This window comes from Euprymna scolopes, chromosome 2, assembly GCF_053919585.1.
Source record: "Euprymna scolopes isolate OS-2025 chromosome 2, ASM5391958v1, whole genome shotgun sequence".
Taxonomy (NCBI): domain Eukaryota; kingdom Metazoa; phylum Mollusca; class Cephalopoda; order Sepiida; family Sepiolidae; genus Euprymna; species Euprymna scolopes.
The window spans coordinates 106,563,699-106,635,787 of NC_136483.1; the positions used below are offsets into that span (position 1 = coordinate 106,563,699).

Here is a 72,089-nt window from a genome sequence, read left to right on the forward strand (position 1 = left end):
CTCAGGAAGGATCAAATCTAGTGAACGAAGTGACCACTCAAATGATCCATGCTTATCAATCTACTGATCAAGAAGGTTGGCATTCATCCAGTCTCTCACAAGTGCAACATAAGTGTAGGCTGGTACCATGTGCCACAGAAAGCACAGATCCTCTGCACTATCATGCAGTTGTAATAAACAAAAACTGCAGTTTAGTATAGCCTGATAACTTTATGCAGTCACTATTCTGGTGAAAATCACTGTGCCAACGATGTCTTCTGATGAAATGGTGCACCAAACTTATACGTCTGAAACGTGCATGTGAGCATTAAGTCTAACTTTCAGGTTCTCAGATGTACATTAGACACAGTTATGATGATTAGCCAAGCTTTAGTTTCAAAATCACCCCATCAGATCGTAGGATGCATTCGATGTCCAGCTTTCTTCAGTCAAACATCTAAAGGAACTCTACACAAAATTTTAAATCTCTTGTTCTGGTCACCATTATTAAGAGCATGAACAAGGCATGGACTGTATGGCCAATAATTCTCTTGTTTTATCATATGCTTTACACTTGTTCGTGATACATCAAGTTCTGTGGATTCTTTTGGTTATTCCATGCAAATAAAGCATTCAATTCAGTCCAGTGCCCAGCTGCCCATGTAGTAATTAACTGACCAGAGCATGACAAATCTTTCACTGACCGAGCCATGGCAAACTTTTCTCTCTGACTAATAATTGCTGGAAACATGTGGATTTGACTTTTTGAAATTGCTTTCTAAAATGTTGGTGAAAGAATATCATTTTCTCGAGTTTAGAGAATCTCTTCAAAACTGATTTCCTCCGCCCTGCTTTTGAAATGGAAATGAAATAAAACTTTGTATCATTTGGATTCATCGGACGACTGTGCTCATCTTGAGTGTCATCATTAATCTGATGAATCCAGATGATATGAATAACGAATCCTGTGAAATGTTTTTGACTCCTGATGGGGGGGTATGAGACCAATGATTTCGATGATCGTTTTTATAACCACCGGCTGTGCTAACCAACCAATGAAAATCTTCCAGAGTTACTATAAAAATTGTTGAATTTTGGATTCAATCAGTTCGCCGTTAACTACATATGGCTCGGTAAAATGTATTCGCTCAGACAATGGGACTGAATTTACTAGTAAAGACTTTGAACTTTATTAACCACCGTATTAAACATGAGAAATCTGCGCAGTTATTCCCCCTTCCAAAATGGCACCGCTGAAAGGGCATGGCGAACCCTTTTTTGAGATGAGAAAATGTCTACTTATCGAATCAAAATTAGAACATAGTTTATGGACGTACGCTTTAATGGCAGCAGTATATACCAGAAATAGATCGTTCAATAGAAGATTAGGTAAAACATTGTAAGAAGTGTTTTGCGGTGTAGAACCCAAAATGAACCGAATGCATATATTTGGTTCAGATTGTTTTGCATTTATAGAAAATACCAGTAAACTAAATACTAAAAGCGAAAAAGGTATTTTCGTAGGTTACGATAAAAACAGTCCAGCATATTTAATCTACTTTCAAGCTCAAAATGCCATAAAAAGGGTTAGATGTGTAAAATTCAATGATACATTAAATTTAAAAAATGGCGATTCAGTGGATGAAAAACATGAAGAAATCTTACCTAGCATCTTAATCAATCACAATGAAAATATTAATAACAACAACAATTACAGTAGAACTACTGACGAAAATATTAACCAGACACGTTAATACCCAATAAAGGAACGAAAAAGGCCAATCTTCTTAAAAATTGAAAAGATACATGACTACGCAGTGGATTACTGTTACTTGTTGAAAAACGCAACGGAAAGTTATGAGGCGATTAATTCAGAAAATCAGAAAGAATGGAAACAAGCTATGATATCCAAATTGAAAGCTTTATCTGAAAATAACACATACGAAATAGTGGCAAAACCAACAGATAAAAATATCATTTCTTCACGCTGGGTTTTTTCCAAAAAATCACAGCTTCTGGCAGTGAAATTTTTAAAGCAAGATTTGTTGCAAAAGGTTTTTCACAAATTTCTGGAGTGGAATATTTTGCAACACTTTCACCAATGACAAATTTAACGACAATTAGAACTTTATTACAACTTGCTGCTCAATACAATTTAAAAATACATCAAATGGATGTAAAAAATGGTTATTCAAATGCTCCAATAGACTGTGAAATTTATATTTACCCTCTAAAGGAATTTAAAATGAAAAATAAAAATTGTGTGTGGAAACTGAATAAATCGTTATATGGACTAAGACAAAGTGCTCTCAATTGGAATTTAACACTCCATAATTATTTAATAGAACAGGAATTCAAGCAATATCTTGTAGATGCGTGCATGTATACCAAAAATGTAGGTAATAAATTGTTGATTTTGTTTTTTTGGGTTGACGATATATTACTCGCCTCAAATTGTCGAATTTTGGATTCAATCAGTTCGCCGTTAACTACGTCACGGACTGCATTTGATTCTTGCCCGCCATCTTTGTTACTAGCAATTATTTTTTTTTGGGACTTCACTGCTTCTCCACCGCCATTTTTGTTTAACAGGATTTCTCAACACTTAACAAATCCTCATTTCAAAAATTTAGAAATGAAATAAAACTTCTATCTATTTTTTGCTTTCAGATGACATGTGAAATAAAAAAAATTTTCAGTTAGAAACGAAAAAAATATATTGTTGCTTCTGGCGGATTCTGTATTGTAAGCGATTTATTGATTGGTTTGGCTTGTCTGTTTCGAAATATGTTTAGTGATGTCCATAGCATGCCAGTGTGAAACTGCATTTGCTAGTCAGTGCCACTCAGCAGACGAGATGTATATTCAACATTTTACCTTGATTTAACCTATATGCATTTTCAACATTGCCAGGATAAACAATTGATCAACTAATACACATGATTTGGTTTCATTCTGTTTTCATTTCTATTATGTGCTTATGGTTGAAGAAAATCACTTTGTACTTTGTAGCCGTACGTTTTGGACCCCCCCTTCCCCCTGCAGAAGTCGACTAAAATTATTTTCCCCAATTTAAAGTAGGCCAACCAGACGTAGGCAGGCATTTACCTTATTGTAAATAATTTGCCTGCTAAGAGGGGAATTATTTACTGCTTGCAAATTGATTTTTGCCTTTCATTTCAGAATAATGCCTCAAAGATTACCTACTTATAGGAAAATTTTTCAAGGTTGGAAAACATTTTTGTTTATTTTTCGTTTGGCTTTGTACATCTATAAGTATTTTATTACAACCAGAATGCGACAAAACGTACCAAGGCTTTTCAAAAAAGTATGAAACATGAAAAGTTATAATTAGGGCAACCTAAAAATTGAATTTATTTACCAGGTTTTAGTCATTTGACAAAGTAATTATCTAAAAAATTTCATAAATCAATAAAAAAAATTACATTTCACGTTATAAGAATATTTAATGAGCATTAATTGCAATTTTTAGGTTGCCCTAATTATAATGAAAACAAACGGAATGAAAAAAACATATTTTGTAAAAATAATTTTTGCTACAAAAGTTTGGACCCCACCCCTTGTCCTTCCTGGCTACACCCTTGCTTTGTAGACTTGGTCGTGTGACTAAAAATTGAGTATTGGATCAGAAAAGGTTGACCATTTTCCACGAAAAACATAAAGCATTTCCAGTAAAATATGAATCAATTTCTGAACAATCTACCTCCTTGAATTAAATACCCATTGCTGTTAGAAATTTGGTACCAATCCCAAGATTTGACAAAGTTCCACAAGTTCTATCTAGAATGTTTTTCAACGTGTGTTCCTCAGAAACCTGAGGTCTCTAAAGAACAACTGAAATAAGTTAATACACTTTTGGCTTTAATTTCCTATACATTTCAATATATTTTTGGATATTGTAATATTATGCTTAAACTGTTGTTTTTATTAAAAACATAATCATCATTGGAATAATAATAAATTTTGGGCTGTTTCGTGCAATGCGAAACTAAACCTGTATGCAACATTTTTACCTTATGTCCTTTCAACGTTGTCAGTAAAAGATAAATAAAAGGATGCAGCAATTATCTGTTTTTGTTCTGTTTACAATAGTGCTAACAGATCAGACTGTCTCAAGATATCAGCTTCTGACTTAAATGCACCAAACATTGATGTTATTGTTTTTTTTTTTTTACTTTTCCCTTTGCAAAACTCAATCATGTTCTGCAAAACTAAAAACAAAAAATTTCCTCTTCTCGCTCCCCTTTTCTTTTTTTTTTCTCCCCTTTTTTTTTTTAGTAAGGCATCAGAATATGCTGATCGTCCCCCTCCCCCCGAGTAAAGGTCCCTCAATGGGGCCACCTGTTGGTTATGCGTGATAACCTGTGATGTGTTAGGATGGGATCCTGGCGGTTGAGCAGACCATGGTCTGGGTACAAAAAGGACATGGCCCTGTAACACACTACTTTGGCTCTTACATGGATTAAACGATCTTTTTTTTTTTTTTTTTTTTTTTTTTTTTACACATTAATCACCACTTATCAAGGCCCGGAAGCCACTCAGGGATAAGGGTTATTGCAAGTACATTACGTTAGTGTGGAGATTTGATGAAGTGTTTAATTAAGGGGGCGGTTCATTAGGAATTTGTTAACATTGGACTTGAAGACATCCAAGTTGTAGTCTGGAGGGAAGTAGGCAGATGGAACAGAGTTCCACAGGTGTGCAGTTCTAAGAAAAAAGCTTTGTTCATGGAATCCGCGTTTTGATTTAGGCACAGATATAGAGTGGGAGAAATTTTTCACAGTGGATTCAGCTAGACGGGTGTTTTTCGTGAAAGATTGGCGAGGGGGACCAGAGATTGGAGTTCAGACGAGCACCTGCCATGGAAATAACGATAAAACAAGGATAGGCTCGCAACGTCTCTTCTGTGGGAGAGAGGTTGCAGGGTAGAGAAAAGGGCATCCCCCACTAAGCCACGAAGTCTATTTTGTACTCTGTCAAAGCATGATAGGCTGTTTTTGGCCGCTCCTGCTCAGATATGGCAACAGTATTCCATTCTTGGACGTACTTGGCTTTTATATGATCTGATCAATTGGCTGGTCATGGAAAGTCCTAATTCAGGAGAGAACTTGAATGCCTACTAGACATCATCCTCTTGTGTCTTTGGTTCCCTGACATGATACATTTTATTAGAAATAAATCCTGACCAAATATAAAAAATGGTATGCTGTCTCCTGAAGCCACCAGCGCGTTCACCAAGTTGTAGATGGGGCCACCCTCTTTATTAATAGAAGACAGCTTTGAATCTATACTATTAATAAAATTCTAAATGTTTATTTATTTATTTATTTATTTATGTGTGTGTACATATATATATACCAATAAAACTTTCGAATGGATGCACCGAATTGAAAAAATTCTTTTTTTTCCCTGAAAGGTGTGAGTCCCTACATTGTTCTTATCTATACATAGTTCGTAACGAACAATGCTGAGTCACATAAAAAGCCCGAAATAAGGGTTTTTGGGCCGTTTCGTGGAATTGTAATAAATATAAAGTCATTGACAATGAGTAATCATTAAGACCAGGACAACAACATATTCTTTTCATTGTTTTGACTCTCTAGTGTGTATCCGTTGATATCTTATATGCTTTTAGATGAGTGATGTGGTTCTCAGTTGATTAACTGTGTATAACTATGTTGGATATATACTCGAGAGTCCAAACAATGAAAAGAATATTCTGTTATCATAGCCCTAGTAATCATATTTTTATATATGATGAAAAGTAAAAACATTAGCAGATCAGAGGAGGAAAAGGGTCCCTCAACTCATTTATACACCAGACGGGAAGAGGTAAACAATTGTATAAACCTTCTAGTCTCTGGAAGTGGCACTCTAGCCGCAACAGAGACCAACCAGGGTCAACCAGCAGGCCTGGATACCTGAAGTCTTGGCCCTCTATCTCCATCATGTTTGACAACAAAAAAAGAAAATAAGAGACTTAAAAGAAGGTGCCGCTGTTTTGCTTCCACTGCTCAAAGTTTGAAAAGTGGAGCAAAACAGCCAATCAAATCCTGACCGAGAAAATAAAAGTAACTGACTTCCCGGAAGAGAAAAAAAATGCGGTTGCTGCCCGACTTAAATCACTGATTTTCCAAATGGGAATATACAAGACAGAAGAGGAAATTAATCTTATTAAAAACGCAACCCTAAAATAGCAGAAAATGACTACCTTCCTGTCAAGAAAGAAGAGAATATACAGAGGCACAAGTTTAAATGAGAAAAGGAAGAAAAGTGGACACTATTATATCGATACCTCTGTTCAGTCTTGAAAGACAAAGGATACTACCTGTAGAGACAGCTGCACGTGTAATTTTGAGGCAAAAGTTGCGCAATCTCCAACCACACCTTTCCTGAATCGGCACTGCTTTGGTCCAGTGGCAAGGAGAAGTCCAGGACGACTGGAAACCATGCCGAGATAAGCAGAGAGCACATACAGCACCTGCAGGTCCCACAGTGTCACCAATTTAGTACTGACCAGGTTCAACATTGCTTAACTTTGATGATCCAACGGGAACTGGTGTGTCAACGTGATTATGCCGTACTATAGTGGATACTATTATGGACTATGAAATATGCCAAATAAAAACAAGGGACAGAGACCTGAAAGGAAATATGGAAATATTTTTCTAGTTCTGTCCAGGCAAAAGAAATGTTCCATGCCTTTCCCCAAAAAAACATGTTAGCCACACAATAGTAATGAGGCTGAGATGGAGTATACGAAAGAAAATGTATTAGCTTTTATTAAAAAAAACAAAAACAGAGTCCGCCGGAAAACCTGATCACAATTCTAATAATTGACCAAATGCACTACCTCAAAAACATAGGCAGAACCACACCACCACTCATTTGTTGATCCATTCAGACTGTCTGTACCCGTGACAACTCAACAGGGATCCGCTTTTACACCAGGATCATCTTTGTTGAATGACTCTCCTGCAGGTCTCCCACTACAAGCAAGTAACAATGAAAAAACTCCAAGCAGTCTCTGCGAGTATCAGTGAGTAGAATTCTACCAACACCACTACTTTAGGAACTGCTGGAATTAGATGATGAGCAGTTGGCCCAGAAGGAAGGACTATGTAAGACCATTGAGGAGGTTCAGAGGATAGGGGTGGAGGAAAGACCTATGAGACCTATCAGGGTAGCAATAAAAAGGGTTAATGTTACTCTCCACAGACTTGTACAAAGCTGAACCAGAACTCTTATGCTACGGGACTCTACATTGTTAATAAAATGGTTCCTAATTTCCAAAAGCAAAAACAATGGGAATCTGGAGCAAAAGCCAAAACACCATTTTGGAAACAAAGGTCCAAAATCAGCTGCACCTTTGCAGAACAGAATTATCTAAAATAAAATCTATTAGATAAAAGCGAAAATATGTGTGTGTGTGTGTGTGCACTTTTTTCTGTATGTCTGGCAAAAGGCTTTTTTCGGGGTGGGGTTACCACTTCTTAGAACTTTTTATATACTTCCTAGATTATAATATCTACAATTTACAAACAGAAGGCCATCTCTATCTTTTATCTAAGTGACTTTTATTTTATAAAATTCACGCTATCCCATGGCCCCGCGTGTTTGTTTAACTTTTTAGTATAAATAAAGTGAAACTAATTGAAATGAAGTTGGTTCCAGAAAGTAATTAGCTTTGATCAATACAGGGAAAACTCCTCATATCAGACGATTGCTATTCATTTGAACATAACCCTTTTTTTGTAGGGAGCTCATTTTCCCCAACATTTTGGGGAAACAAACAAATATGCAGAAACTGGCTTGCAGCCAAAGTTAAGTGCTGGATTTCATTCCCCTATGGCATGATGTTTGACCTCATTAAATTCACGCACCTGTGTGAACTCATTCACTTAACTTTTTAATCGTTTAATTTCAACCATTCTCACTTCCGCTGCCCTCGTAGCGTCACGGTAAGTTATCAGGCTATCACTTTTTTTTCTGCTTTCGTCTCAAGACTTCGGTTTCAAGCCTACCTACCCAACAAAACTTTTTTTTCCCTACACACATCGACAAACACCCGGGCACCCCCGCTAGTCAATATATATAAAAGGCAAAATGTGTGTTTGTGTGTGTGTGTGCATTTTTTCTGTATGTCCGGCAAAGGCCTTTTTCGGCTGGTTCTCGGGTTGGTCGCTCATTCTTATAATTTTTTATATTCTACAGAGATGATAATATCTAAGATTTACGAAACGACTCAGCGTGTATCTTTAATTTGGGCAATTTTTTTTTACACACGATTTTCACTGTATTTATTGGCCCACGCATGTGTCTTTGGCTTTTCAGTATAAAAAAGCGAAACTGTGAAAATGAATTTGTGTTCTTGACCCTATGTGCCAATATGTCCAAATAAGGTTTGATCAATGCTGGGGGGAAAAACCCCATCATATCAGACAATTGCTATTCATTTGGCTGGGGAAGCAAACAAATATGCAGAAACTGGCTTGCAACGCCAAACTTAAATCGCATGATATTTGACCTTATTAAATTCTTGCACCTGTCAATTTCACTTTATAATCGTTAAATTAAGACAGTTTTCACTTCATCTCCCCTCGTGGCTGAGCAGGTTGGATGTCAGTTTTTTTTCCATTTCTTTTCCGCCTTGAGGCTTCGGGTTCGAGCCGACCTTCCTACCAAAACTATTTTTTGTTCTTTTACTCCTCCAAACACCCAGGCAACATTTTTTTTTTTTAAATTTTAAACAGGGTTATTACTTTGCCCGTTTTGTTTTGATCTAACCCCCCCCCCTCCCAACACACACACACACCTCCAAACACCCGGGCAATGCCGAGCACCCCTGCTAGTAAAAATATAAAAGGCAAAATGGGCACGTGCATTTGTGTATGTCCAAGAAAGGCTTTTTTTTTAACATGTTTCTTGACAACGTTACTATTTCGGAGAACTTTCCTTGTACTCTCTAGATTGTAATATCTCCGATTCAAAAATGGACGTTGTCTCTATCTTTATTTTGATCGAGTTTTAAAAAATCCTTGGTTCCCGGTGTTTGTTTGTCTTTTTCGTATAAAAGCGAAACTAATCGAACTGAAGTCAACTGCTTCCTGACCTTCCGGCCGGGACGTCCAGAAGGCAATTAGCTTTGATCACTGTGGAGGAAACCCTTCATATTAGACAATTGCTATTCATTTGGACACTGCCAGAGCTCCCCCTTTTCGGGGGGAGCTGGTTTTCCCCAGCATTGTGGAGAAACAAGTACGGGGAAGAAAGCTGAAAGCTTAACTGGCCTACAGCCCGACGTTCATTTCTGCGCCCCTGTGATACTCATTCACTTTCTTTTGACATCGCTAAATTTCAACACTTTACACTTCTGCTCGCGTCATGGTGCAGCGGTAAACTCTCAGCTTTTCTTTCATTTTCTTTTCCGCCTTTGCATCATCGGTTCGAGTCGGCCTGCCTATTAACACTTTTTTTTTTATACACCTCCAAACACCCAGGCAACACCGGGTATCCCCGCTAGTCTAAAATAAAACAATTCCTTGTCACACCTGCCATGCAGCGACGAATGGAGAGCATCATCTGCAGGCTTAGTGAAAAATATGGCACAAAACTAGGGGAGCTGAAAAATACAGCTAGGGACCTCGAGGGCAGCATCCCAGCACTTGCTAAAAGAATAAGAAAAAAGGAAAACAAGAATAAGGTGAAAAACTGAAACTAAACAGTTTAAGCAAAATGGATGGCTATTCTACCGTAGCTTAATAAGGGACACAATAATGGGAGAAAAGCCACCTGAAAAGCAAGTGTGGAAGGATTATTGGAAGCCTTTGTTCAAAAATGAGTGTACCTACAATGAAGGGGCCCAAATGGATCCTAGATGTTGCAAAAAGCAACAAAAACAAATCAGAAATGCCAGAGCCAAAGATAACAGGTGGAATAATAAAACCAAAGCTAAGTGGGTTCAAGAATCACAAAAAAACTTTCATAGACAATTTACTCAGTTTCTGGCTTAAGCAACTAACAGCATTTCATAGTCATTATAGTGGTTGCTTCACCGAATTATTTGAGGTGTGAAGAGCTCACATCAGCAATGTGATACAACCCTCATACCCAAAACAAATGAAACACAATGCACGATTGATTACCAAAAAGCGTATGATAGTGTCCTCTACATGTGGCTATTGCAGTGCCTTGATTTATATAAGATCCACCCAGTAATCAAGGAGACCATGACTGTACATATGAAAATGTGGCAAATAACAATGGCATTAAACCACACTAACAGAACTTTAAAAATCCGTAACGTCAAGATCAAAAGAAAAATCTTCCAAGAGGTGAGCCTGTCTCCTTTACTCTTCTGCTTGGCGATAGATCCATTAAGCAAGGCACTCAATAAAACCCAGAGAGCCTACAATCTGAGCCAGGGCTGCCAACAAGACTCGAACAAAAGAGTCAACCACCTGCTCTTCATGAGTGACTCCAAGTTTTTGTTTTATTTTACTTCAGTCAAAGTCCTCAGAAATCAAGGGGCCCACTACCTGGGGCTAACACTTGAACTTTATATGAGATACATAGATATTCAAATATTCCATTAAAGTTTATTTATCTCTCAAACACTGAGTTAATAAAGAAATTGAGAACATAATTTTTCTATCCCCAACTAGCCATTTTCAAATGTTGTAGTATATATCATTCATTTTGGTCTCATAGTCTTACTGGATTCCTGGACAAGAATTTATCTAGTCTGGTGGAGTATCCAGCTTCCTGCTGTTACTTGAGGTAACATAATTTGGAGAAGGTGCACCATTCCTCATAAAAGCTAATGTAAGTTAGCCATGATGAGGAGATCTTATTTGAGCAGCGAATACTATGGGATTTTGTAATATTTCGTCAGGGTTTACTTCTAGAGGAAAGTATCCTCATGCCAGGTTGTTCTGACAAACCCCTGTACAGAGAGACCTTAGACACTCGAGGATAGTGTCTAGTAGGCATTCAAGCTGTAGTATGTTACCTCGGATGCTGACATAAGTTGACTCTTGCAGGTTGTATGTAACTCCTCCAGAGATATTGGAAGGAAGTTTGGTTTGGACAAATGTGCCTAGTGTTCCATCAGAACTGGGAAGAAATGGAAAACGTACAGCTTGATAAAAATACAAGGATGTAGAAGAGCAGAAAAAATATGAGGAGCAGGAAGTATGCGTCTCTCAGAGATTGACTGTACGCATCGTACCATTATCTGATGAGCTCCCAAAATTCAAACTTCAAAACGGTACATCAACATCAAGAAAACAAGAGCCAGCAGAACAGTCTCCACCACAAAACTGGCCAAACATTTTGGACAAGACCTGTCTTACCAATGAGATAAAATCAGAAAAAAATGTTCAAAAATACAACCAGGAACTTTCAGATGAAAGGTTAGTTTGAAGGCATCTTTTAAGAATTTAAAACTTGAAAAGAAAAAAACCCCAAACAAGCAAACAAACAAACAAACAAACAAAAAACAGCAATTAGAGTTTAGTTGATAGTAAAAGACGATTATATATTTATATACTAGCATGGGTGCCCGGCGTTGCCCGGGTGTTTGGAGGTGTGTGTTGAGAAAAAAAGTGGTAGTAGGAAGGCAGACTCGAACCCGTACTTCGAAGGAGGAAAAGAATGGGGGGAAAAACGTGACGCCTTTGCTGTTATGACCACCACCAAACCGGAAGTGATGTAGGTTTAAATTAAGGCTAGACAATCGAAAAGAGGGTATGACTTTTGAAAATATCTGCGAAAAAGGCGACCCATCCCTGTAGAAAAGTGCCCAGATGAGGGTGAAGAAATTAATGTTTATAGCCAACTTTTTTGGTATTTGTCGACTGAAAGTTCGAGCTTCAAAGCGATACTGATCTTGTGAAAATCCGTCACCTCTGTCGAAAGTTTTAGGCAGACATGCAAACATACATTTATATATTGGTAACTCAAATTTTCGATCCAAACCGATTAAAAAACTTGCCCTATCACTGAATACCCTTTATGTAAAATTTCAAATGTTTAGACCAGAAATTATCTGAGTAATTTAGTAGAGACTGCAGAGGTCAAATTTTTTTAACTTTGACCCCTATTATGACCCCTTTACATTTATTGTTTTGGGCTCAAATCAAGTTATTAAGTTAGATCCATGTCCAAGGAACCTATATCTACAATTTATAGTGTTTAGACCCAAAATTGGCGGAGGAGTTTGGTAGAGTTCCCAAAGGTCAAATCGTTGAACTTTGACCCCTTAACAACCAAATTTCTGGCCGAAAACGGATTACAAAGATTTTCCCAAATCTCAGTACCCTTTATATCAAATTTCAAGTGTGTAAACTTAAAATTGACAGAGTTACTGTGTAGGAAAATGTACACAGACACACACACGCAGACACGTTCACTTTTATATAAATAATATATATGTGTATATATATATATATATTGGGACATTGTCAGGTGCGTGTAATTTTCTAGCATGTCAGTGAGAGCCCACCTTCTTTACAGCAACTTTGGCAATGTCTCCAATATATTTGTTCCAATTCATGTTGCCTGGGAATGTTAAGCCGAGAAGTTTGATCAAAGAGCTCTCAGTTATTAGCTCTGACAATTGGTGCTTGAGAAGGTTTCTTGTAATTGTTAAAGGAAAGAAGTTTAGTCTTGGAAGCATTGAATGTTACCATCCATTTCACTACAGACTGAAAATTATTCTCCAAGGTTTCGACCATTGTCTTGGGTGTGTGTACATTCGTTTTTCTCCTCGTGTCTGTTATAGAGCGTGGTATCATCAGAAAATATGGCCATTCTTAAACATGTCAAGGAAAAAAAATCCAGTTCTCTATGTTAGTTGATAAGATCATTGTTTTAGGGTTATAAAATAGAAATGTTATGGCATCTATAATATAAAAGCAAAAATGTGTGTGTGTGTGTGTGTGTGCATTTTTGGTGTATGTCTGGTAAAGGCTTTTTTGGTGGGGTGCTCTAGTGGGGGTGGGGTCACTACTTTTTAGAACTTTTTATATGCTACCTAGATTATAATATCTCCGATTTACGAAAGGGGGTCGCGTGTATCTTTAATTTGGGCTATTTTTGCAATATTTTTTACTCTCTGCATGTTTCTTTGGCTTTTCCGTATAAAAAAGCAAAACTGTTAAAGCGACATTGAGTTCTCGGCCTTTCGTGCCGAGACGTCGGGAAAAGCAATGAGGTTTGATCAATGCAGGGGAAACCCCTTGTATCAGACCATTGCTATTCATACGGACACTCCCCTTTTTATGGGGAGCTGGTTTTCCCCAACATCTTGGGGAAATGAAACCAAAAGTTAAGTGCAGGATTTTTATCTGCTATGGCGTGATGTTTGACCTTATTTAATTTACGCACGTGTCAATTAATTCTCATTTCGCTGCCTTGCTAGCATCGAGGTAATTTATGATTTTTTTTATGCCTTCACCTCAAGGATTCGGGTTCGAGCCTACTAAAACTTTTTTTTTTTAATTTCTTTTACACCTACAAACAACCAGGCAACGATTGGCACCCCCACTAGTCTATAATATAAATCTCACCTGTCTGTTTAAATATATGTATGTATGTATGTATGTATGTATGTATATCTGCCCAAAACTTTTGACAGAGGCGACAGATTTTCACGATATCAGTATTGTTTTGAAGCTCAACCCTTTGGATGACAATATCAAAAAATTGGCTAAAAATATTAATTCCTTCACCCTTAACTGGGCACTTTTCTACAGGGAGGAGCCACTTTTTTCACTGATATTTTTGAAAATCATCCCCTCTTTTTGATTAATTAGCCTTAATTTAAACCTATGTCACCTCTGGTTTGGCGATGGTGCAACAGCAAAGACGTCACATTTTTTTTAACGTTCTTTTCCTCCTTTGCGGTACGGGTTCGAGCCTGCCTGCCTACTACCACTTTTTTTTTTGTCGAACAAACACCTCCAAACACCCAGGCAATGCCGGGCACCCAGGCTAATTTGATATAAAGAATTACGTAATGTAAGTTTTTGTTCCTATTTCTAAAAATGTAAATCACACACCTGCCATTTAAACATATTTGTAGTATATTTTACATATTTATTTTTCACCCATATGTAACCACTTTGCCCGTAAAAAGCTATAGTTATTATCATAAAGCCATGTGTCAATTAATAAAACAAAAATAAGGTGTGTGTGCAAAATAAGTGTGACACATATATACTTCTACAAAAAAATAAGCTACATTTACTTGTATACTAGGAAGGTGTGTGTGCAAAATAAGTGTGACACATATATACTTCTACAAAAAAATAAGCTACATTTACTTGTATACTAGCAAGGTGTGTGTGCAAAATAAGTGTGACACATATATATTTCTACAAAAAAATTAGCTATATTTACTTGTATACTAGCAAGACCTGTGGAAATTCTACGGCGGACTCTATCATACGTAATATATTGATGTTCGCATTCTGTGGATGTTCAGCGTAAATGGAGACACCCTGATATTATTGTAGTTCTTTTGTTAAAACTGCAAAAGTATCAGGGATGCCCGATGTAGCCCAGTCATAAAGGTCACCTTCGAATTTCCCTGGGCCCAACTATTATTTCAGAATCGTGGGTCTTGATTTTTTCTATATTAGAAGCTGGGTACGATACACATATATATATTTCTGAGTTTGTAAAAACACATACAAAGTATAAAAATACTGTTCTTATACTATAATACTATTTTTCTGAGACGCCAAATCTATCGAGGAGTGGATGAAGTGTTGAGACGATTAATCGGAATCAAAACTTTTTGGGGTATTGCAATAATGTGTGCCTATTTTCTAATGCCAAAATGATTCCTTTAATTATCTTTTCTTTGTTTGATTTAAGAAAAATCTTCCACTACTGGTAATAGTAATAAAATATTTATTGATTTTAAACTTCCAGCAATCACCCCCTCACCATTGTTTTTACATTTAAGAAAATATATACATGTAACCCCTTCAGGCTGGAGCCAATACACATGCTTAATGAAACGTGCATCTGGCTCTAATCCCCGTGGCATTATCTTTACCTCTGTCTGTTGATTTGCTCCTGTCGCCATGGTTCGTTTACTTGTTTCAAATCTTGGTCCGGCTTCCAAACTGCGTCAACAGGGCCGATCTGAAATACATTTCACAAACAAGACAAAAGAAGTCAAAGATGAACTTTTTTCATAACACGTTAGTAACTTTGTACAATGTATAGGGGCTGGCAGTCATTCGCTAATGAAGTTCCTTGTTTGTTTATCTTAGGAAGAAAATCGACCTAGAAAAAACCTGTGGCAAGTTTCGAACAGGAGTGCAACGGGGAGTGGTCGCCAAAGAAGGCGCATAGCAGTGTGTGTCATTCAGACGTCTTCGTTTTTCATAATATTGGAATCGGTTATCTGTCACTTCGCCTTTTCAATACGGGTTCCCAAATGGCCACCAGCCAATCGGAAGCTGCACCCTTTGTCTTTTGTCCTTCGCTAGGTCCAGTCATGTTCCATTTTCCAAAAAGGGGGAGAGATCCAAGTATTTCCATTACACCCAGACCTTAGGCAACACCCCTCCCCCAACCGCCGAACAACTAGCTCACCAGTCGATCACCCAATTCTGAATGACCTGGCTTAAAAGAAAAAAGAAATAAAATGACACTTGAAATTATTGAAGAGAAAAGGGGTTTTCGGTTTTAACGAGTCTCTCTTTTCTTTTTCCTCATTTGAATTCGTCAGCAGGCTACGATTTATTCCCTGACTTCTGTCCCCTGATTCGAAACTGAATTACTATATCAGCAATAAATATCCGTGCACCCGTGGACAGGCGATTTTAATGCTTTACTCTCAGCTGTCACCCTCACTTAGCTCGTCTCGTCTCTCCTAATTGACACATTTTAGAGGGATACTCAACAACCAATTTGGGGACCAACCAAGAACTGGTTTTAAGGTTCGATTTTATGAGAACCAGTCTTTATCTTGAAATAAACATTTTCTCTTTCGTTTTTCTTTTATCATCAGTCGTGGAATGCTCTTCCCAAAGGTCACCTGTATAATGCACCATAACAAAATCGGCTATCTAAATCTTCGCAAAGAGTTTCACAGTAAATTACAAATTAACTAGCCACTTGACAGCTACCCACTTGACTTGATTGTCTGGTGGTCCCTCAAACAAAGCTTGAATCTCAATTTTTTCAACAGTCCCGCTTGTGTGTGTAGGGGGGGGATCATTTTGGTTATCTGTTAGGAACACAGATTCCTTTTTCCATCATCACCATCATCTTCACTGTTACATCCAGCAATGTGAAATCTCCTGGATTTGTGTCAAAAGGACCACCCAACAGCAAGACTATCCGGTGTTGCCCGGTGCACCATCTGGTCACATACACATTTAAGATGTGTTTTTACAGTAATTGGGACAAAATACACATTTTATAGTTAAATATTTATAGATTTATAAAGAATCAGAATCAGTAATGGTATTGGAATCGTCCCATCACTAATATATATTAAAAAAAAAAAAAAAAAAAAAAAAAAAAGAGTATAATTTACTAAATTCTTCCACTAATTGCTGATGGCTTGTAAACAAGTGATATCATTTTACGTCAATCCTTTTGTCTTCAATTCCAATATTTTTAATTGACAGATTTATTTGAGGAGTTGGTATTTATAAATGTCCATTGTTTGATTGACAATGTTTAGAATGAGGAAAAAAAAAATACTTTGCAGCCAAATGGGAGCACCATGAATAACTAAAGCTAAGTTACGTTTCTAGAGTCAAAATATTTGTAAGCATACCGACAGATTACTTAACATAAAAATGTCAAGTTTCACATATGATAGATACTCATCCCTCTTTCCCACAAATACAGTGTTAACACACCTCAATTATTTATATATAAATAGGATAGCATGTGTGTTATTTATTTTTTGTGTCACGATTACATCTGAGTGACCGTCGTTTATTTGTTATGGACTTCCATTTCTTATGATAAATAATTTTACCAAGAATTTGCCATAAGTTTTGGTTTCGATTTAAGCTGATGCACCCAAGTCATATGGATATATTTTGTTTATTTTTGAAATCGCACTTTATAATATATAAAAATCGCAACTTTATAATATATAAAAATCGCAACTTTATAATATATAAAAATCGCACTTTATAATATATAAAAATCGCAACTTTATAATATATAAAAATCGCACTTTATAATATATAAAAATCGCACTTTATAATATATAAAAATCGCAACTTTATAATATATAAGAATCAATAGAACATTCTCCCTTGCTTACTTACATCTTGTCTTAGACAATCGGGCAGTTCCATTTAAAAAAAAAAACGGCATGGCAGGTGAATGTATATATGTGTATGGGCATGGCTCAAAGGCTAAGGAATGAGAGTGGAGAGTTGTATATTCTGGTTTCAATTCTAGCTGATGGCACCCAAAATTGATAGAGAATTGTCTATAATAATACATAATCTGCATGAATTAAACTATCATATTTAAGCGTATCTTACCACTGGGCAACGCCAGGTATTTTTATTTTTCCTTGTGATATATTGGTCTCCTCTATATAATATTCTGCTTGTTCTTGCCTTAGCTCCATATGTTAAGCTCAATAATAAAGTACACTTGCTTTAAAAAGGCCAACCTGATAACCCTGGACAAGAATAAGAGTGACCTCCCTTTGACTTTTGATGTCATTTATTTTCAAATATCATAATATATGACCACTGTTGTAAAACTCAATTTCAACATGCAACTCTTCAAAGAAAGTCAAAATGTTACATAAACCGGTAAAAAAAAAAAAAAAAAATGCATAGAAGTGCTAGATTGAATCAGTAAATTAAAGATTGTTTCTTACAATGTGATTTTATTTATATTGAACTATGTAGCACAATATTACTTTCTGAGCGAGTATTAGTACTTATTAATTTATCTCATTTGTGTCAGTTCTATATTCAAGATACAATAGACACTATTTTCATAGAAATGAAAATATAAACTCATCCTCGTGTTAGTTTTTCTGTCCAAAAAAACTTTTTTTTTTGTGCTTAAAAAAAAAAAAAAAAAAAAAAAAAAAGGATCAGCTTTAACAAAACATTTGTTTGCTAAAAATAGATTTCTCATTCCATGGAATTTTCACGGGTCCTACTAGTTGAAATAATTCTAGGACAGGCATGAAGAATACATCAGTGGTTCTCAACTCACAGAGTAGACACAAACTGGATCCCAGGGACCGCAAAAATACAATGTGCATCATTGATTGAAAATCATGTTGGACTTTCTTTCAGCGTTTGTATAATATGCTATTATGTTAGGTATTGTTATTATGAAGGCACATTTCGAATCGGCCTTTATTTATTTATTTTTTTACAAAGAAATCACCACTTATCAAGGCCCAGAGGCCACTCGAGGATAAGGGTTAACGGGTGTACATAAGTAGTGGAAATTTTGTAAATTGGATTATTTATGGGGGGGGGGCGGTTCATCAAGAACTTGTTTACGTTGGACTTGAAGACAATCAAATTGTAGTCAGCTGGAAAGCAGGCAAACAGAAGAGAGTTCCACAGGCGTGCAGTTCTAAGAAAGAAACTTTGTTCATGGAATCTACGTTTAAGCTTAGAAACAGATAAAGAGTGTGGGAAATTATTGATAGTGGTTTTGGCTTGACAAGTGTTTTTTGTGGAAGTTTGATGAGGAGAGGACCATAGATTGAAACTCAGACAAGCACTTGCCATGAAAATAACGATAAAGCAGAGACAGGCTCGCCACATCTTTTCTGTGGGAAAGAGGTTGCAAGGAAGAGAAAAGTGCACCTCCCCCACTAAGCTACAAAGTGTATATTGAACTATGTCAAGGTAGGATAAGCTGCTTCTAGCAGCTCCTGCTCAGATGTGGCGACAGTACTCCATCACCTGGCTTTTATATAAGTGTGTAATAGATTAATCTTTTATGATCTAGTTGAACTAATTTGTTCAGTCATAAATAAGCGAACGTGTGCTTGTAGGTAGGCCCAGAAGGGGTTGACAGTTGTCTCTGAATACGACAAACTCCACTGAATATGTTTTGCATGTCTTAAGGTTTTTAGTCGCATACAAGCGACTCTGTAAGTCACTCCGATTGGTCAGTCTGTCCGTAACACTTTTGTGCTTGGCCTTTTTGGTTAAGATCAAAGGTCTTAATAATAGATGCTGTTCTTAGCTTTTTAGGCTTTTCTTGGTCTTTTGGCCAAGGTCAAAATGGAGTATCTGTTCTTACTACATGCTGTACTTATTGTGATATAAAATGATTAACCACTTTACAACCAGTCAGTTTCAAAGCCATTCAAGTTGTTTTTGAAGGATTCCAGTTATTTTTTAAGCATTCAATTCATCCTTAAGTTCATTAAAGTCATTTCAGTCCATTTCTCGGTCATTTTAGTTTATCTTTAAGAATTTCATGTCAATCCTACATTCATTCATTACACGAGAGCACGTGACTAATGGCCTTGTTAACATTTGTGACATATTCCTAATGGTTTCATAAGGATCTTGTTCCACATCGTCAGAAACCCATTGTATGGTTTTTTGCAGGGAGTGTGTTGATAGTTGCTCCTGTGTCAATCTAGAAGACAAGTTCCTGGTTGTTGAGGAGCATGAGACACTTGACATCTCTGACTTTGTAACGAAGCTGGGCGACACCGGATAACCTTGCTTCCTAGGTTGAGGGTGAGTGGGATGGAGCTGGGCGAGAGGTCTCAGTCCCATCTCGTGAGAAACCAACGAATTGTCATCGGGTGACAAGTAAATTATTGGGAGTTCAAAAGGGCCAGATTAAAGATAAGCCAGATGTCGGGTTGGCGAGGAAAACGCAAGGAGGTCTGGGAAGGGTCGACGAGTAAAGTCGACGATCCGAGTGTAAATGATAACATGATTCACTTAAACCAACAAGTTGGAGGTGATGAGAGAGAAAGAACAAACCCCGAAAACAATTGAATTAGTCATTCTAATTTTAAGGGAACAAATTGGTTAAATGCCTAGACAGATAACTAATTCTCGAAATTGAATCGAGAGGGGGTCGGTTGGGAAGGAGAGAGAGAGAGAAAGAATTATGATTACCCGTCGAATAGAGAGATTGGGTCGACTACAGAAGGGAGGATGACGTTTAATAAAACTACTGCGGAAATAGACGACAAGAGAGAATCGGACAGTCTGTCGAACAGAGAAGTTGGGAAGCCACGCGTGCCGCTAGCCTCTTCTAATTGAGACGAAGAGAACTAACAAGACGGCCACTTAGAGTTTTTTGTTTAAATACACTGTGGGGGTTGCATTCCAAGCCTGACGAAAGTATAAGGGACGAGCCGAGCCTTAATGTATACCGAATCCCTAAATGAACAGCCTAAAACTATCCTCATCATTGTTGATTGTTTCCATTTATACTTGTGAAGACTGCCCTTCGATTTCAGCATAACCAAACTTGACTTTCCAGCCGTCGCAGACAGAGAGAGACGGCCACCGACGAGAAGACGATCACGACAGAAATTACCAAGAATTCCCGATTGGGCGTTACAACACTAGACGGCCAGATACCAATGTCCAATTCGGAGAGACTCAGTAGCAGAGGGAGAGAGACGGATGCTTGTGCGGGATCTGAGGCTCGAAGGAGCGAAAATATAGCCAACCATCCTTAGGGTTAGTGCGCGTCGTTTTTCACCGGGCGCGCGTGACCCCTGTGAGGGAGAAATGGTTATAACTTCACTACATTCACTCGGTGGGTGTATTCACCCTCATCATCCTCTGATGAAGTGTGTTCATGATGTACTGTACCCCCCTTTTTTTTTTTTCTTTGATATGTAGCTTTTCTGAACTTGCTAGGGCACTTCAACTCAAAATGGCTCTTCGATACATGCTTTACTGCATGCAAGAGCATTCTTTTTTGAAACCAGTAAAGCTAGGGAACCAGTACCATAGACCTTCCTTATCCGGGTTATAACACCTGTTCCCATGTTTTCTTCAAATGTCTACACTTCTGCAGTGTAATGTTTTGGAGTTTTAGGTGCCTTCCACGAGTTGGTCCCTTAGCATAGACTCCTAGCATTTGGAGCAAAAATTACAGCTCCCTGATAAAGAGTCTTAAGTCATAATCTTGGACCAATCTTTTAGCTGTCAGAAGGTGCATACCAGTATCTAGTCAGTCTCTCTTTAGTAATCATCTTTTTTGACTGGCCAGAGGATTAGTTAGGCAAAGTGTGGTAAGATGACAACTAAGGAAGTCAGTAATACTAATGATACAGTTAGGAGACTCAGCATTCCTATCCCATCACGGCTAACCACCTGATGAAAGCCAGAGGAGTAGTTGGCCAAAATGTGAGACCATGAAGATGAGGATAATAGTCTGCAAATGAATATTCCTTTATACGAAAAACTAACTTTTTACTTTATTTGGATTATTTTTTTGTAAGAAAATGACAAATCAATTTTACATAATATTTTATGTGACTAATCTAAACAATTTTTAGACAAGCCCACAAATGTAGCTGCCTCAATTCAGTTCACTACTTTATACCAATTGCCTTTGCCAGTCACTAATCAGGAGCAAGCCCTGGGAATTTGTGCAGGACTTTAATGTTATAAAGAAGAGGATGGATCAGAGACTGATCACTTGATCGGAGCAGCATGGTGAAAGATCTAAAGCTCTAGTGACCCATAGTGGACACTGGAGGATGTCACTGATATCTCTATGGTGCATATGTTTGAACCTACACACATTCGGTTTTATCTTATAGCCTATTAACCCTTTTTGGGTTCATACACGCAATGGAATTCTATACAAACAATTCAAGTGCCCCCCCCCAAAAAAAAAACAAAAACAAAAACATTCTGCTTTTCAACACAAATCTTTAATACAATTGTAAATATGATTAGTTTCCGAACAATGCTTTGCTTTTATTCATAACGTATTTGTAACTCGTTTGTTATCATGGGTTGTTGCATATTCAAAGACATCTTACCCAAACCAAGATCCATTGAAACATACTAATGTAAACCTCATTTACCAGTTAAAGCAACTTGAAGGGACGTTATGTCTCAGATAACATATCAGCTTCCTGGTGGGTAAACTAGACTTTTAGATAGAAGGGTTAATATGTTTAAGTCTTCTTGATGGGTCTTCTGTAGAGTTCTTGTCACTAATTCCCTTCTGACAATTATCTGGACTGAAAAACAGATGGTATATAAATGATTAACATTTTCTTATAGAAAGATATTCTAATATTGAAGAAGCATTTTTAACTTGAAGCATGTGACCCATTGTTTTTAGGATCCCAATTTCAGGTTTTTGTGACCTAGTACACCACCCAACTTCTAATTGATCATCTGTAATGATGAGAAAAAAAAAAAAATCAAGAAAAGGACAGAAACAATATAGTCACGGTAGTGGGGCAGATTACCGAAAATCTTTCACTTGGTACTTGTATCACTAAGTGAAAGATTCTTAAGGAATCTTGAGATTACCTGCCCCACTATTGGCAGCTTTTTCAGTTCAATGGATTCACCGTCTTCGACCTTTCTACAGTACTCAGAAATCGCAATATTTTCCGTAACACTGTTTTATAATTTTACTTGTCTTTTCAATAGGAGAAGGAAGATTGGTTAGCTTCCCACATTTGGATGCCTAATACCCAATGTCCTTACTGTGCCATACGAGTTGAAGTTAGCAGTAGCTTAATAGTGACCCGCCATTATCACTAGACAAACCACCTTAAAAGTCATTTCTCCAAAAATGTCCAGACAAATTTTAGCTATATATATACACACACACACACACACACACACACAAATATGCCCAACACGTAAATTAGTTAAAATAGTGAGTTTTGACCACAATAATAATTGCAACTTAACACATAACTATTGGAGAGTTGCTAACATTTTTTGGCGCTTCTACAGAATTGGGACGAGATTTTGTAGGCGATAAATGGAGTTTTCAGACAAAAACAATTTCAACTGAGTTTGTCAATTCTAATAAGTTACAATAATAGCTTCCAAATTATGCAGTCAAAATTACCTGAATATTACTGAAATATTAAAATCTTTAGTCGTGTTAGGTGAAAAATTGCTGCCATATTGTTTAATTCAAAATGGAAAATTACCTCACTTTTGAACTGTTTTACGACAGTTTTCAAATTCTTTTTATTTCTTTAAAAAACAATTTTCTACCTTATCAATTTTTGTAATTTTTTTGGATATAATTATAAAAATACGAGGAATATGTTGATACTGAATTTCATATGAAAATAATTGTATTACAATTTCTGAAATTTCGTCTGCAGAGTCTTTCCCCCAAATAAGTCATCTGTAAGGATGAGTGGCAGAAAAGTCCTTGCTTTATTACTCAGGTAGAACCTAAGAGTCATGAGTAATTTCAGAAGTGACTTTTTTTTTAACGTTACTATTTATTAAATCAGCAATGCACACCCATTACACTTAATACTGTTATAACTGGACATCTATTTCGTACACCAGGCTTGATTGGAACAAATTTATCCAATTGAATTAAAACAGGATTTACTTAAAAAAAAAAAAAAAAAAAAAAAAAAAAAATTCTGCATAAGCAGGAAACTAATTTTACATAATGTAACAAGTTCTAACATTTTAAAAATGACGGTCAGAGAAAGGGAAACATGTGAAGCAAATTTTGGATGGCAAAATTCAAAAGTAGCTTCTTAAAAGTGAGATAAGGGATGAGAGTACTCAATGAAAAAAAAAACTGAAATTAAGAAACTTCCTAACTTTGGTAAGGGAGGGAGAGGGATGATGTCCTGTGTGAAGAGGAAGCAGCTCAAAAACAACTCAAGTTCAACTAAAAAAACAGGAAGTCATTGTTTGTTGAAACTAGAATTATGTATTTAACTCCCTCTCATGAATTGTTTAAAGTCTTAGCTTTCACAGCAGAATCAACATTTTCAGAGAGAACTTATTCTATTACACTATAAGTGTCAAGATTCCGAAGACAGTTTTCTCCATTGGTAATTTGTTTTCAAAAAGGTACACATACTATGGTTTCATTCTTGACTAACAAGTCAGCAAATTTATGTCTTTGCATTTTACATCATTAGTTACTTACACTTGACATGTTCAAGTGAAGCATGCATGCCCCCCCCCCCGTGAGTGCACAAGCCATAAGAAAAAAAAAAAAAAAAAAAAAAAAAAAAAAAAACCCACAAAATTGGATTTATCAGTAAAACAAATCATTTACATAACCGGATGTAACTAGCTTTGTAAAACTGAATGCTTATCTACAACCACTTGTTTGGTGAGAACTACTGTCCTTCCTCCAGATACAGGTTGGCCGTTATAAGAGGGAGGGTGGTGATCAAGCCATCGTTCTACATTCATGCAAGAGGGGAAAAAAAAAAAAAAAAAAAAAATCGAAATTAAACCAATTATTTGATAAGTCATAATTTATAGCCAATTTTATTATAAAAAAAATACTTCATGTACATAAAGTAGTTCTTATAAAAACAAAAAAACCGGAAAAATAAAAGTAGAATGATCGATTTATAGCAATGTTTGAAAGTTTATTCGATAGATTACTATCCATTTAATGTATTCATCTTAAATTACTGTTAAGATTTCAATTTATGCCTTTGCAGGAAATAGAGACTGCAGTTTCTGCTGCAGAACTATGATCTTCATAACTTCAAGTAATTATGAAGGCTATGACAACAGCATATTCTTTTCATTGTTTTGACTCGAGTGTATCTGTCGATATCTTATATGCTTTTATAGAGTGATATAGTTATCGGTTGATTGTCTGTGTCTGATATATACTCTAGAGTCAAAACGATGAAAAGAATATTCTGTTGTCATAGTTCTAGTGATTTCTATGTGTTTAAAGAAAAAAAAAAAAAGACAAAAGTTCTTAGAGATTTAGTTCACTTGAAAAATGTTTGGATAAATAAATCAGAATCTCCTAAATATTTTATGTGATAATAAATTAAAATTTAATACAGTGTTTTTAGAGAATCGATATTCGAATGATTTTTTTTGTTTTAAAATTTTTTTTGTGTGGAATTGTCATGTTTAATTCTTTTATTTTGTCTATCTTTTAATTATGTGACGTAAGTGTTTCTGTTTTTATTATTATCAGGATTCAGACATCTTGTGTGATAATAAAACAAACAAGAGCTATAAAAAAAAAATTCACATCTTAAAGAGATCAAATAGGCACTTTGTTTTTGAGTATTGTCAGTGTTTGGATAGAACCAACGTTCCTTTTTGTTAGATTCTGAATCGAGAGAGAAAAAAAAAAAACAAAAAACCGATCCTTTATTTACATCGTGAAAAGTAAAATTGTGGGAAAGTGGAAGCTACAACTGCCAAAGAATTTTTAAATTAGACCCGTATTTATTCAGATTCCTTTTTTTTTAGTATTGTTTTCATAGAATATGAATTCTTCAGAAAAAAAAAAAAAAAAAAAAAAAAAAAAAAAAAAGTTTGCCACAAATTATTTTTTTTTCACATGTAATCCTTCAGCCATTAGTTCAAGATCATTACATTTTCTCATTTTCATATCTCCATGAGTTTTATTCTTTTAATTTTTATCTATTTGTCACTGGAGATTTTTTTTTTCATTATTTTAATGATCATAGACCCGTATAGTTATTCATCTCAATATTTTTTTGAATCCTTAAAGGATGAAACTATCGTTATCTTAATTTCTCAATTCTGGCTTTATCACTAGTATCACCAGTAAAATAGTCCCCTGTTAACCTCATCACACATACCACTGTATTATTGATATTTTATGTTACAAGATGTCTACACACATTCATTCACTTGAAGGCTTCCCATGTTTGTCTTCATCTACTGTTTCTTAGTATATTAACTGCCCCCCACCCCCTCGTCCACTACTACCCCAGATTATTCAGATGTGTAGCATCGCTATTGAGACTCATCACCCAAATGGGCTTTCTTCATCTTCAATCATCTACTTCCATGCTCTCCTCTTCTCTTTCTTCCGACTCTTGTGTTGCAACCGCATCATCGTCATTTTTCTTTGGAACATTACTGTTGCATTCATCATCAAATTCCATAGCCGTGACATTTTCCAAGACTCCAGTTTTCAGCTTCTCACTAGGATCAAGGGAGTCTTTTCCTGCGCCAGGGTCTTCGATAGCTTCGTCTTGTTTTAATAACGTTTCAGTTTTACCGATTTTGTTTTCATTGCCTTCCAGAGATGTGTCAGATTCAGCAGTTTCCATTTCTGATGGTTTGTCAGATTCAGTGTCCACAGTTTCAGTATCGCTCTTCAAAGCCTTGTCGCATCTAACAGATACAGCTTCCGTAGGCTTGTCAGAGTCGGAAGTTTCAACCCCCAAGGGTTTGCCAGAGTCTGCTTCAGTAATTTTTTCTTCAGTTAGTTTGTCGGATTCGCCGGTTTCAGCCTCCGTGGGTTTGTCGGATTCGCAGGTTTCAGCCTCCGTGGGTTTGTCGGATTCGCCGGTTTCAGCCTCCGTGGGTTTGTCGGATTCGCCGGTTTCAGCCTCCGTAGGTTTGTCGGATTCGCCGGTTTCAGCCTCCGTAGGTTTGTCGGATTCGCCGGTTTCAGCCTCCGTAGGTTTGTCGGATTCGCCGGTTTCAACAGTTTCTGCCTCCGTGGGTTTGTCGGATTCGGCCTCTTCCTCCATTGGTTTGTCAGAAGCCCTTTCTACCTGCATGTGTTCGTCAAATTCAGCATTGGCAGCTTCTGCCTCTGTAGGTTTGTCGGATTCATCTTCAGGGTCAGCTTTTTCTGCCTCTGCGGGTTTGACTGATACAGCTTCAACTGTTTCTGCCTCCATTGGTTTGTCGGATTCAGAATCAGCTACTTTTGTATGCAGGTGTTCGTCAGATTCAGCTTGAGCAGTTTCTACCTCTGTTAGTTTGTCAGATATAGCACCAGCAGTTTCTGCCTCCATTGGTTTGTCGGATTCAGAATCAGCTACTTTTGTCTGCAGGTGTTCGTCAGATTCTACCCCCGTTAGTTTGTCAGATACAGCACCAGCAGTTTCTGCCTCCATTGGTTTGTCGGATTCAGAATCAGCTACTTTTGTTTGCAGGTGTTCGTCAGATTCAGCTTGAGCAGTTTCTACCTCCGTTAATTTGTCAGATATAGCACCAGCTGTTTCAGTCCCAGCGGGTTTGTCAGATTCAGTGACAGCAGTTTCTGCCTCCGTGGGTTTGTCGGACCCGGCATCAGCAGTTTCTGCCTCCGTGGGTTTGTCGGACCCGGCATCAGCAGTTTCTGCCTCCGTGGGTTTGTCGGACCCGGCATCAGCAGTTTCTGCCTCCGTGGGTTTGTCGGACCCGGCATCAGCAGTTTCTGCCTCCGTGGGTTTGTCGGACCCGGCATCAGCAGTTTCTGCCTCCGTGGGTTTGTCGGACCCGGCATCAGCAGTTTCTGCCTCCGTGGGTTTGTCGGACCCGGCATCAGCAGTTTCTGCCTCCGTGGGTTTGTCGGACCCGGCATCAGCAGTTTCTGCCTCCGTGGGTTTGTCGGACCCGGCATCAGCAGTTTCTGCCTCCGTGGGTTTGTCGGACCCCGCAACAGCAGTTTCTGCCTCCATGGCAGCGTCAGCCGTTTCTGCCTCCATGGCAGCGTCAGCCGTTTCTGCCTCCATGGCAGCGTCAGCCGTTTCTGCCTCCATGCCAGCGTCAGCCGTTTCTGCCTCCATGCCAGCGTCAGCCGTTTCTGCCTCCATGCCAGCGTCAGCCGTTTCTGCCTCCATGCCAGCGTCAGCCGTTTCTGCCTCCATGCCAGCGTCAGCAGTTTCTGCCTCCATGCCAGCGTCAGCAGTTTCTGCCTCCATGCCAGCGTCAGCAGTTTCCGCCTCCGTGGGCTTGCCGGAATCAGCGTCAGCAGTTTCCGCCTCCGTGGGCTTGCCGGAATCAGCGTCAGCAGTTTCCGCCTCCGTGGGCTTGCCGGAATCAGCGTCAGCAGTTTCCGCCTCCGTGGGCTTGCCGGAATCAGCGTCAGCAGTTTCCGCCTCCGTGGGCTTGCCGGAATCAGCGTCAGCAGTTTCCGCCTCCGTGGGCTTGCCGGAATCAGCGTCAGCAGTTTCCGCCTCCGTGGGCTTGCCGGAATCAGCGTCAGCAGTTTCCGCCTCCGTGGGCTTGCCGGAATCAGCGTCAGCAGTTTCCGCCTCCGTGGGCTTGCCGGAATCAGCGTCAGCAGTTTCCGCCTCCGTGGGCTTGCCGGAATCAGCGTCAGCAGTTTCCGCCTCCGTGGGCTTGCCGGAATCAGCGCCAGCAGTTTCCGCCCCCGTGGGCATGCCGGACACCGTGTCAGCAGTTTCTGCCTCCGTGGCAGTGTCAGCAATTTCTGTCTCCGTAGGTTTTTCGGAATCAGCGTCAGCAGTTTCTGCCTCCATGTGTTTGTTGGACTCATCATCTGCAATTTCTGCCTCCCGCGGTTTGCCGGACTCCGCGTCAGCAGTTCCTGCCTCTGTAGCTGCGTCGGCAATTTCTGTTCCAGTGGTTTTGTCGGAATCAGCATCAACAGTTTCTGCAGCCGCGGGTTGGTCGGATTCAGCGCCTGCAGTTTCTGCAGCCGCGGGTTGGTCGGATTCAGCGTCTGCAGTTTCTGTGTCCATGGTAGCATCAGCAGTTTCTGCCTCTGTGGGTTTGTCGGACTCTGCGTCAGCAGTTTCTATCTCCGGGGGTTTGTCGGACTCGGCGTCAGCAGTTTCTGCCTCCGGGGGTTTGTCGGACACGGCGTCAGCAGTTTCGGCCTCCGGGGGTTTGTCGGACTCGGCGTCAGCAGTTTCTGCCTCCATGGCAGTGTCAGCTGTTTCTGTGTGCATGGTAGCGTCAGCCGTTTCTGCCTCCGGGGGTTTGTCGGACTCGGCGTCAGCAGTTTCTGCCTCCGGGGGTTTGTCGGACGCGGCGTCAGCAGTTTCTGCCTCCGGGGGTTTGTCGGACTCGGCGTCAGCAGTTTCTGCCTCCGGGGGTTTGTCGGACTCGGCGTCAGCAGTTTCTGCCTCCATGGCAGTGTCAGCTGTTTCTGTGTCCATGGTAGCGTCAGCTGTTTCTGCCTCCGGGGGTTTGTCGGACTCGGCGTCAGCTGTTTCTACCTCCGGGGGTTTGTCGGACTCGGCGTCAGCTGTTTCTGCCTCCGGGGGTTTGTCGGACTCGGCGTCAGCAGTTTCTGCCTCCGGGGGTTTGTCGGACTCGGCGTCAGCAGTTTCTGCCTCCGGGGGTTTGTCGGACTCGGCGTCAGCAGTTTCTGCCTCCATGGCAGTGTCAGCTGTTTCTGTGTCCATGGTAGCGTCAGCTGTTTCTGCCTCCGGGGGTTTGTCGGACTCGGCGTCAGCTGTTTCTGCCTCCGGGGGTTTGTCGGACTCGGCGTCAGCTGTTTCTGCCTCCGGGGGTTTGTCGGACTCGGCGTCAGCTGTTTCTGCCTCCGGGGGTTTGTCGGACTCGGCGTCAGCTGTTTCTGCCTCCGGGGGTTTGTCGGACTTGGCGTCAGCTGTTTCTGCCTCCGGGGGTTTGTCGGACTCGGCGTCAGCTGTTTCTGCCTCCGGGGGTTTGTCGGACTCGGCGTCAGCTGTTTCTGCCTCCGGGGGTTTGTCGGACTCGGCGTCAGCTGTTTCTGCCTCCGGGGGTTTGTCGGACTCGGCGTCAGCTGTTTCTGCCTCCGGGGGTTTGTCGGACTCGGCGTCAGCTGTTTCTGCCTCCGGGGGTTTGTCGGACTCGGCGTCAGCAGTTTCTGCCTCCGGGGGTTTGTCGGACTCGGCGTCAGCAGTTTCTGCCTCTGGGGGTTTGTCGGACTCGGCGTCAGCAGTTTCTGCTTCTGGGGGTTTGTCGGACTCGGCGTCAGCAGTTTCTACCTCCATGGCAGCGTCAGCTGTTTCTGTGTCCATGGTAGCATCAGCAGTTTCTGCCTCTTTTGATTTGTCGGACCTAGCGTCAGCAGTTACTGCCTCTTTGGGTTTGTCGGACCCAGCGTCAGCAGTTACTGCCTCTTTGGGTTCATTGTATTTGGCTTCACGGTCAACGGTTTCTTCCTCCGCTGGTTTATCGGATTTAGCCTCAGCAGTTTCTGCATCTGTGCATTTATCTGATTTAGCTTCAACATTTTCTGACTCCGTGGGCTTATCAGATCCGTCTTCAGTTTCTTCCCCCATAGATTTGCTGAATTTAGATATAGCAGATTCAACCTCCAAGGGTTTGCTTGATTCGCTAGCTGTAAATTCAACCGAGAGTTTGTCGGATTCATCAGTTTTAGCCTCGGCAGAGTCAACCTCCGTGCGTTTGTCCGATTGGCTAGTTATAGCCTCAGATGGTTTGTCAGATTCCACAGTTTCTGTTTTTGTGGATTTGTTGGATTTAGGGGCTGCAGATTCCACTTCAGAGGGTTTGTCACTTTTAGGCGTTGCCGTTTTGGCTGCAGCATTTTCTTTCAATTGTTTATCAGATTGAGCAGTTTCACTTTCCATCGGTTTGTCTTTTACATCTTCCGATATTTTAGGCGATCCTATTTTACTGTTTGTTTCTTCTGATTTATGCTCAATAGTCTGTTCCACAGAAGTTATGTCTATTTTATTTGCTATATTCTCATCTTCCAGAGAAGAGTTTACTTTGGGGACACCACCGTCACTTTTGTCTAGAGGAGTATCTGTTTTAACAGAACTGTCTGTTGATGTACCATTGACGTCAGCCATTTTGGAATTACTGATGGCTCCATTTGCGTCAGCAATTTCTTTTTGTTCAGCTTCAGAGCCATTGACCGATTGTTTATCCATTTCATTTTCTTCCGATGGTTCGTCACTTACAGAGTTTTTTTCAGCATGACCAGAAATTACATCTCGATTCACTTCACTTGTAGCCTCTTCATCTGTTAAGAGCCTTTTTCTCTTTGCTTCTACTTCTGGTTCATCAGCTGGACGTTTTTTACTCTTTACTTCATCCGCTTCCAATTCGATTTTCTCTTCTGCAACAGTCTTGTCCATTTCAGTCTGTTCGATTTCGTCTTCTGTCAGCAACTTGTCTGTTACAACATCAGCTTCCTTCCGGGGAGTATTCACTTTAACAGTGGAAACCTTTTCTGCCATTTGTAGAGTTTCAGCTTCAGAAGTTGTGTCTTTGGAAATGTCAACACTTCCATTTGCGCTATTTTGTATGTTATCGTCAACAGCAGATTCTTTTTGTATAGTAGTTTCCGTGCCATTAACAGATGTTGGTTTATCACCTTTGTGGATATTTTCCGGTGGAGATATCACAATATCAGACTTTCCATTTTCTATGTCATTTTGGTTCTTAGTCTCTTCAGCCAAGTCCATTTTTATCTTGGACTCATTAACTTCCGGTTCTTCAGGTAGAAGCCCTTTTTCCCTTATTGCATCAATTTTTGGTGTGCTTTTTACGTTGGCTTCATCCATTTCTGGTTCTGAGAGATCATCTTCCAGTTGACGACGGTGTATCTTATTTGGTGGTGAAGATCCATCTTCTAGGACATTTTTGGTTTTAGTATCGCAGTCTTCACTTTCATCAAGTTTGCGCTTCATCTTTATTTCCTTGGAATTAAGATCACCATCGGAATCGTTAAGGGTTTTATTCATACCATTTGAATCCATGCTGTTCGATTAAAACTCTAATCGCTGCCGAAACTTGTGTTCGCCACAGATTGGAGTCAGCTTGTGCGTATCTGTTAAAGAAATAAAATCAGAAAAAAATTACTAAATCATTGACTACGAAAATTACATAGTTTTTGTATCTGTCACTGGTACAGACACATGAGGTCAATATACATAATCTAGATATTTAATCTATATAAAAACAGTAGATGTATAAATAGACAAGTTAAAATATTTACCCGATAAATTCTTAAACTACTGATCACTAGGGCTATGACAATATTATTGTTTTGATTATCGAGTATATATCTGACAGTTAATCAACCAATAACCACATCACTATAAAAACCATAGGATATCAACGGATACACACTAAAAAAAAAAAAAAAAAAAAATTAAAAAAAGCGGCTACCAATCACATAACACTAAAATTAATAGGAAATAGTAATCATGCATCAAGAATGGTTTATAATGCGTAAAATCTTTGGATGGATGAATAACATGTAAAATATGTGTGTGTGGGTGTCGGCAAGTTAAAATGCAAGTGTTCTTTTCAACTTGCCGACATTTTTAAGGGTTTTGTGTATACAAATTTATTCATAACTTGACGAGATTTCATTTTAAATCTTAAATGTAGATAGCTTAAAATGGTAGGAAACGGGAATGCATACTAAATGTTTTGGTTCTTCTTGATGGCATCCAATTTTTTTTTTTTTTTTTTTAAAAACTTTAAATCCGTACTATATATTAGGTGCAATAATATTCAATAGAGAATTGGCTCTGTAATAGTAAATACAAAATCTGCATAAAAATATATTTAAGCATATTTTGTGACCAGGAAAGACTGGGTACACCCCTGCTTATTGAATAATATAAAGATAAATACCTAATGTTAGATTGTATGGTGGTGAAAAGAATTGATATTACGTTAATATAAATATTGAAATTAACAATAAAATTTGAATAAATGCTCAAACAACAAAATAAAAATAAAACCCTCCATGGATTTTCAAAGAAAAGCAGAAAAAAAAAAAAAATTTTAATGGCTAGCATAGATTTCGGCAAAATAATTTTTACCATCTTTTTAAGGAAAATGAAGTTTTCAAATTAGATAGAAAAACATTGTATCTATGCAGATACATAAAAATTTGAAAATAGTCAAGTGAAATTGGGTAGAATAATGCACAAATCCAGTAGAGTTCAATACCAAAACTCCATGATTAGTGAAATGATTCAAATAAAGTTCAAATATCTATATATTAGTAGATATCTATGTATTAGTAGATGGATGAAGACCTCAGTTTTTTTTCCTACTTTCCTTAAAGACTTTTCAAACAGATGGTAAAAATTCTTTTGCTTACAAATGTTCAAATTTATACTAACCAGTGATTTATTTTATCACCTCCTTCAGAGAAGAGATTAGCTTTGAAAATCAATTATAAATAGGGCTATTACTACAGCATATTCGTTTCCTTGTTTTGATTCTCCGGTATTTATCCATTGATATCTTATGTTTTTATTTAGAGTGATATGGTTCTTGGCTAATTATGCTGTTGTCATAGCTCTAATTATAAATTTTATATTTTGAAATCCTTCCACATGTAACTTCATAATTCGTATATTCATTTGGGGGGGGGGAGCATTGCGTAGACGTTGAGTATGGTTTCAGATGGGCATTTTCTGAAAGTAGCAGTTTCAATCTTACCTAAAGCAGGCCAGAGGATAAATTGGCCAAAACGTGGTGAAAGATGAGGACAATAGCAAAAAAAAAATTTTTGTAAATTTTCCAACTTTATTTTCATTAATATACACCTAACACACCATATAATTTAATATACTATACACTAATAGTATTTCAGTATTTTTGCATCTTCATATTAGAAATATGAATGAAGTAAATCAGTTCTACACTTTCCAAAAAGTGAAATAACTTTTAATGCAATATTTTGATATTTTTCATTACACGTAGTCTTCAGAAAAATAAAACTATCAAATGTATCATTGTCATTTACATCTATTATGCTTAGTAAATACACTATCCTATCCTCTTGCATTTGTTAACCCCTCCCCCCACACACACACAAGGAGGGTGGACCTGTAAATTCACCCTTTGTCCGTTTTTCTCAACTACACTTTGGAATTTTGCACAAACATTAAACATGATATAAGTAAAAAATTAACAGAACAGATTTTCCAGGAAAACACTGGGGACTTTTGGGGCTAAATGGGGAGGGGTGTAAATGCTGGACACATGTATATTTGTGCATGCATGCATACTAGGTACATTTATTGAATTTGCTTAATTTTTCAAGTTTTGATATATGAACTTAAATCAGATGGTAATGAATAATGCTGAAATACATGTGTTTTGGTTTCAATTCTAGTTGATTGCAGCCAAGTCTTTTTTCAAACTTTTGAAATCACTACATATTGAATAGAAAAATAATCAATAGAGAATTGGCTCTATATGAAATTTGCATAAATCAAATTATGGCCAGGCAACGCCAGGCAGTGTGATAGTCAGAGAAAAAAAAACAACAAAAAATAAATGATATTCGGCATTAGTTCAAAGCATAAAATTTCTTAAATTATTTCAGATCATAAAAAGGTCACTTAAGTCCCTTGTTCAGTTATCAACGACTGAGTCTAGTTTCTGTTGCACCATATTTTATAAAAATATAATATAGGAATTTGAAGTTATCTGCTTTCAGTTCTTTTCATTTGGTATAAATTTCTGTAGAGGAACACTGTCCTTGATCTAAAAGAGATTGGCTCGTGCATGTTTTGAGGAAAACCAGGTCTTCCAGTCTGGAGCATCAAGTCTATTTAAATAGAGGTACGTTTTGATTTGATCCTTGACCTTATAAGGTTAGTTCAGTTGTACATAAAAAGAAAATGGTATCTAAAATTATTTGTATGGCTCTGCTGTAATGTAAAAAAAAAAAAAAAATTATTTCTGTGGGATATGGTATATTTAGTTTTAACTACTTAAACCTGAACAAACATGGGGTAAAATAAGACAAAGCAGTGGAGAAAATGAGACTTCAGGTGAGGCGTTGCATTTGACCATTTTAATCAGAATTTAATGGTATTGTTTAGACATTTGCAAAACTATTTGTACAAAAAAAAAATAAATAAATGAAAAAAAACTATTTGCGTATGTTTGAGAGTGTTCATCGAAATATGGACCAAACTTTTAAGAGTATTTAAACATAATATTAGCTGTATATTTTGCCAAATTTGAAATTCAACATTTATTCTTAAAATTTCAGATAGAAAGAAAATACAAACATCCATCCATCCATTCTATTTCGTCTGATCACAATTGTCTTGAGAAATCACAATCTGATTACAATTGTCTCTGGAGTTATATCTGTTGCCGGTCCAGATATACCGTTGCCTTCAGTGCTGAGAGCAGCTGTGGTATTTTCTTCTGTATCATTGCTACTTTGGCTACTGGTTGCTCTATGGAATAAAGATCTAAGATTCCAGTTTATTTTCAAGTACACAAGACTGTTATTTCGTTATCTTTTCCGCAATTTTATTTAGCATAATGCATGAACGTGTGCAGTGGCAGTAAGTGTGTTAATGAAAGGGTGGAAGAAAAGAGGTGAGTATATAAAGGTGTGCTGTATATGTCAGAGGCAGATGGACATACAAATGATGTAATCTGCATGTGAATAAGCATGTTGCCCATGTATATTTTGCTCCCAGGTCCACTCTGACCCGGAGTGGTAGTACCTGTTAGGGCCCCAACTATGGGTTAAATAGAAACAGACTGGTGTAGGTAACATGTGCAAATGATTTTTTTAATGAAAGAATTTATCAGAATTATTCAAAGTATTTCCTTTCAGATAAAATGGATCAATTGCAATAGTCATTACAGAAGATGAAGAAAATCTTGTCAGCTATGTCCAGCAGAGAGAAAGAATTAAGAGTTTTGTGCATGAACCCGATAAACTGGCCTATGAACTTGCTGGAAGGAATAAAAAGCTCAACAAGTTAAACCATGAAGAGTGGCTATAACTGGTACAGAGAGTCTATGGCATGGCATTCAGACAAGTGGTCACTTCAAAAACCTGAAGCAGCTCAAGCCATGTGCTTCAATAGAGTTACCGTCTCACCTTCATTTGGGCTACTTGAGGTCGTCTATAATATAATATATATAATAGTGAAAATTTGTGTTAGTGCATTTTTGTGTATGTCCGCCAAAGGCTTTTTTTTACTAGGCTTCTTGGTTGGCTCACCTCTTAAAACTTTATATGCTGTCTAGATATGCATGTCTTAACAATGGGGATCACATGTAATTTGCCCGACTTTTAAACACAATTTTTTCCAGTTTTTTTTTTTTAGATTGTGCGTTTCTTTCGCTAGTCGGTATAAAAAAAGCGAAACTGGATTCGAATTGGCCGGTTAGTCTCCAGAAAGCTATGTAAACGCTTGGCTTTTCACCATCATATCAGACGATTGCTTTCATTTGGACAACACTCCACTAATAAACGGGGGAGCTGCTTTTCCTCCCCAAAGTTGGGTTTTCACCTCATTAAAAACTGTCCTGTAGAAAATGTTAACTGCTGAATAGCCATTGCTTATGTCATCATAAATCTTAACTCCGCAACTTCTATTTGACCTCATTAAGTGGGCACCTGTCAATTCTACTTAGATAAACTCATGTCTTTCACTTGCTTTCTTGCTGGCCAAGCGGTTAACGACTCACTTTTTTTTTTTTTTTCTAACTTCGCTTCAGGTTCGATTCTAACCAAGGTTGCAGAGTCGGATGGTGAAAGTCCGACTCCACCTCCTTGAATTCCTAAAATGTCAACTCCAACTCCTTTGATATCTTAGACTCCTGACTCCTTGACCACTATGTGGAAATCTATTCTGCAGATCCATATATCAACCTCCCACACTTTTTCAGCATGCATTTTATAGTTACTTTTCATGTACATCATTTTTATGTACAACATTCACTTGTATGATAAATATACTCATATACACTCTACCAGCTCTATTTATTTAATGTTAACTCCCAACAAGGCATATCACCACTTGGGCAAAAGGGCTACTTTTTGAGATCATATCTAGGAAAGATTGGCAAGATGTCGGTTTACGTTACATTTAAACTCCAGCATATCAGTACAACCAGGAAAGCAGGTAGCAGGAAGGGAATTCCAAAGTCCATCTGTTCACGGGAAGAAACTATTAGAATAGAAAGCTTTTTGGCATCTAGGGGACCTCAACAGTGAAAGGGGAGATCTTATTGCTGAACGGGTTTATCGGAGATATGTACAGGGCACAAGTGCAACGAGTTCATCAGAACACATCCATTAAAACATGCATATCAGAACACCTCCATTAAAACATGCACAGAGATGCAACATTGTGATGATGGCACAAGAGCTGGAGCTTAGTTGATAAAGTGGGACAGATTAGATTGACAACTTTTTTTTGGAACCTATCCAAGATGGAGAGACTAGTGGTAGATGCACCAGCCCAGATGTGGCAACAACACTCCATGCATGAGTGAATGGTGGCCTTGTAGAGGTACGGGATACTCTCAGGTGTGAGTAGTCTTCTAGCTTGATAGAATGAACCCAGCAGTCTTTGCAATGTCCTCTATGTATTTGTTCCAGTTCAGATTGCCCACAAAGTAAAATATGGTAAAATAGTCCCAAAAAAGGAGTTTAAAGGTAGAATTCTCAGGTAGGGTGGTTTTTTTTTTCATAGATATAAGCAGTTTGAGGTGTTTTGTAATTGTTAAAGGAGAGCAGCTTAGTTTTCCTAGCATTAAATATTCCCATCCATTGGCGTCCCCATTCAACTATGGTCTGTAGGTAATTTTCTAATGATTTTTTCCATTATCTTAGATTTATTTACATCTTTTCTTCCCTAATGCATGTTATAGAGCATTGTATCATCAGCAAATATACCCATCTCGGACACAATATTATCAGGGAGGTCGTTTTTGAATATCAGGAATAATAATGGTCCAAGGATCGACCCCTGAGACACTCCTGCATTAATGTTATGCTGCTTGGATGTATGTCCATCAACAACCTGTGTGCTTTTATTGTCTAAGATGGATCTAATTATATTTAGTATACGTCCAGTTATAATGTACGATTTAATTTTCATTAGCAGCCCTTTGTGCGAGACTTGGATGTATCATGTATCGCAGACATGAGAAGGGGTGATTTTTACATCATCTAATGTGGCTTTAGTCCTCATAGGGAAATTTGGGAGGGAGTTGTTTGTTGGCTCTAAGGTGGAGTTAGAGGCAATCACCAGGACAGCAGTTCCACCTTTTCCGTTACCATGCATGCAACCTTCTGGTTGTTGCTCAGTGGAGGAATTACTGATTGTCCTTTATTCACTACACTAGTATAGATTTTTCCGAAATGGCGAGTCTATCTTTGGCGAATCTATGCATTCCCTGATTATTTCCCCATGCTTTCTTTTGACTATTTTTCTTACATTCTAGCATCTACGAATTTTTGCCTATTTGTATTTGATTTATGACATACAAACTGGCGGAATGCATGCTGTCTTTGTGCCATAGCAGCTGTACAATCTGTAGTGAACCATGGGGGTGAGTGGGGCTTGCTATAATACTTCCGTGTGGGAATGTGCTTCAATTCCCGCTTTGCACCATTCAGTTGTCTCATTGGCACTGTTCAGCAGGAAGAGAGAAGATATCAGTCCATAGGGCATCTCGGATGTGTTCTCTAATGGTTTCTCAGTAAACCCCGTTATAGTACCTTTTGGTTTTGAGCAATGATTCCTCACCTTGAGGTTGGAATTTAAGTGTGATGTCAATTGATACCACGAGGTGGTCTGCGTTTCCAAGTGGACTGTGAGCATTAGTCACACAATCCTCAGGTACTGTGGTGAGGAATAGGTCTAGAAGTGAAGCTTGCTGAGGTTCACGATCTGGTAGGGGAGTTGGAAACATTACTGTCTATGTGAGGGAATGGGCTATAGACAAGCTATTAGTGGAGCGTCCAGCTACATCTGTGTAACCTGAGAAACCAAATCAATTTTTATGGTGGACATTAAAGTAACCAAACGCATGTATTTGGGCATTACTATCCAAGGAGAGTGCTGCATCTATACTATCAAAGACATGATCGATTAGGGTACAATCCTGATTTGATGAAAAAAACAGAATATAAGTAACTCAGTGATGTAATATTAGTCGAAAGCACAAAAAGCCTGGCCATCAGATTCAAGATTTTTCTCTAGTTTAAGGGAGGGTGCTACGAATATAGACTAAGTGTGTGCATACATCTATCCGAGTCCTTATCAAGGCCCAGAAGCTACTCGGGGATAAGGGTTATTGCATGTCCAATAATCAATGGGATAGTATCGTAGTAATCGTTAGTATTTGAGATTTGATAAGGTGTCTTAAGGGGGGCGCGGTTCATCAGGAATTTGTTTATGTTGGACTTGAAGACATCCAAGTTGTAGTCAGGTGGGAAACAGGCAAACAGAATTAAGTTCCACAGGCATGCACTTCTAAGAAAGCTTTGTTCATGGAATCTACGTTTTGATTTAGGCAGATAAAGAGTGGGGAAAATTGACAGTGGTTTCAACTAGACTGGTGTTTATTGTGAAAGATTGGCGAGAGGGGGACCAGAGATTGGAGCTCAGATGAGCACTTGCCATACAAGTAACGATAAAACAAAGGCAGGCTAACAACGTCTCTTCTGTGGGAGAGAAGTTGCAGGGAAGAGAAAAGGGCATCCCCCCACTAAGCCACGAGGTCTATTTAGTACTCTGTCAAAGCAGGATAGGCTGCTTGTAGCAGCTCCTGCCCAGATATGGCAGCAGTATTCCATCCTTGGACATACTTGGCTTTTATACAGATAGAGAATTGCATTAGTAGTGAGATATCTTCTGGAGCAGTAGAAGGATCCCACCATTTTCCCAGCACCCTTGGCAACAGACCTGATGTACTTGTTCCATTTCAGATCAGGAGTAAAGGTCAAACCCAGAAGCTTATCAAAACATGGCGACTCCAAGACGAGAGCCATCCATTTCAATTGATGCCAGATGGGGATCAGAGCGTTGATGTAAAAATAGGAGCTTGGTTTTAGATGCATTAAAAGTAACCAGTCACCTCTTCTCCCTACTGTACCACACACTCAAGATCAGAGGAGAGAGAATCAGAGAGAACTGTCATTTACAGCCTTTGGTGTATGGCCATAGATGGTCGTGTCATTAGCATAGATGTCAACGAATGATTTAAGTATGTGTTTTCGGAGATCATTGATGTAGATCAGGAAGAGAGTTGGGCCCAGGATGGACCCCAGCATTAATACTATGGGCCTCTGATTTCTGCCCATTAACCACTACTCATTAGCCTATCAGAGAAATGATTTAATAATTGAGAAAACATTTCCAGTTATACCGGAGCTGGAAATCTTGTGAGGTAAGCCTTTATGCCATACCTTATCAAAGGCCTTTGATATGTCAAGAGCAATTACCCTAGAAAGGAAGCCTTTGTCAAGAAATTCACTAATCCTATGAGATAACCGTTAACACATTTGCTGTAGATCTAGCAGAACGGAAACCATATTGCATGTCAGTAAAGTTATTTTTGCCGAAGTGGTTGACTACTTCTCTATTTTATATGGATTCCAGCAGCTTACTCATGACACAGGATACTTATTGGTCTGTACTGAGAGGGAGATGACTTATCTGAATTCTTAAATACAGGGCATACTGATGAGGTTGTCCAGTGTGTTGGGAAGCACTTCTTAAGGCAACACTTAAACAGTTTTGTAAGTATGGGGGCAATTCTGGTTGAAGCTTTTTCAACACTATAATTGGAATGCCGTCAGGGCCAGTTGCTTTACTGGAATCAAGGTTCTGGATTAGCTTGGTGACATCATGCACAGATATTTGTATGTTGCATAGCATGTTATCTGTTATAGGAGGAAATACGGGGAGTTGATGGCCTTAGTTGCATAGGGTAGAATTAATGGGAAAATTCTTGACAAATGTTTTGGCCTTGTCTGATGCTGACGAGATCTCGGGTCCATTGATGATGGTTGCGATAGAACGCATGCTTCTGTTCAGGACCCTGTTTGCTATTTGCAAAACTGGTGGGGACCAAGCTGCTGCTCAGCTACTTTGGATTAAACGGACTAAGCATATAGCTCTCTTGCATTTTTATTACTCTTTTAGAGTGGTTGCTGGCAGTCCTGAAAGCAGCTTTAGTCTCAATACATCTATTATGTTGGTAGCTATGGAAAAAGTGATTTCTGTGCGCGATGGCAGCAGCACATTCTGGGGAGAACCATGGCTGGCTGTTAGGTTTTTGTTAGAATTTTTTTGGATGGTATGAATCAGTCAGGTCTGATACTACAGAGGACACATCTTTTTAAACATGGAATGCAGAGGTAGATCAGATAAATGTATGGAAGCTATCCCAGTCAGCCATAGAGTATCGATATACAGTATGATAGAGAGAGGTACGTTTGAAGACTTATTATATTTCATTTTTATCTTAACTGATACAACTGAGTGATCGGAGGATCCCAGAGGAGATAGAATGGAACGTGAACATAGCTCAGGGGAAGTTGTGAGAAAAAGATCTAGAAGGCTTGCATACTGACCAGTAGTATCGGACACATGGATGGGTTCGTGAACAATCTGAGTGAGGTCATAGGCAATGGCAAAATCATAACAGAACCTCCCTCATCTGTCTTGTTCGAGTGGGTTAGCGATTCCACATTATGGACATTGAAGTCACCACAAATGTGAATGTTAGCTGAATGATGAGCAGACAGGAGGTGGTCAATTTTCTCAGATATACTCTTAAAGATAGTAACTCCACTGTTGTGGGGGCGATAGAGGTCAAATATAAATGCGGTGGTGTAAGCAAGTGCAACCCCCGAAGCACATACGAGGTAAATCAGGGTCTTCTCTGGAGATATCTACCACAACGCTCTGATCTATCTGGCATCAATTGAAATGAATGGCTTTTGTCTTGGGGAGGCTCCATGTTTTGACAAGCTTCTGGGCTGGATAAATGGTGGGATCCTTCTAGCGCTCTAGTAGATATCTCACTGCTGATGCAATTCTTAGTAAGTGTCAGGTACATCCAGAGATGGAGTACTGTTGTCACATCTGGGCAGGAACTGCTGGAAACCTTTTATCTTTCGACAACGTTCAAAATAGACTTCGTAACCTGGTGGGGGTGCCCTTTTCTCTTCTTTGCAACCTCTTCCCACAGAAGAGACATTACAAGCCTGTCTTTACTATCACTATTTTCATGGCAGATGCCTGTCTGAGCTCCAATCTATGTCCCCCTCCTCGCTAAACTATTATGAAAACACTCGTCTAGCTGAAACCACTATCAATAATTTCCCCCCACTCTTTCTGTGCCTAATCCTAAACGTAAATTTCATGAACAAAGTTGCTTTCTTAGAAATGCATGCCTGTGGAACTCTATTTCCCTGCTTTCCAGCTGACTACAATTTGATCATATTCAAGTCCAACATAAACAAATTCTTGATGAGCCACCCCCTTAAGTAATCCAATTTACCAAATTTCCACTTAACGATTACTAGGATATTGGGTCATTGACTAGTGTACACTCATTAACCATTATCCTCGAGTGACCTTTGGGCCTTGATAAGTGGTGACTCCTTTGTAAACAAAAAAAAGGAAGAAGCTATAAAGGGCTATAATGCCATGGGTTGCTTCTTATTGATTTATATCCGTTATTTTTTTTGGGGTTGGGGAAATAAGATTATAATTCCGGATTGATCCCGAACTAATCCAATTGCCAAATTCTATTTGGCAATTCCACTGGATAACTTTCAGATTACAATCCGATTGTTATCCAATGTAATCTACAATGATCCCACTACAAGGCAGACCTTTCATTGATCTTGTATGACATCACAACCAAAACGAAAACAGCTGTCTAGACAGGATTTGCAGTGATCTGACAGACCGAAATGGAAGCATTACAGTACAGTATAAAATGTGAGATATCTCCAAAAATAAAAGCAAGACCATACAAAAACTGCTAAATTGTGAAAACCAGTGCTTAGGAAGCAATTAAGTTATTGCTTATTCACCAAACCTATTTTCCTGCTCTTATTTACTTATACTGCTTTCTTCTTTTTGGAAATCATAATTTATCATTCTATGACCAAGTGTAATGTTTAAATATAAGGCCTAAACTGGTCACATGTATATTGTTACTGACATATGGTAACGTTTCCTTTATTAGCTACAGGGGACCGTACCAACCACCAATAGTTATGGCTAAAGATACATTATCTGGAAGTACTTCATTCAAACTCCTTGGCTTAACGTTCACAGGGAACATGAGTTGGAATAAATACATAGATCATTGCCAGGCCTGTTGCGAAGAAAATGGGCTCTCTCTACAGTGCTTGAGAGTTATTTATGCCTGAAAGTATCCTGTACCTCTACAAAGCCACCATGTATCGAGTACTGCTGCACATTTCGGCTGGTGCATCTGCTACTAGTCTCCCACTCCTGGATAGTGTTCTAAAGAGTCACCAACCTGATCGGTCCTGAACTGTTATCTAAGCTTCAGCCCCTGTCCCATCGACGAAATGTTGCATCCCTCTGCTTATTTTACAAGTATTTTAACGGTGGATGCTCTGGCGAACTACAAGCTCTTTTACCTCCTCGATGAAAATACCTGACAAGCAGCAAAGTACCACCCCTACACAGTACAGATCCCTAGGTGTAAGAAAGCCTTCTACTCTAATAGCTTCTTCCCCAGAACTGCTAGACTTTGGAATTCTTCCGGTTTCCTGCTTCCCCAACTGTACTGACATGCAGAAGTTAAAGTGTAATGTAAACAGACATCTTGCTGCTAAACTCCTTTCATAGTACCCCTGAAACTTAGATCCCTGATAGCACCCCTCTACATCAAAGTGGCAATGTGCCTTGTTTGGTTAGAAAATGTAATTAAAAAAATGATAAAACCAAACAGGAAAACTATGTAAAAAAAATAAATTCATTGGACTTGAGGAGTTGGAGTCGAATAAAAAATTCTGACTACTCCTTGTACTTTTAGAAATCCGACTCCGACTCCAGTTAAAATCTTTGACTCTGCAACCCTGATTCTAACTACCTAACAAAACTTTTGATTTAAGAGCACATACCTCCAAACACCCAGGTACCCCCGCTATAATATAAATCTCACCTGTGTTTAAATGTATGTATGTCTAAAACTTTCGACAGAGGCAACGGATTTTCCATGAGATCAGTGTTGTTTTGAAGCCCGACCCTTCGGACAAATATAAAAAAATTGGCTAAAAACATTAATTCCTTCACCCTCAACTGGACACTTTTCTAGAGAGAGAGAGGGGTCGCTTTTTCGTTGATATTTTCAAAAGACATCCCTCCTTTTCGATTGACTAGCCTTAATTTAAATATTCATTACTTCCGGTGTGGTGATGGACGCAACAGCAAAGACGTCCCTTTTTTTCCACATTCTTTTCCTCCCTCAGTACAGGTTAGAACTGCCTGCTAACTACAACATTTTTTGCTCAACACTAAACACCCTCGCAACGCCGGGCACCTATGCTAGTTGATGAATAGAATGCAAAAAGTATCTTCCAGTTCTTCAGGTAGAAGAACTATTCCCCTTATTGCATCCATTTTTGGTGTGCTTTTTACATTGGAATTGTGGAAATGCGTGTCATAATCAACCAAAAGAAGCCAAAGTCCCTATAAAGTAGTGGCAACCAAAAGGAAAGAGGCAGATATGTTCAGTTTTGTAAAGAGAAGACATCTTGTAAATTTAGTGATATGCTGCTTAACAATTGATGCCGCTTATGATATTTCCTTGGCAATGCCTGGAATCAAAGCTGATGGATGGTGCTTAACCTGGAGCATAGGTCAAGTGTTACCCAAGTAGATAGAGTCAAACGGAACTTTTTTTTTTTTTTTTTTTATCAAATTCACAGTTCGGCAGAGCATTGAAGGAGAAGCTTCTGCTGCTGATTATACTCATGCAATACACATCAAAAGCATAGAGCTGATTGATATTGCAAGAGAACAGTGCCATTCTTTTGTGCTTTCCACCATATTGCATGCATCGATTACAACCCTTGGATGTAGCTTTCATGAATTCTATCAGTACCACTAAGTTTGGATTTGATTGTGCGAACACCCACAATGTGTGGTGATTCAGTTCGAAATTGATGCCCTCTTTGGTCATACACCTGCAAGCAGCAATGATGCTGAATGCAATAAAGGGTTTCACGGTCCAATAACATGGTCCTTGGACAGAAACATTTTTACTAAAGTTTACTTCATTGCAGTTGAGGCAGTACATTCCTGTTATTGATCACTAGGGCTGTGACAACAGAATATTCTTTTCATTCTTTTGACTCTAGGGTATATATCCGACAGACACTTGAACATGTCTATATAAAAACAAGATATTAACGGATATATATTCAAGAGTCAAAACAATGGAAAGAATATGCTGTTATAGCCCACCACTAACCTACAGCCCTCTTACTACACACAAAAAAATCTGCATTTGGCATTTTTCCCCCCACAAGAAATCATACCCTTTCAAGGAAAACGGTCACAGCAGAGAGAAAAGATTCATCACATATCCATATAAAATGGATTTGATGAAGACAGAAAAAAAAAAGATAATGCCAAAGACTCAAGCCAAAAGTAAAGACAAAGGTGTTTGTTCAGCCAGAAAACACCTTTTCTCAACCCAGAGTCAGAAAGATTGTACAGAGTCACATGTCAAAAGGATTGTAGGTGATGAGTAGGCCTATGACAACAGCATATTCTTTTCATTGTTTTGACTCCAGTGTGTATCCATTGATATCTTATATGCTTTTATACAGAGTGATGAGGTTCTTGGTTGATTAACTGTATCTAATAGTGTCGCATATATACTTGAGAGTCAAAACTATAAGAATATTCTATCGTCATAAGCCTAGTGAGGGTAACACTGTACCTTCTTGCCTTATCTAGGCCGGCACAGCCAATTTTTATTTGGAAACTCAGCAAAGACTGAAGAGACCAAGACCAATTGCGTTATACTCCAAACATGGGGCAAAACAGGACAATTAAAATAAATCTATTGCACCTGTGGAGGGGGAAGAAAAAAAAAAAAAAAAAAAAATTTTGTAGCATCGTTTTTCCAGAACATTGAATACATTTTATATGGCAATGTTACCTTTGACTTCATTTTTCTTCATATTTTGCCACAGATTCCTAGTATTTTGTCAATTTCTTCAATTCTATAAACCACACGCCATTAAACATCTTATGGAATACTATTGTCATATCTTGATGAGGTCACAATCAGAGCACTTTCTCTTGCAAAAGAGTACAGAATTGACTGACTGTAGTGGAAGAGGGACGGTCCCCATTCCTTGAGCCTCTTACACATGAGCAAAAATATTAAAAGTTCATCTTTTTCGTTATGCTCATGATAGATGCTCGACTGAGCTCCATCCCTACCCCACTCTAAAAACATTCAAATAATTCTAACTACAACCACAGCAAAGAACCCCTCCCCACCCCCTTTCCAAAACAGAACTTCATGAATTTTTTTTCTTAAAACATCTTATCTTTGGAACAAGGTAGGAGTCTGCTTCCCAACAGATTACAATATGGTTGTCTTCAACACTATGAATATAGTTGTTGAACAGTCTTTTTGGATAATACATTTCTCATGAGCAATCTTCTACCCATCCCACCCACTAGTCTTGTGATGAAAATCAGTAACCCTTATGTTTGAGGGGCTCTCAATTCTTGATAAGTGATGAAAGAAAAAAATCAATTTCAGATTAGACCTTTGTAGATTACTGGTTAAAGAAACTGACTACAGTCCCTGAGATAGAGGGAGTAGAGGTAGCAAACCTGTTGCACCCAATGAGGTGGATAGGAATCACTAGTCCTCAAATTTCTCACATGTTAGCTCCAAACCTTGTGAGAGGATGGTACTGATACAACACCATGGAGTGAAGAGTCTCGACTGGACCAATGGCTAAGACTGAACTGTTTAGAGTAACTTTTCTGTATCTGTAACCAGGGCAAATCACCAAGGAGAACCTTTACAGGGCTTTACATTGCGAGTGAAACAGTCGCATTTGTGAGTGATTTTTCAAAGTGGCGACTAGAAATAAAACCATTATCTTTTGGTGACCCCCCCCCCCGACAATCTTCCAAAGCTCATTGCCGAGTGAAAAATGCCCTTTTAAACATTTTAGTCGCGTGCAAGCGACCAAGTCACTCCATCGGCCTGTTTAACACTTGGCCTTTTTGGTTAAAATCAAAGGTCTGTTAATAGATGCTGTTCTTAGCTTTTTAAGCCTTTTGGCCAAGATCAAAGTGTAGTATCTGTTCTTACATGCTGTACTTATGTTTGTAACTGATATAAAGTGGGGGAATCACTCTTCTGTATTAATTTAATGTAAAATGATCACCCACTTTACAACCAGTCAGTCTGAAAGCCATTCAAGTCATCCTCAAGTTCATTAAAGTCATTTACTTTTTATTCAAGTCATTTCCGCCCATTTTTCGGTCATTTTAGTTTATTTTTAAGAATTCATGTCAATCCTACATTCACGCATTCATTCATTACATGTGACTAATGGCTATCGGCCTTGTTATAATAAAATAAGCAAAGTCAAATTATTTGAACAAAAAGTTTAATAAAAAAATAAACACCTGAAGAAATTTGAATGTTTATACTTTCAAGCCTCAACATAAAATTCAATGCATATTTAGAATTACCCCCCCCCCCAAAAAAAAAAAAAAAATTGTACATACTCATCATGAACCATGTGGGTTTGGATAGTAACTTTTCTATTTGGCTAGTAAACGAAAATATTTAGTTGTCAAAGATCAACTAAACACAAATTTGTCCGTAAAACCATGCTCTACCATGCCCCCTCCCCCAATAGGTGGTTGGCTGACATACTCTTTGGGATGCAGAAGCATCCCACCTGGCCTCTAGCTGCCGTTGGATCAGGCTGGATGGGACGAGAGTGTGGCTGGCTCTGTGCAAACCAGTTTCACTTTAAACAAAAAATCCTAGTGCAGGTCATCTATCATCCCTCAGTCATAGTAATGGTAAACCTTGGATATTTTACCTATAAATATACACACTATATTCCTCCTAAAAATAAGAGTGACATATTTATTGTAAGAATTTAGTATTTATTGTAAGAATTAACCCCAGCACTTAGATTGGATAAAGCTGTTATCACAGAAAGTAAACATAAGCAATAAAAATCATTGTTAATAGTCAAACTTTCAAGGTTAAGCATTTATGGAATTTATTTTTCACACCAAAGCATATGTAAATAGAATTCTAGATCCCGGTAAGCAAGCATTTGTCAATAGCCAGATACTTAGCCGTTTTGCGCACACATGAACAACTGAATAATGACAAAGGATTTTTCACTCTTCAAAGATCACAAAAATCATGCCCAGATGATTGCGCTTTATAAATCCAGTTTCAAAAACAAACTAAGGTACGTATAATTTATAATATCAGGTCGACGTTCTAAGTGATAAGCACTCAAGCTTATCTAGTAAGAGCATTGAAAATTAGACTCAATCTTGACTTCATTGTGGACAGAATTGTTTTTGCCTGCAAACTGTTTGAGGTTTCTGGCACAATACAGTCAAGCTGGAGACCAGAATGCATTAATATAGATAGGCTAACATGACCAAAGATCATTGATCCATCAAAAAAGTTTAATATATATAAACGGGATATAAAAGAAATATAAAGATTAAAATAACGGGGATATAAAAGAAATAATTCATAAAAGGAGAAGTGACAATTATTGGAATTTTCGATAGAAAGGCTGGTCCAAACAATTAAAAATATGTTCACAATGTATAAAGACAGATACCAGAAAACTTATAGTTGCAACCAGTAACAAAAGTCAGAAAAACTCCAAAGCTCCCAAGTTAATAAAATTATGCTTAAATGAGGAGCCAGTCAAACAAGTTCCATGCCCAAAATAGTAGCATCTAGTTCTAGACTCACATGCAAGTAAATTTAAAAATAGTTTTTAGTTTTTAGTAGTAGAGTGTCTGAATAATGTAGTTCAAGTGAGATAACTATGTAATAATTCACCAATGCAGATAGACATTTAAAGTGTTCCATGTTTATAAACTCCTTTACTATCTGCACAGGTAAAATATACACTTCAAAAGGTATATGAAATATATACACTTCAAAAAGGTATAGCTAATGCTTGTTGGCTTCTTATCTCTAGAGATAATTATTACCCTAGGAAAGAGGGACTACCCGATGAGTATATTAAAATATCTAACTGTATTTTCAAGTACAGTGGCAAGGAGAAGTTGGAGCAAGGGGAGAGAAGCCCCCCCCCCCCTAAACTAAAGGTAAAAATTGGGTTAGATCAGTGTTTATGGCTTCTGGTTGCTCATCTATTGGAAGTAGATTGTAATGTCAACTCGAAGTGTGGGAAATTATAAATGCCTTGTAAGCCACGGTATTGACTGCATAACTTTAACAGTGTCCAACAGGAATATTCCCATGAAAAGTGATGTACTAGTAGTGTGACCGGACATGCGTGGCCCCGCCAGATGGCCGGCTCCCAACGTTGTGCAACGTGGATTTTTCGTTCGAGTATTCCTCTTATGGCCGGACCGTCATTTTCTCGCTGCCAACTGTCGATGAGAACACGTGGTTTCACAAATGTAGAAATATAAATCGTGGAACAAATAAAGGAAAAACATGCCAATGTTCACATAATTGATGGTGGGACTTGTGTGTGTTCTCCCCATTCTATTAATGCTACGTTTGTCTATTTCTGTTTCAGTCAACTCTAAAAACTGTCCAACTCCCATCCGCTGCGAAGGGCATCTAGTTGTCAACTAACCGTCTCCTCTACGTTGGTATCTGAGATCCCCCCCCCACACACACCAGAAGCTGCCCTTGTTTTATCTGTAGGTTTCTATTGTCATTGTCAACACTAAAAAGCTCTATCTAAAAATACCTACAGATTCATTGTTTGCTACTTCCTATCTATTGATTGTAGGATATTTTCTATTTCTTTGTCTATTGCCACCCCCCTTTCCCAGCACTTAGTGACTGAAGTCCACCCCAAGTCAACTTTATAGTATCACAGTAGTAAACAGCAAGTCATTGGAATTTGATATTTTTGGGATCACAGCTGCCAGAAAATTTATGCAACAGAGTACTGAAGTACAACATCCTACATAAAGCTTGTGCAGAATATAGTAAACAGCTACAAGCCTGGATTGAGAATTGATGGTCAATTCATTACTCAGAAGGGGAATGGGGGGGGCACCAAAAGGGCCTGATCCCATAATGGCAGTCATCCAGCAGAACAAAGTAACTTGCTTGACTATTAAGAGCTAAATGTGCACATAAACACATTTACGGCCTACACAGACATATGCACTTAAAAGTGGAGAATGGCGGCGAGCTAACTAACTGTACTAACCACAAAGTATTGCAATGATTTGCATGGGGTTCAAACTAAATGTGGCGCTGTCCATCATGCAAACAATTGTTAATGCTATTTTTATGAAGGACAAGTGCTTACAGTTGGCAACATCTGCCTATATTTGGGATGTATAAGAATTATGCCTAGAGTGCATGAGAAGGAGTATCTACAGCTTTGGCCTCTTCAACGAGGAGCCAGAAAGGCTACAGAATGGTACACGAGTACTTGGTTTGCAGGTCTTGGGAGAGAATGCTATATTGAACAAACAAAATCTCAGACATTATGTCGTCACGCAACAGACCATTTGTTATTCGGCAAGTTGGTCCGTCACCTTTCTGTGCGCAAGTGTGTGGTTGGGGTTAGTGTTGCTGTGGCATTCAAGTGAAGAGCGTTTGATGTCATTTTCGGATGAGATGACAGATAACAATCTCAATGATTAAGGAGGTTTTCAGAGTACACAAAGACTTGGCTCAGGGCAAATAGCTTATTAATGGCCAAAACCTTAGTGTAAAGCTTGATGCATGCTCTTGCTACCGGCATATCATTCGTATATGATGGGGGTTGTAATAGAGGAGGCTTGCCGTTACATCCAGAAAAGAACTCAACATTAACCTTGTGGAATTATGCCATAATTAAAGGAATAAACTTGGCAATCTTCTGGAAAACAACCACCTTGCATTTGTTCAGATTCTGTTTATGTCCATAAATGACAGGACCAGGATATGAACCAAAGCTACAAGCTTATTTGATGGTGGCTTGACATAAAACTGACTAAGGAATATGCACTGTTGATGGACATCCTTGCTCAGATCTGGCCAAATCAAGGCAGATTGAGAATGCCTCAAAGTGGCTTGGTGCAATTAAGAGGAATATTGAGCCTACGCAACCTGCCTGTGAGCTCAGTCGAGTTTGACTAGATCAAGACTTTACCAACAAAGTCATCATCCTGGTGTGAAACTGACAGTTTCTAAGGTTGCTGTGAAAAAACATCAGAGATGGAAGAGTATCAGTTGATATGTCACTTATGCACTGGTCAGAAAGTGGTTTAAATGTTAAGTAAATGTGGTACTGTAATAGATATTCCAATGAAGCCCATTTTAGACATTGACTGCAGCCCCATTTGGTTTACTATCTGGCAATGCCTTCCTTGTAAAAAGATGCGAAAAGTAATTAATCAGCTGAAGATGCTCTTCTATGAGTGGGGCCTATCAACAGACAGTCGGATAAGGACACTGCCTTTCTGAGCAGCTTGTTAAAAACTCTAGACGAGTGGAGAAGGTCTTCTGTTCTGTGGTGCATACATCCCCTCTGGTAACAGCATCAGAGCAGTGTCATAGAACTGTAAAAAGGATCACTGCCAGAAACTGGTGTACTATACAGGTACAATGTCACACCATATGCACCTGCAAATATCGGTACAGCTAAAAGGAATCAAGGGAACATCAGCACTGGCACAAAAACCAGAGTCTTCAAAACTGGTGACCAAGTGTGGGTAAAGGCTCCACATGGACGAGGTACCATAAAGTAACGGAGTGGGATGTGATTGGAATTCCTAGTACACAGAACATATCGGTTGATGGAATGCTATGCCATGTGAAAGATCAGAAACCCATAGTTGGACCAGGCCTGTTCTGACATGTCCTGAAAGAATGTCAAAGTGAAAAAGATTTGTGACAATTGGGGACTATGTGAACAAACACTCAGCATTAATGCAGATGTTTCTTCCAATGACTTCAAAAATCCAGGAGATGCAAGAGGTGTGGTGTGGTGTGTTTTATAGAGAAGCAAGAGATAATTCACATGAAGTGGTGAGCTTTATGAACATAAATGGGGCCCAAACTCAAAAAGAAAAACAGCATTAAACATCTATTAGTAAAATAAAAATTGACCAGGTTTTTTAAGTTTAATATATATAGATATCCATCCATATATCTATATATGGTGGAATGATAAAATGGTTCTAGAAAAGATTCCATTTCCCTTTGATGAAAACTAGAAAAAAAAACTAGATGAAAAACAGACTATCCGGTCAGTTGTGCATAAATTCCAAGAATGATAGAAACCTATCATATCTGAAAGTGACAATGTTTAACTAGCGAGTACATCTCGTGCTCTCTATCAATTAAAGAGATAACAGGACCATTGCCAGCACCCTCAAAATGCAAATCTGAATGGTTCAACACTTGAGGGCACAGCTCAACACATCGGATGACCCACAGTTTTTGGTTTAGTTCCAAGTGAAAGCCACATCTCTATGAAATCGGTTTAAAAGTCAACACCAAAATTTATCTGGATGTGCTGAAGAGTGTCGTGATCCCCTGGTGCAATCACTTGGCCATTGGCAAACCCTGGGTGTGGCAACAGGACTCAGCACTAGCCCACAAGTCCAAAGAGACCCAGGCTTGGCTTTAGAAAGAGTGCTACGACTTTGTACACTTCTTACTGATTCCCTCCTCCCCTACCTGAATCCACCGGACTACTTCATTTGGTTATACGTCATTAACATGACCTCCCACAAAACCAAAGCCAGCCTGATTGCCACCATCTGAGTATTCGCCGAGATCCTACCAGGGCTTGTGGAAAAATCATGCTCTAAGTCCCGGACCTGTATAAAGGCAGTGATTGAGGCTGAAGGTAGTTACTTTGAATAGATATCAGTTCTATTCCATAATCAAGTTACCCGAATTGATTTTTTTTTCAATAAAAGCTTTAAAATAAAGCTGTATTGTTTCTTTAGGGCAACAATTTTATTGTTCTTCCCTGTATATCTTAATATAATGGGAGTAATGACAGGATTGCATCACAAATGAATATATACGACTTGTCTCTATTTTGAAGAAAGCTTTTCTTAATAGAATATTTGTTTTCAAGTCTGTTTCTATTTAACCCATAGTTGGGACCCTAACAGGTACTATCACTTCAGGTCAGAGTGGATCTGGGAGGAATGGCAAAGGGTGGCTCCACACTCTTCAAAGCCTGCAAGCTGGAGCTTCAGAATCGGATATAGTTTAAGGTCATATTCAGGACTTTCACTGGTAGGAGAGTCTTAGGCAAGGAGTAATAAACTAATCGCTTCTAAAATAAGGCAAAGCCCGAGAAGATGGACCTAGAAGTGCATGGGACTAGCAACATAGTGCAGTCAAAAGAAAACATTCCAATGGCTTAGGCTTGCCTTTGGTGCTGACAAAATATAGCTCAAATCATATATACACTAGCAAGTATACGCTGTCTCTGAATACATACTTTTGCTTGATTGATAGGATATTACGATGAACAAACGCTAATCCCTCTTCTGAAGGAGCAATTAACACATGGGAGAATGATAGAACAGGACGGATATTGTGAGAGTCTCTGGGAAGAGTTCCAGAACAGATACATTACACCTTTGTCCAAAAGAGGATGTAATGCATGAATATTTCCTTCAAAAAGGGAGTAGGTATTAATTCCGGATCAAACATATAAGGTCGTGGCCAGAGGAGAAATATTCCGTCTAGGCATTAAAAAATAGTTGTTTTTCTTATATATTTATTGAGAAAACACTTAGAGTTAAACTCCAGTCAAAATGCAGCTGAACTGCAAACAAATTGCTAACAAATGTTGGGCATGAATAACCTTTCAGATAAACGTTAACCAAATAACCTTGCTGAAAGGGGGTCAACAGCCGTTATCTTTAAAACACATTAAAATTTCAGAACAAAATTACTGACAAGTACAGTGCCGGCAAAAAGAAAGTCTGCACTTGTAATTTTTTTTCAAAAACTGCAAATTTAATGTAACTGTTTAAATAGGTATCCCAAACCAAAATTTTATTTTTATCATATCTAAAAAAAAAGTAATGTGGGCATGTAGATTTTTGTAAACCATTTACAAAAATACCAAATTTATTTTGGTAGGTCAATTAGCCATCAAGTTATAATCATTCAAAGTTTGTCGGAAAGTTGAAATTTGCTATCGTGGCCGAGAAGCCAAATTTCATAGTCTATAACTAAAAATGTACTACTAACAAGTGAAAAATCCTTATAAATGTAATGTCATCGTGTAGTAGATGAAAATTAATACAAATTTAGGCAATAAATATCAACGCGAAAACAGTGAAAATACGACACGGAAATGCAACTTTAACTGTTCATATCAATTTCATTTTAATAGCTAATGTATTGAATCTTCTTAGTATGATTCAAAACACATTAGAGATCAAGATAATTCTTTCTTTTAATTATAAATTGATAAAACCACTCAATTGTGGACCATGTAAAAGCAGTCAAACAGGCAATTTTGTAAAAAGGGCAAAAAAAAAAAAAAAAAAAAAAAAAAAAAAAAAAAAAAAAAAAAAAAAGAGTCAAAAGTATACGTTACTCAAATTGCTGTAAAACTAACCATTGGTGGTAGAAGCTTGAAACTTTGCAACTTTACTAATTTTTGGATGAGGAATTCAAAAAAATGGTTGCCTTGTTTCTAATAACAAAACGTTTTGCCACAGAAAAACTCGCCAAAAAAAGCACCGACGACAATAATATTTAGAAATTTTTTATACAAAAAAAAAGGCACAAATCATTTTTTTTAAACATTGAAAAACTTTCAACTTAAAAAACAAGTAAGAAAGATATTTTAGGTCTTGCTACAATTCCTTTCTTATCGATCTTCTCTCAGAATTCTTTCATAGGCTTCTGCTATGGTAGATATCTCAGGAACCCTCCAAATCCTACCATCACTTGAAACTGGCATTACCTCAAAATCCCATCTGTAGACAAATGCTGACTACTTGTGCAATGTCATCTGATAAAGGCCATCGAAAATCTTTTCTATTTTTTGTTTGCATTAAAAATTTTACTACAGCGCTGGATGCAGATATAATATCAATGACTTGGCCAATGTAAAAGTTGGTGTCATAGTAGACAGCTACCTATTGTCCTTGATGTTCATAACTGAAGATATCCTGAGATGGATCTTCATCACAACTGCAGGAGTTATCTGAATGTTCAGCAGATTCACTTAGGGAAGACTTTTTGTTGCTTTGGTGGAGGTGGAGATGAATCAATTGGATTTCTTTTCAAGTAGTCAGAGAGAGCAGCTTCCAGTTGAACTTTATTTCCACTGGTGTTGATTTTGACACCTAAAACAACCTTGAGGTATCTCAATTGGTCTTTGAGTGCTTCCAAACCACTTTCTGAAATTTTTTTTATCTGTTTATCAGACTTCACTGGACCACCATGCTTAATAACAGAGTTAATAATTCTCTCTTTCTCAGCAGCAGCTTGACGTTCTTTTTCCTTCAATCTTTCATTTTGTGCAATTTTTTCTTGGACACAAAGTTTCACAAGGGCTTCTTGTGCATGTTTTTGTCACAAATGTTTTGCATGTTTTCTGGAGATGCTCAGAATGGATTGCCTCTTTGTTGATGGTATTACTTCCAACCAAGCTGTTGTCCGATTGCGCTTAAGCATATTTGAAGATGATCGATTATGTAGTGATGCATGTCGTTTTGTTTGCATGCTAAAATCTAAATCTCCAAAGGCATCTCTCGTCTCCTGATCTACATCTTTTCCAAAAGCACCTCCTAAAAAGTCATGCAACTGATGCTTAGTGACAATGAGGAACTGAGTATCTTGCGCAAACATTCTAAAACAAGTTCAGGGGCCGTGAGACTAATACAGAGAGACACATTGCCTTCCTCAAAGAATTCCCCATTAAATACACCTTTACAGTCAGATTTTAATAACAACTGGGGATTGTTGATCCAGCATTCTAAACTTAGAGCCATTTTCTTGATATAGTGATGGAAGTCAACATACTGAACAGTGCTGTTAAGTTTCCAGAAAGGTTTGGTCAAATTAATGTTCAGCAAACCAACTGCAGCAAGTAGGGAATGTAGTCTCATCAGAAATGTCAGCCAAAACACTAATTTCATATTGCAAGATGTTGCAAACACAGATAAAAATAATTTTATGTGCTCTTTATGGTGATATATATTGCCAGGGCATTTTCAAATAGAGAATTAAACCTATTTGCCCGATAACTTGTGGTTTGAGATTGGTACCCTTCTTTGCTGCAGAATGCCAGCTATTCTGTCCTGCAACCACTTTTATTGTTTATGAGTGTACGGGTGACTACAAAAAAAAAAAAAAATTAATATGCGTTCTGTCACAATTTCTGTTAATGCTGACATAAAAAGTTTTTATGTAATTATTTTCAAATTTTAGGACAAAATAATTTAATATATTTGCTAATATATAGCCTTGGAACTGAGTTTTTATATTTAGTCAGTTTTTTTTCTACAAAGCGTAAATGTTGACATGTTTTATGAATCCAAAACAAAGAAACAAAAAATTAGTAAATAAATAATGCTTATTTTAAGTAATTTATTTTAAATAATTTTCTCTCTTTTTTTTTTTCATAATTAAAAAAAAAACTTATGTTTCTGAACAATAACAAAAACAGACTATCGTCATAAGTCACTAGCGGAACGTTTTATTAATTAATTTAATTAAAATAATTTAACAATGCTGAAGTTTATCCAACCGTAACCGAAGGAGAAAGCGATGAAAGAACATATGAAAGTTTGAAAAAAGCTATAGAAAATAAACTGGCATTATTTTTTAAATTGTAAATTTTCATTTTTTTTAATGACGTTCTAAAAATATTAATTAAAAAAATATTTCTATAACTTTTAAATAATAAAGAAAAAACAAACTCATTTAAGAACTTTGGTAAGTCCATAGTGAGTTGTTTGTTTATGTTTTTCCGTTCAGTCAGTCAGTACGTTGTGGCTACTGGCTAGCTGACAGTTGATAATTGATCTCTCTGGCATTAAGTTGAAAATCTCTAGGTACCCCAACTTTTATTAGTGTGCGCTCCTTGATTTATGGGGCCATAAACATGGCACCAACAGATTATTAAAGAGGAGATATTCCTCTACAAAACGATGCCTTTTTCGGAATTCTTACCATAAAATTTCTTTCATGTTTCTTTCACCGAAGTTTTCAAGTTGGATTTTTTTTTAGAAAAACCACTTATAACCTTTTAATAACCTCACCATGTTATTAAGTGACCTTTTTTCTTTAAAATGATACCATTTTTATATACTTAGAGACTCACAATATGAAGTGCAACAAATTTGAAAAACAATCAACATTTTTTTTGTGTACCAAAATTAGAGGCATAACTTGAAAAATCCTGAAAAAAAGAACTATTAAAGACACAAGAAAAAGAATTATCTATAAAGACAAAAGATTAAATTTTATTTAAATCAAAACCATATCAAAATAACCCAAAAAACAAACGAGATATCGCAAGTTGAAGTTAAGGGAAATTTTACTTTATTTACTAGTTTTCGCACCTAAACTAGGCCAGTTTGGGATACCTAGTTTAAATAACCTACACCTCACTTGATTCGCCTTTTATTCCTATAATTTTACCTGTTCATATTTGACTTTTAATTGAAATATTCTAGTGTTTATGTCAATTTAAAAAAAACTTAAAATTGAGGATGCAAAAAAGGTCCACAACAAATTTGCTTAAACCAGCTTAAATTATTGCCCCTAAATCAGTTTAAAATATTCATCAACAGGCAACAAAGCCTCTAATCGTAATTGTTGTTCCAGGTTATACAACATAACATTTAATCCATTTGCCACAACTTTCTTAGTGATCGTCAGTTCATTAATCTCCAGCTTTCTGGTTTATCCAATCGAGAAATCGGCTGCGGATTGAAATGTGATGAAAAAACGGTATGAAAGACTGCAAAAGCACTAAAAACACCGGCAGTGTTCATGATGCCCCTAAATCTGGTCATACTAGAATTACTTCTAACAGGGAAGACAATGCTATCAAGATTCGCAGCCTAAGAAAGATTTAAAATGGCTCCCCAAATCCAACAATAGCCGTCTCTAAACTTGTCAAAAAGTGCTTTCTGTCAAGAACAGATTAAAGGAATTTAATTTGCGAGGATATGTTGCAAGACGCAAGCCAAGGATTTCTGTAAACAGAAAGCTCCGTCTGGACTTCGTTAGATGCAATGAAGATCATGACTTCATATTGGTCAAAAGTGCTTTTTAGCAACGAAAGCAAGTTCAATAGGGTAGGCAGTGATGGTAGGCAGTACATCCGTCAGAGGAAAGACAAAGAATTTAATCCTAGGTGGTCAATTTCAATGCTGCAAGGTGGTGGAGGTTTAGTTTTGGTGTGGGGCATTAGTACCAATGGTCCAGGACCTATAATAGTTTGCTTGCAAGGTCGAATTAATTCGACCAAGTCCATTAATATGTTGACTGAGCATTTTCTACCGTACTTTGGTCAGAATTTGGATAGTAATTCCATCTTCATGCAGGATAATGCTCACATTCACAAAGCTGGCAACGTCAAGGTTCCTGGGAGAGCATGGTATTCAGTGTTTGGATTGGCCTACACAATCTCCAGACCTCAATCTTATTGAAGACATGGCATTACATCAAGCAACAGCTACGCAATGATAAATTTCAAATTTGGAACTTTGGACAAAAAATTAAAGAAAAAGTGAGATGCCCCCCCACCCCCCGGAGTATTGCTGCAGTCTAATTCAAAGAATTCCCAAAAGATTGCAGGCTGTCAAATTGCAGAAGGGCTATGCTACTAAATATTATCTAGTTCATTGTGTTCCTGTTGTAACTAGTGTTGCATTAATGTCCTAAATTTATATTCAAATAATTTTCCATTGTGCAGACTTTGTTTTTGCCTCAATTTGAAGTTATTTTTTTTAATTAAAGTGAATACTAGAATATTTCAATTAAGTCAAATATGAACAGGTAAAATTCTAGAATAAAAGATTAATCAGATGAGGTATAGTTTGTTCAAACAGTTACATTAAATTTGCAGTTTTTGAAAAAATTACAGACTTTTTTGCCGCCCGTGTATGTCCATTATTCGTGACAAAAAAAAAAAAAAAAAAAAAAAAAAAAAAAATTAAATTAGAAAATTTTCTTTTGCATGAACACTCACAGGACCCACTCCAAGCCAGCTTGACATTTTCTGTTTTAAATTAGAATGATAGGTAGCTATATGCTTAATAAACTAACACCAGAAAATGACTAGCCCTTGTTTGCATGTTTGTTTTTTTACACTTATTCAAATAAAAGTTATGAAGACCAAGCCTTTTTTTCAAAGCAACAATTTTCACATTCCTGACATTTCATAAAAATAGGTACAAAATGAGTACAATTTACAATAAAGGAATGGCTAGTTCTGGTGGTTAAACAAGAGCATTCGACCAAGTTCATGAACTCGTCAAAGGTAACTTCAAGATCTGGCTGTGAGGAGTTGGTGCAGTGGAGGCCTTTACTATTACCACCACACAAGTTTGAACAGTGAATGGCATGTTTCCTGCAACCAGGGTTGCGGAGTCGGAGGTTTTTAGCTGGAGTCGGAGTCAGATTTCTAAAAGTACAAGGAGTCCGAGTCAGAATTTTTTTTATCCGACTGACTCCTTAAGTAAAAAAAAAAAAAAAAAAAAAAAAAAAAAAATTTTTTTTTTTAAAATGGTTTTCCAGACACTATTTCAACCAGACTCAGAGGGAACCTGCGATGAAGAGGATTTCGAAAAGCTTTTGGATCAAGAAGATCATAAAGCAAGGTCAAAGCGGCGTAAGCTACAGGAAATCGCTAAAACGCTATCTTCAGTGAATAAAGCCTTAGCAAGTTTCAAGCTAGACTTTCATGCTGCATTACAGCAAGTAGAACAACTAGATAGAAAGTCTAAGTTAAATGTTAATGAAGCTATAAAGCAGTACCCCGCGATAGTGAAAGAATCTGCAATGTTATCAGCAGCACTTCCAACACAAGTGAGTGTTGAACGTTCGTTTTCAGCGCTAAGGCTAATCAGGACAAACCAAAGGGCTGCAATGAAAGAAGCTCACTGAAGCCATCTTGTTTTTGAGAGTAAATTATTAAATTCTTATTTGCAACTTTCAATTCTATAATCTATATATAGAAAAGCAAAAATGTATGCATGTATGTGTGTGTGTCTGCTAAAAACTTTCGACAGACAAAAATTTACAAACTCTATCATATTGAAGCTCCATCCTTTGCTAAAATAATATCGAAAAATTGGCCAAAAATGTTCATTTTTTCACCCTGAAATCGACAATTTTCGACAGGGGATGGGGTGTCAACAAAAACAGCCCCCTCAACCAGTTCTACGCATGTGCCAGATGACGCCATGACCTAATTTACTTTAAATAGTTGAAAAACTGAACAAATTTCATGTACGTCGTGTTAGGTCAGTTGATTAGCACGTTGGTTCATTATCTAAATGTTTTGGGTTCAAATCGTGGTGTGAGATGTCTTTTCTTCGATTTTTTAAATTTAAATATTGAACCAGTGTTATTTAAGCCATTTTTCACGTAACGTTCGTTTTTCTGTTTACTTTGCTTATCCACCCCCGATCACACACCCGGGTACCCACCGATTTTTTAAATTTTAATATCGAAACAGGCTTATTTAAGCCATTTTTCATGTGGAATCTCTGGAATAGGAGTTGTGGATCAGTCTCAATTGCTTCATCTTTGCTGAGCAAAGCAATTGCCGGATTTTTTTTTTTTTTTTTTTTTTTTTTTTTTTTAAGTGTACTCACTCATGGACAGTTTCTCCAATCAGTAAAGTTTCGAGTGCTTTTCCTATGTAGTTTGCTCTGTCCACATTCACCTTTTTGTCTCCAGTTACTCCACTTGAAATGCTGTGAATGGACAGATCTTTCATTAAAGGATCATATGCCTGGAGAAACGCAAGGAACTTCCACGCAACCCTCACATCTTGCTCTTTTGCTGAAGTAACCTTTTGGTGTTGGTCACTAGTGCCATAATGAATGCCTGCTAATTCTTGCATTGTAAACTATTTCAGCGCATGCGAGCAGTGATAGTGTCCAAACCAATTGTTGAATTTTGTCCATTCCTCTGCTTTGACCAAGACCTCCAGACGTTTTCATGCTTCTCATTAGCTAGATCTGTCAACAAGCCTACCCAATAGTGATCACTCCATCTAATCACATGGAATCCTTCAGAAAATTTCTGGTACACTTCAGGATGGCTTTTCAGCAACCTCTCCATTTGTTGCAAGTACAAGGAGGCCGACTTTGCATATAAGATGTGTCCTGCTGCAGCAAATATTGGCAGCATGTTCCTTACAGTGTCAAGGTGCCCAGTTCCCAGTGCACTGTCTTAATAAACAATTGCAAGATCTTATCAAGGCATTTAATCCACAATTTTGCTGTTTGGTCAATCATTGCATCCCTCACATGGTTGATTCTGAGCAATCCTGGTCACAAACTGATGACAGAACATTATCCAATGTCTCAGTCCCATCAAAGGCATTTCAATAGCCTGAGATTTCTTCAGGTTTCCATTTGGAGGAAATGACTCTTCTGCATCAGTGTTTGGTTGATCATCCTCGGTGACATGAAACTGGCAAATGAGCTTTTGCTAAAACAATAGCATTCAGAGCAGTAGCATCCAAGTGAGCATGAATGGCTCTTGCAATTGCTTTGCCACTTAGCATGTGCTTGATGTTTTCAGTATACACAAGTTCAATTTAGAACCTGTCATCAAACGACCAATGACCCTGTCAAGCTCATGTGTATGGAGCCCACCAAGTTGCAAGACAAATGATTTCAGGGAACTAGAACTAGGCTGTGACTCCTATCATTGCTTTGTACCAAAGTGACTGATTGAATGTTAGAATTGGTGTGATGTTTTTTCTGTCTAAATCACAAATGTAACAATGTTCAGTATATGCAGGTTGGGTTATCAGGGTCCATGTCGATCATTGGCAAAAAAAAAAACAAAAAAAAAACTGGCTGATTTCCCAGGATATGTTCCTTTGTGCACCGACTGCATAAAGTCTGATCGTACTAGTCTGGATGGATGTAAAATTAAGGAAACCTCCCTGGAATCAAAAACTTCCTTAGCCTGGAGCTCTTTAAATGTTTCTGGTGGTTTGTTGTGCTGTAAAATATCAGGAATTTTAGATCTCGAAATTTTAATATTTTGAGTTGGATTTTAAAGATGGCAGCCGTGACCCTTTCAGCGAGGTTATTTGTGGTAAATTTATCTGAGGTTATTCATGCCCAATATCCAAGTTAAAAACCTTTGTTAGCAATTTGAGGTTCAGCCAAAAAATCAACTAGATTGACTAGTATTATGCATGTAATACTGAAAACTTAGATACATTTCAAGTTCACATGTGAACAAACAAACATTACCAAACGCCCGCTAAACATTACCAAAGGCAAGATGAGTTCCTCTATCTACCCGGATAAGTTTTTAATGCTTGAATTTATTTTAAATGAGTTTGTCTGAAACCAAGCAGTGCCGAGTGCTCAAGTTAGAACAAAATGGTAAACATCACTTAAAAATAAAATTGAGAAGCCCATCAGATAAGTAACTGACGTTTACACTAGCATTTCAAAACAAACACTTCAAAATAAGTAAAAGCAAAAACAAAGAAAACTTATCCACGTAATTTGTCTTGCCTTTGGTAACGTTTATGTATTTGTTTCTTGACCACTTTTTCGTTTTGCTGTGTATACTAATAAATGCCTGTTCTTTATTTCAAACTATTTGAGCACTTTGATTTTTGGAATGATAGGTGTTCATTGTGCATTCCAATGTATTTTTTTTCTATTGTGAAGTTTTCTATTTTGTTGCAAGTTCCAATAAAAATACTCCAAAAACATCTGTAGAGGAACCACAAATGTATCGACGTATATACTTTCAATTTCAGCAATTCTTTCTAGAATTAAACTGCTGATAAGGTCTAGTAGCTTTTTATTAAGCCTATTTATATAAAACATTGTTATTGTTTCTAAAGTTGCAAATAACTGATTTTTGAGGTGTGGCTAAACCTACATTCTTTTTTTAATGTCTTAAAACCATGTCGTCACCCTTAACATTGAACGTATATTAGTTCAACCATTTTGTTACCACCCTATAACCAGAACTGGATCGTGACTTTCGTGGCCGCCTTTATGGTGGCTGAATAAGACTAAAAAATTGGGTTGAGCTTATCTGGGTGTAACAGACTGAACCTGGACACTAATTCGGTTTTCACCGCTGGATCTGGAGATATAGCTAAGAATCTGGCTTGTAAAATTTGGTTCTCGTGGATAGATTTGTCCCCACCCCCACTAATCAACAGACTATATCTAATGACCTGGTCCTTGTTGATTGCTGTGTGATACTAGTTTTGCCCACTTCCAGGCTTTGCCTTCTCTTCGAGGGGTTAGTTTATTGCTATCGTCTGAAGCAGTGAAGAAGCACCCTTACCGGTGAATGCCGACGAGTGCTTAGACATTTTTGCAGGTCATAGTACCCCCCCCCCAGAGCGGCGCCAGACCCTGGTGCCAGTTCTCTGCTGTGGGAGAGAACTAAATACCTTTTAGTTTAGTCACCTACACCATCTCACTTCTAGTGGTCTCCCAAGCATCTACCGGAACGAATCCCAAACATAAGTCCGGTTTGAGACGCAAAGTGAATCTGACAGCTTCCCTAGAATGCTTGAATTTTTAACGGTTAAAAGATTTACAATATTAACTATGTACGGGCAGGAAGCTACATCTTCGACATATCCCTGGCGTTCGGCCTTGTGATAATCATTTGTTAAAACTTTCATGAATTACAGCCTTTTATAAACTAAAATAAAACATGACATTGGCCAAACTTCAACATTAAAAATATGCGACGCAACGCAACGCATCTGAACGAGTTTCTTGGCTCCCCAAGTCCCTCTGCCTTTTCAGGTTTTATTTTTCTGTGAATTATCGCCGATAAGAGACTTAACGTTCATATTAGCAGGGGGGGAAAAAAAAAAAAAAAAAAGAAGTTTATTTAATGACTTAACGTGAGGGGAGGGGGAATCAAATAACGTTTTATTACCACTCTTCGGTCAATCAGCAAAACTTGAGCTATTAAAAAAATAAATAAAAAATAAAAATAAATTTAAAAGTGATCTCCCAGTCCCACATTAAAAATCATTAAACTAAAATTTTTTTTCCTCCTAATATGAATGAAAGTTAAGTATTCTCGATAATTTTACGGAAGGGGGGGGGGAAAGCTCATTCAGGCTCGCCATATATCCATATAACACGGAATTTGGTACTTTTACACTTTATCGCCAAAACTGAAGACACCATTTCGCGCACCTGTCGTTAAAATCCAAGGGAGAAATCAGTATTTTAAATTGTGGCCAAAACATAAAATGGTGCTAGTGCACTTACTGATCCGCGCTATTTCCAAGTTTAAAATTTTTTTTTTTTTTTTTTTTATTCAATTGTAAGGTTAAAGTATAGAATAGGTTCAAAACACCCTCTCCATGTTAAGAATGACTTTTTAAATAACGTTATTTCAGCACGGATCAATAAGTCCACTGCACTAGTACCCATAAAATGAAAGATTAAACTGGAGAACGATTGCTTCCGGAAAGAAGCAATGGGTTTGTATTACTGTACACAGATAGCAGTGTCAGAAATTTCGTGAAAATAGTGAATAATTCCACCCCATCTTTCCAAGCTTATAACTCCTCGAAAAATGTAATTCAAGCCCTAATTTTTTTTTTCAATTAAAGGAGTAAGGACCAAGGTTTTATTTAAAAAAAAAAACAAAACAAAACAATGTGTTTTTTTCTTTTTAAAAAGGTTTTAAACTTCGGACTTTACAGGTAAATTTCTAAAAAACTGATTTTTTTTTTTGTTTTAAATTTGAATATATTATTTATTGACCTTTTCTCTTCAATTTGTGATATATAAACCTATTAAACATAAATTAATTATTTACTTTTTAATAGACATTTCAAAATGGGGGGGGGCGTGAAAATGGGGGGGGCGTGAATTTAAAAAAAACGTTTGTCTAAAATATTATATTCGGTTTATTGGAAAGAACATAAAATTTCACATTGACCCTGAAAATATCGTAAAAATAGAATCAATAGAAAAATTTTGATAGATTTTTAAAATTTAAAAATTTAAAAATATTGAGTTTAAAAATTGAAAAATATTGAGTTCGGAAAATTCATTACTGTTTTAAAAAAAAAATAAAAATATTTTTATTACTTTTAAAACAACTGTAATAGTTTATTTTGGAAGTATAATCCATAAAGAAAATAAATAACCCACTTTTAACAGAGAAATTACGAGATTTTTATATTGTATTCGCAGTTTAGTGTTAGGGGTGTCAAAAATTCCTACAAAAATTCTGATACTGCTAGTACACAGATTCGAAAAAGTTGTCAAAAAACAAATACATAAATAAATGTTATCAAAGGCAAGATAAGTTACTTTTCTACTAAACTGGATATATTTTTCGTGTTTTTATTCAATGTAACATGTTTATTCAGCTCGAAAAGCATACAGTGTTTACCGATGTATTGGAAAATTCAAGATGGCGTCTGACTCCCTCTTTAACACGGTAAGTTTGGGAAAAGGTGTTATAACTGGATAAAATAATGTTAAAAACTCGCTCAATATATGTTACCGTGACATAGGTTGACATATATTCGGTGGGTTTTTAATAGTATTTTTTCTAGTTTTTTTATTTATAACACCTTTTCCCAAACTTACCGTGTTAAAGAGGGAGTGACGCGCCATCTTGAATTTTCCAATACATCGGTAAACACTGTATGGTTTTCGAGCTGAATAAACATGTTTCATTGAATAAAAACACGAAAAATATATCCAGTTTGGTAGAAAAGTAACTCATCTTTGATACCATTTATTTGTTATATATTTATTTTTTGACAACTTTTTCGAATCTATGTGTACAAACCCCACTTTTATTTCATAGTTCTTTCCGGAAGTTTAGTTTTTTTTTTTTATTTCTAACTTCGGCCATAGTTTAAAATAGTATTTTAAAAATACTGATTTCTCCTTTGAATTTTAACGACAGGTGCGCGAAAAAATGACCTCTCCAGTTTAGGCGATAAACTGTAGAAGCACCTGGAATTCTATCTATATCCGTAACATTTTATGTGGCGTGCCGTATGAGAAAAAAAAAAAAAAAAAAAAAAAAAAAATGGTTTCCGAGAAATCTTTATACCGATCTAGCAGGATTTGCTAAATTCGCGACGGTTACTAAATGCGATACGGGTGTTTATGAATCGATAGTAGTTACAAAATTGACGGTCGAGGACAGGATTAAAAAAAAAAAAAAAAAAAAAAAAAAATTTACAGTAAAATATGCTAAAATATTTTCAAAAATTAAATTCTTTGTTATAATAGTGAAATTCAAAATTGAAGTAAAACCAATGGTATCTACTTAATTCTCATGTCAGGAACATATATCCAAGAATTACGAAAAACGAAAGTAGAAAATGAGAAATTTTCGAAGGCAATCAGAAAATCGAATTCTGCTAAATTGGCCCCAGAATAACATTTCAGAAAATAATTACTCCCCTGCTATGATTCGAACTCTCCGGTTTCTTTTGCAAATAATGTTTTTTTGGCAAATGTCTTCGAAAACTATGTTCATTAATAATTTTCTACCTTATCGTTTTTAATACATTCATTACTGCGACATAACCAGTAGATACTATTGGTTTTATTCGAGATTCAATATTTCGAATTTATAACGAAGAAACTAAATTTGTATTGTTAACACGTAAAAACAAAACAAAAAAAAAATTCAAATGCCTTCCTAAACAGTGATAAAATGGTAAAAATGTATGCTTTTTTTTTTTTTTTTTTACTTTGTATACAAATAACATGACTGACGAATATACAGAGTACAAAGTACTACTACGGTAGTTTTACGATGTTAATATCAAAGTTCGAATCACGCACGTTCTTTTTCTGATAATATATATAGTACCAGTGCACTGAAATGACGTTATTTTAAAAAGCCATTCTTAAGATGGGGATGTTTTTGAATTGAAAAAAAAAAAAAATAAAAAAAAAAATAAATAAATAAATACGATTTAAAAAATAGTGCGGATCAGTAAGTGCACTAGCACCATATATATACAGGGTGGGCCAAAAGAAGGGTCCTATTTTTAAAAATTCATAAATTCATGTAAGTTTTAAGTGTTTTTCGGCCAAAATTTGTTTTGTTTATTTCAAAAAATCTCGGAAGGGTCAGTCTACACACAAAGTTTGGTGAGTTTAACTTTTATTTTGTGGAAGTTATTCAAATTTAAAGATAGGACCCTTATTTTGGCCCACCCTATATATATATATATATATATATATATATATATATATATATAAATTGCTACAATCTTTTTTCGTATGTAAACTATAACTTTACTAAAAATTTGTTTACAAGAAGTTGTAATTTGTTGAGAAGACTTGAAGCACTTACCTGCGACTCTCAGGAAGAGTGGCAGCAAAAACCTTTTGTGTGGGCGATGCCTCTTTTTATATTGGTAGATGTTACATTTAACTTATTTGATTGGCTAACTGGATTATAAGAGGGGTGGAGTGAACTGAATTTTGGTGGTGATTTCAGTTTGGGATTGGAGTTGAAGGAAATTGAATCGTTACCCTTATTACCAGACCGACAAGGTTCTACAATTTTTACCTAGTCACAGGTCGCAACAAACCATTGTTGCAAAATCCTTGTTAACCTCTACCTTTCAGTGGAGAAATTTTCCACACTTTGCAACATTGATCTGCAGACCTTGTACATTTTTTTTTTCCCCCTTTTTTTCTGTTATTTTTTTATTATTATGGCCGCGGAACAAATGTCTTCCCTTGAGGATTCCTTAGGAATGCAAGAAAAACCGGATCACCTTCTTGAGGCCCTTTTGGATACGGAGGAAAGATATAAAAACATTATCGGATACACATTAGAAAAATTAAAGAAAAGAGTCGCAGTGGATGCATGTGCCTTGAAGAACACCACAGACAACATAAACGAGTGGCTTTCTAAAGTAGACCAAGTTCAGGAAAACTTGGTTAAATTCCTTCCTAGAGATAAGGTCATAAGCATGCGGTGCCACCCTATCAAATTCAAAGAGGAGGTGAAAAGAGATTTACAAAACTTAACTGCAGAGGTTCACAAGGATGATTCTCCTCCCTTCATGCTCCCAAATGTAATGCAGCCATCTCAAGTTGACACCTCTATGTTTAGGCCTAAGGTCAAATGCCCTAGTTTTGATGGCCTGGACTTTGAGAACAAATTTGCATTGAGAGATTTTCTCACTAGATTTGACGATTGCACTTCGGGATTAAAATCAAGGAGAGAAAAATTAACCTACCTCAAGACTTGTGTTACGGGACGTCCGTTTCGGCTAATACATCATCTAGAGGAGACATCCAATAATTATGATGCCGCAATAAAAATTCTTAAGGATAATTATTGGGATGAAGAGGGCATTAGAGAGGAGATATTCTCTAGCCTATTCAAACTGTCCACCCGAGGCAGGTATGATATTGAATACCTTAAAAACTATTTGTCTCAGGTTAAATACGAGTTGTCGGAATTGGACTATGTTGGGATATGGATTTATGGAAAGAAATTCAGGCGGAGGGGCATTAGCAGCTCATATACTGTTCCAAAGACTGCCCAACCGTCTTAAGGAAGAATTAGTGAGGTCTGTAGGGGCACCGCATCCATCTTTAACTTCTATTTTAGATACGGGCATCAGGATCTTAAAATCCTGGAAGGCTGCACTCCCTGAAGCAAACCAGAGAGATTTGGATTATGGTAGCTCTCGTAGATACATTCATCCAGACAGAAAACCGGAGACAACAACACCAACATTGGAGAACTTCCATATCCAGGAGAGGCATAAAACCTGCAACCTTTGTTTGAGGGATGGTCATTCCACTCAAGTTTGTGAAGAATACCATACATTTCCTCAAAGATGGCGTCGTTGTCGAGAACTCGGACTATGTTATAGGTGCACAAGTAACAATCATTTCAGTGATTCGTGTCCCTGTAAAAGAAGCCCTAAGGGCAATTGTGAGCGATGTTCAGCCCAGGACCATACCGCAATCATGTGCCCTATGCCATATACATCAACAAATGAATGTATCAATACCAGTTTGGGTGAGCAGCAGTGTATTTTGCCGATTACTACCATCGTACTACAAAGAGGGGACAAAGCTGTGAAGCTGCGATGTTTGATAGACACGGGCAGTCAAAATTCGTACTTTAGTGGAAGAATTTTGCAGGATCTGGCTTGTGACCCAAGATCTGTCTCAGAGGTAAACCTTGAGATTGTGACGTTTCTAGGAAGGAAAACCTGCAATTTTCAGCGACTTACAACAGTGGAGTTGACGCCAGGGGTAAAGCGGCAGCTACCTATCCTTATTGACAAGGAATTAGACATCATTCATACAGTGGAGCATTTGCCGATTGTGGTCGAGAACCTTACGAAATTGGATTACACCCTGGATACAGATTTAGGAAGAAATGCCAATATAACTTTGGAAGGGTTAATAGGGGTAGACCTGTTACAATTTATGGAACCCCTACAAATGATAAAATGTATGAATGGGAAAGCTTGGCTTTCCCCACGAGGAGTGATACCTTTTGGGGATCCCAGGAATTTCATGTTTCCTCACCAAATTAAAACGATCCAACGCAAGGTTCCAGTTTATGGAGAAGTCATGAGAACTGTTAAGTGTCCGACCTCCATTGTTAATAGTGTTCTTGACGTGTGTTCTTATTCGGACCCCTATAAAGAAACTTTTGAGGACAGTACTGTAGAAAGGTCTGGAGTGGATTTACAGTGTGGAGTCTTTGGGGCTATCAGATAATGATACCTTGTCCGACTATGATGCCCAGAAGGTAGAGGAGTTTATGAGAAATATAGAGTTTAAGGAGGGACGGTACTGGGTGCAGTTACCGTGGCACACTGATAAATTAGCTCAGGTGCGCTCTAATCACCAAGTAGCCATCAAGGTGTTAGATAGGGTGGTACACACTCTGGAAATGAAGGGCCTCTATGAGGAATATTTAGAGGTTTTTGCCGAACAAGAGGCAGAGGGCATAATAGAACCCTTTCTTTCATTGTTCACCTAAACAGTTCCATAAACATGTTTGGATCCCTCATCGACCAGTCTTTAAATCCGAGAGCATAGCAACTACTAAAATGCGACCAGTCTTCAACTGTTCATTGAAGGTCAAGGGAGGAGTATCCTTAAACGAGGCTGCATACCCAGGGGTAAATTTAACCGGAAACATGTTAAATCTAACTCTACTCTTTCGGACTAATAGATATACATTATTGGGCGACATCAGGAAGGCATTTCTGATGATTAGATTATCAAAGCAATCTGATAGAAATAAGTTTTGCTTCTTTCTAAAACGGGATGATCGTCTGGTATGTTACCGTTATACGACCATCATCTTCGGCTTTAACGCAAGCCCTTTTATATTGAACTGCATATTGAAGTATCATGCATCGAGATTTCCAGTTGATGATTGCACCAAACTGTTGAATTCAAATTTTTATGTTGACAATCTGGTCAGTACGAATAATTCGGAAGGTGTGTTGAGAAAACTATATCATGAAATAAAGGAAAGATTGAAGAAAGGAGGATTTGATCTTCGATCATGTAACACCAATTGCCCAAAGCTACAGGAATTGATGAGGAAGGATGAGACTTTGACAACTCACAGTTGTCCATGGGAAAAGGTTCTGGGTTATAGATATGACCCAGAGTCGGACTCCATCAGCCTAGTCCAGCGAACTTGTGACCCCAACTTAGCAACAAAACGTCAAATACTATCAGCCGCATCCAGTGTATTTGACCCATTGTCTTTATGTCTCCCAGTCACCATTCAAAGTCGCATATTGGTGGGAGAAATGTGGAAGGCTAATATTGATTGGGATGATCCCATTCCAAAGGAAATGCAGGAAAGGTGGAGATTACTAGCTAGTGATTTGTCGGTACTTCATTCGTTATCGTTTAGAAGACAGGTACTTGATAGCGATACTGTTGCGGATTTGTACATATTCACAGATGCCTCAAAAAAGGCATATGGGTTTTCTGTATATGCAGTTCAGGGAGGTATATCTTCTCTGATTTTTGCTAAAGCAAAGGTGGCACCATTAAAAGCTAAAACCTTGCCAACGCTGGAACTATTAGCAGTTTTTTTGGCAATTAAATGTCTTAGTAATATCTTGAGAGCCTATCAAGGAACGAAATTTGGAAGTTTGTATTTGGCTGTAGATGCCCAAATTGTACTCACTTGGCTGATGTCCAAGCAGACGAGCCATAAAAACATTTTCACGAAGAATCGCCTCAAGGATGTGACACAGATGGAAGAAGTGATACTTGCAAATTACAACCTTGCTATCAGGTATAAATATGTGCCTTCCAATCAGAACCCTGCGGACCTAATGACTAGGGGACTGACAGCAGCTAAATTTAAGGAAAATTTCTCTTTTTGGAGTGCTGGACCAAACTGGTTGTCTGGTGGAACTGTCTGTTGGCCTGATAGTACTTTGGATTGTCTTAGTGCAGACAACCAGCAAATAGTTCGTACGAACCTGTTCTACACCTGTAATGAGAGCTGGTCTCAGCCTATCGTCGCCTTTGACAGATTTTCGTGTTTTAACAAACTTCTACGTGTGGTCTCCAGAGTCTTCGAATTTATATCCAAAGCAAGAGGCAAGGAACTGGACTATAAACAGGCTGCTGCTGACTACTTGTTCAAGACAATGCAACAACAGGCATTTCCCCTTGAATTGAAGTTCTTACGTGCACCTCATGATAAACCCATTCCGAACCTTGTGAGTCAGTTAAACCTATTTCTGGACAAGTCTGGTGTCGTCCGCTCCAGAGGCAGGATCAAAAAAAATTTTACTCTACAATATGAGGTTTTAAACCCTGTATTGCTCGGAAGAATCATCCCTTGACTAATCTAATTGTGAAGGATCAGCATGAGAGGGCTAAACACTTGGGTGTGCCGGCTACACTTAGTAGAATCAGGATGTCAGGATTTTGGATACCTCAAGGCAGACAGGCTGTGAAGGGAATATTGAAGGACTGCTTTATTTGTCAGAAAATCAACTCG

At 37.8% G+C, this 72,089-nt stretch overlaps 2 protein-coding genes and 1 pseudogene across 2 annotated transcripts; 2 read left to right on the forward strand and 1 right to left on the reverse strand.

The window, feature by feature from the left end:
• Window positions 1–24,457: 24,457 nt before the first annotated feature.
• On the reverse strand, window positions 24,458–31,683 carry LOC145294028 (uncharacterized). Its single transcript, XM_080141003.1, has one exon. The coding sequence runs from the start codon at window positions 31,613–31,615 to the stop codon at window positions 25,982–25,984; it is 5,634 nt and encodes a 1,877-aa protein (XP_079997129.1). The 5' UTR covers window positions 31,616–31,683; the 3' UTR covers window positions 24,458–25,981.
• A 15,266-nt stretch (window positions 31,684–46,949) lies between these two features.
• Window positions 46,950–47,081, forward strand: LOC145243288 (U2 spliceosomal RNA; annotated as a pseudogene).
• Window positions 47,082–70,158: 23,077 nt separating this feature from the next.
• Window positions 70,159–71,931, forward strand: LOC145240080 (uncharacterized). Its single transcript, XM_080103704.1, has one exon. The coding sequence runs from the start codon at window positions 70,159–70,161 to the stop codon at window positions 71,929–71,931; it is 1,773 nt and encodes a 590-aa protein (XP_079959830.1).
• The last annotated feature ends 158 nt before the right edge of the window (window positions 71,932–72,089 follow it).

Excerpts from the sequence above, each read along its gene's own strand:
- LOC145294028 (XM_080141003.1), bottom strand. The coding sequence starts at position 31,615 with ATGGATTCAAATGGTATGAATAAAACCCTTAACGATTCCGATGGTGAT.
- LOC145240080 (XM_080103704.1), top strand. The coding sequence starts at position 70,159 with ATGCGACCAGTCTTCAACTGTTCATTGAAGGTCAAGGGAGGAGTATCC.